The 72,089-nt window shown below is 35.4% G+C and overlaps 1 protein-coding gene and 1 long non-coding RNA gene across 2 annotated transcripts; both read left to right on the top strand.

The window, feature by feature from the left end:
• The first annotated feature begins 21,800 nt into the window (after positions 1-21,800).
• On the top strand, positions 21,801-26,426 carry LOC135154941 (uncharacterized). Its single transcript, XR_010294335.1, has 3 exons — positions 21,801-22,036; positions 25,655-25,711; positions 26,383-26,426. It is a non-coding gene; the product is annotated as an uncharacterized LOC135154941 (long non-coding RNA).
• Positions 26,427-34,549: 8,123 nt separating this feature from the next.
• Positions 34,550-70,445, top strand: LOC129266951 (uncharacterized). Its single transcript, XM_064104076.1, has 11 exons — positions 34,550-34,864; positions 38,200-38,256; positions 39,370-39,478; positions 40,435-41,547; positions 44,764-44,901; positions 47,001-47,348; positions 53,943-54,187; positions 54,656-54,784; positions 60,067-60,253; positions 60,661-60,718; positions 68,625-70,445. The coding sequence occupies exons 4-11, from the start codon at positions 40,611-40,613 to the stop codon at positions 68,887-68,889; spliced, it is 2,307 nt and encodes a 768-aa protein (XP_063960146.1). The 5' UTR covers positions 34,550-34,864; positions 38,200-38,256; positions 39,370-39,478; positions 40,435-40,610; the 3' UTR covers positions 68,890-70,445.
• Positions 70,446-72,089: the final 1,644 nt, after the last annotated feature.

The raw sequence follows: 72,089 nt of genomic DNA, 5'->3' as shown, positions 1-72,089 counted from the left end.
AAACTTATATCATCATGTGAATTTATACCTAAATGCTTACTTGTCATCTCAACTTAATGGATACTCCGGAATGGACTCTCTACCATGTTTGATTTGAAAGTGAACTGAACTTGTGTTTTTTCTGGATGCCAACTGTGCTCATGTTTACACTATATCTTGGATCAAGTAATCTGAACCTACTGTGAATCTTCATGAACATTCAATGAACCCTAACTGAAGCGATGATGTTGAACTTCGTTGAACTGAAACTATAATTGGAAGAAGATATTGGAAATCAGGAGTTTGAACTTACATCTGGAATGATTTTTCATATTATTGACTTTTGGACTCAGTGAAGCAATGCTTTTTATATTGCTTTTCTCATAACACTTGGAAGTAATATCATGTATTTCTATGTTGATTATTCATGTGAAATTTCTTATGACTATGTTTATTACGAACATACATGTATTTCAGAACATGCGTGTACCTTTTAATGAATACGTTTTACTACATGCATGCGCTATCAATACATGTCTGTTTTACTCATTTCATATATACTATGTTTTATAGTATGCTTATCTTTTGCCAAAGTATGCAAAATTGCTGCACAAAGAGCGTGAAATTAAAAAAAGGGATTTCGATACGTTTTAATGCATTAACTGTGTTTGGTTAAGCGCTATATTCATTGTGATAATGTTCGTTTATATTAACAAGCAAAATTCGAGTTGCGAACATACTTATTGCAATTTCTTTGAAAAATTGTAAGCATGTTTTTATGGAAGGGAGTGTGACGAGATAATAATACAAGTTTAAGTCTGGAGTAGAGACTAGTGAAAGTATATATCTCTATGTGAACAACGGACCTGTGAGTCGGAATCGTCATGTGTATATTTGTAAATAAACTGTTTTTAAACGATTTGACACGGCGTGGCTTGTTTTCTAGTTCATGAGTGTCTGAATGTAGAACAGGATTCAGGAGGTTTACGTGGGAGTTTGTCCAGGACAGGTAACGTAACAATAGCACAAAAGTGCAAATACTTTTTTCCAGACCCGGTTAATTCAAAGATTATAATATTAGTCCAAAGTCTTTTTCCACACCCGGTTATTTTACAAATTATAATAAATTATAAGTCCAAACTAAGATACGATAATGATATTCCAGTGGAATAAAAATGAGAATCGAGCTTAGTCTTTTCTCCAGACCCAGTTAATTAAAACTGGTGGAATAAATGTCTTTCTTGTTGTTTTATCTTATACGGCGCGTATTGTGAATATATGCGCTAAGGGAAAATTAAGAACCAAGCGTAGTCTTTTCTCTAGACCCAGTTATTTAAACTAAAAACTAAAACCCTATAGTAATGCTATCATATAGCACAAAAGTGCAAATGCTTTTTCCAGACCCGGTTAAAGGTCAAGTCCACCCCAGGAAAATTTTGACTTGAATAAAGAGAGAAAAATCAAACTAGCATAGTGCTGAAAATTTCATCAAAATCAGATGAAAAATAAGAAAGTTATGACATTTTAAAGTTTCGCTTATTTTTCACAAAACAGTGATATGCACAATTAGGTGAGTCAGTCGATGATGTCTATCACTCACTATTTCTTTTGTTTTTTATTGTTTGAATTATACAATATTTCATTTTTTATAGATTTTACAATAAGGACCAACTTGACTGAACCATATAGTATTAAACAATGTTAATTTCACATGTTCAGAGAGGAATCAATCGTTGTATCACTTGACAATGAGGAGAAAATTAGAATATTTCATATAATAAAATACAAAAAAAATAGTGAGTGAGTGATGTCATCAGTTCCCTCATTTGCATACCAGCCAGGATGTGCATATTACTGTTTTGTGAAATTAAGCGAAACTTTAAAATGTCATAACTTCCTTATTTCACATCCGATTTTGATGACATTTTCAGTGCTATGCTTGTTGGATTTTTCTCTTTTTATTCAAATCAACTTATTGTTAGGGTGGACTTGTCCTTTAATTCAAAGATTACAATATTAGTCCAAAGTCTTTTTCCAGACCCGGTTATTTTAAAAATTATAATATAAGTCCAAACTAAGATACGATAATGATATTCAAGTGGAATAAAAATGAGAATCGAGCTTAGTCTTTTCTCCAGACCCAGTTAATTAAAACTGGTGGAATAAATGTCTATGTTGTTGTTTTAACTTATACGGCGCGTATTGTGAATATATGCGCTAAGAGAAAATTAAGAACCAAGCGTAGTCTTTCCTCCAGACCCAGTTATTTAAACTAAAAACTAAAACCCTATAGTAATGCTATCATATAGCAAAAAAGTGCAAATGCTTTTTTTCCAGACCCGGTTAATTCAAAAATTATAATATTAGTCCAAAGTCTTTTTTCCAGACCCGGTTGTTTAAAAAATCATAATATAAGTCCAAGGTCTTTTTCCAGACCTGGTTACTTAAAACTGAAAGCTAAAACTCGATAGTAATGTGTTCATACAGAAAAAAGTGCAAAGTCTTTTTTCCAGACCCGGTTAATTCAAAAATTATAATATTAGTCCAAAGTCTTTTTTCCAGACCCGGTCGTTTAAAAAATCATGATATAAGTCCAAAGTCTTTTTCCAGACCTGGTTACTTAAAACTGAAAGCTAAAACCCGATAGTAATGTGTTCATACAGAACAAAAGTGCAAAGTCTTTTTTCCAGACCCGGTTAATTCAAAAATTATAATATAAGTCCAAAGTCTTTTTTCCAGACCCGGTTGTTTCAAAAATTATAATATAAGTCCAAAGTGTTTTTTCCAGACCCGGTTATTTCAAAAATTATAATATTAGTCCAAACTAAGATACCATAATGACATTACAGTGGAATGAAAATGAAAATCGAGCTTAGATTTTTCTCCAAACCCTGTTTTTCCAAAATTATAAATAACAATACAACAACAACAAAAACAGTATAAAGACCCCATAATCTTATTAATGCTGGATAACATGGACATATAGCGTAGTCTTTCAGCCAGACCCAGTTATTTCTTTTCTTCAAAATAACGCTGATAATAATAATAAAATAATGATAAAAAAGCTCCCAATCTAAGACCAAACAATATTTCAACCTAAGAACCTGTTTTAAAAAGAGGTTTAGAGCATTGTCTTTATTCCAGACCTAATCATTAAAAACAAATAATAAAAAAATCTTCTAACGTAAGACCCTATCATGTTCTTATTCTTGTGGAATAACACGAGTTTTAAAACGTACTCTTTCCTCCAGACCCGGTTATTCAAAAAATGAATAAAAAAACTTCAAATCCAAGACCAATCTTCAAAAGTTACACCCAGTAAAAAAAAATATGTCTTTACCCTACACCCATTTTTTAAAAATAATACTAAGACCCCTACAAACATTGTAATAATGCATGGGTAAAGCAAACATCCTTTCTCCAGACTTGGTATTTATTTGAAATAAATAAAATAGTTTTTACAAATATTCTAAAACGAATACCCAATAATCGAATTACTGTGGAATAACATAAAGATCGATTGCAGACTTTCCTCCAGACAAAGTTATTTCAAGAATAAAAAACAATAAAACCCAACAACGAACAAATATTGAGAAAAAAAAAATCAAAGCTAAGACCAATCTTCAAAATTAAACCCAGTTAAAATGCCTGGGTTTAGAGTGTTGTCTTTACCCCACACCCAGTTCTCTTAAAAATACAAATTAAGCGAAACATTAATCTTAAAACTTAGACCCCAGCATCTTCCAAACTATAAGAACCCTGTGATAACGCGTACCACAAAAATCATAGGCGTAAATATTCATATCTGAATGATACGCGCATTAAAACCCAAGATAACAACAACAACAACAACGTTATTCTACATCAATTATATTGTGGCGTCTTTGTTAATATTGCTTGTTTGTTTTTATTGTTTCTTATAATTTACTATTTAGAAATAACTGGGTCTGGAGGAAAGACTACGCTATATTTCCATGTTATTCAACATAAATAAGATTTTGGGTCTTTGCTTTTTTTTATTATTAATTTATTATTATTATTATTATTCATTTCTTATTTGAAAGATCTGGGTCTGTATTAAAGACTACGCTATATTTACATGTTATTTAACATTAATCAGATAGTGGGGGTCTTTGTTACTTGTTGACTCTTTTAAAAAAATATTTGTAATTTTGAAATAAGTGGGTCTGGAGGGAAGACTACGCTATATTTCCATGTAATTCAACATCAATAAGATTGTGGGGCCTTTGTTTTATTATTATTATATATCTTTTTTATGATTTGTTATTTTAAGATAACTGGGTCTTGAAGAAAGACTACGCTATATTGTCAAGTTATTCAACATCAATGAGATTGTGAGGTCTTTGTTAAAGGACAAGTCCACCCCAACAAAAAGCTGATTTGAATAGAAAGAGAAAAATAAAACAAGCATAACACTGAAAATTTCATCAAAATTGGATGTAAAATAAGAAAGTTATGATATTTTAAAGTTTCGCTTAATTTCACAAAACAGTTATATGCTCATCCTGTTCGGTATGCAAATGAGGGAACAGACGACATCACCCACTCACTATTTCTTTTGTATTTTATTATATGAAATATGAAATATTTTGATTTTCTCGTCACTGTCATGTGAAACAAAGTTTCATTCCTCCCTGAACACATGGAATTCCATTATTTTAACATTTTGTGGTTTACACAAGAGGGTCCTAATTGTCAAATTCGCAAAAATTGAAATATTGTATAATTCAAACAATAAAAAACAAAAGAAATAGTAAGTGAGTGACATCATCGACTCTCTCATTTGCATATCACTGAGTTGAGCATAGAACTGTTTTGTGAAAAATAAGTGGAACTTTAAAATGTCATAACTTTCTTATTTGACATCCGATTTTGATGAAGTTTTCAGCGTTATTCATGTTTGATTTTTCTCTATTTATTCAAATCAACTTTTTTCTGGGGTGGACTTGACCTTTAATATTGTTCTTTATGATTTGCTATTTTGAAATAACCGGGGCTGGAACAAAGACTACACCAAATTTCAATGCTATTCAATGTTGAAAAGATTGCGGGGTCTGTTTTTGGTTGTTGTTGTTCTTGTCGTTGTTTTGTTTTTGACTGATTTTTTTATAACTGGGTCTGGAGGAAAGACTATGTTATGTATACATTTTGTTCAACATTAATAAGATCGTGGGGTCTTTTTTTATTATTATTATTTATTATTTTTCATTTGCTTTTTTAAATATTTGGGTCTGTAGGAAACACTACGCTAAACGTCTGTTATTCAACATTAAGAAGAATTAATTTTGGGATCTTTATTTGGAAGATTGTTTAAATGTTTTATATAACCGGGTCTGGAGAAAAAAGACAGTGACTTTGCGCTATATGAACGCATTACTATAGGGTTTTAGTTTAGAACAGATCCGCCAAAAATTCCTTCGAATTTATAACATTTGTTGGTAAAGTCATTATTACATTTGTGGGTGAAATTATTACATTTGTGGTTAAAGGGTTTTAGTTTTTAGTTTTAAGTAACCGGGTCTGAAGAAAAGACTACGCTTGATTCTCAATTTACTCTGAGCGCACATATTCACAATACCCGCCGTATAAGTTAAAACAACAACAAAGATATCTATTCCACCAGTTTTAATTAACTGGGTCTGGAGAAAAGACTAAGCTCGATTCTTATTTTTATTCCACTGGAATATCATTATCACATCTTAGTTAAGACTGATATTATAATTTTTGAAATAACCAGGTCTGGGAAAAGACTTTGGACTAATATAATTTTTTAATTAACCGGGTCTGGAAAAAAAGGCTTTGCACTTTTGTGCTATATGAACGCATTACTATAGGGTTTTAGTTGGAGAAAAGACTATGCTTGATTCTCAATTTACTCTTAGCGCATATATTCACAATACGCGCCGTATAAGTTAAAACAACAACAAAGACATTAATTCCACCAGTTTTAATTAACTGGGTCTGGAGAAAAGACTAAGCTCGATTCTCATTTTTATTCCACTATATACAATAGACAAATGACCTACCATTGTAATGCTTAGAATCTCCACTTTTATCTGAAATTACTTAGATTATTTCTCATTCACGCATGAGTGAGCAAAAACAATTTGAAGAGGGGATACCAAAAATTTATTTGGCGGGCTGTATCTGGGTTTCAAAAAGAAAACCACATTTTTAAAAAGTTCAACATCTGCTCTTTAATTTGATACCTCAATTTTAGAAAATGGTCAAGACATATCAAAGTTCTAGTTATTTGAAATAAGGTTTGAATTTCATTAATTTCATAAAATAAAGAGGTTTTACAGGCTAGCGTTCAAACTCACTCGACACTCCGTTTTGTTGACGATCAGCCATGCATTAAGCCTTTTGTTAACCGTGCGATAGCTTCTGTGGGAAACCGGTGAAAACACGTTTATTTAATAAAATTATGGAAATACAAGCATTGTTTCGAGAGACCATAACTTTCTTACCTCTTGACCATTTTTTGTGATTAAGGTATCAAATAAAAGAGCAGATATTGAACTTTTAAGGCATGTGATTTTCTTTTTGAAATTCAGATACCCCCGCCAAATGAGTGTTTGGTAACCTTTCTTGAAATTGTTTTTGCTCACTCATGCGTGAATGAGGAATAATCTAAGTAATATCAGATGAAAGAGGAGATTCTAAGCTTTACATTGATAGGTTATTTGTCTATTGTATTTATGATTAAGTTATGATAAATAATGGCTAAATCTCGGTTTCGTTTTTTGTGGGACGCACTGTACATACTTTATTTTACCTCGCATGTGAATACGTGTATAAATAAATGCTGGTGATATTTCTACATGATTGCTTAGAAAGCATGAATGCTTGTACGGGGGAATTAGAGGGCCGACGGCCTAAGGTCCTCTCTGAGGGACGTGTTAATGTGGATTAATGCGTTACCAAAGGACACTATTGCACTGGTCTACAAACGAAGATCCACATCTGCAGCGTGTGTATCACGTCTGATTAAAGGAGTCTGCATAACAGACTAGGTCTACTGTGGCTGCAGATTGTGATAGTACGCTCTATATAAATTAAAAACACATGTTAAAATTTGAAGATGATAATATGGCTCGCTTTGCTCGCCCTTTTGGACTGAGCAGCACGAGCCATTTAGAGTCTGCATAGCAGACTACTAGTGCACCGAGTGGGAATCAAACCTGGGTCTCCAGAATCCGGGATCCCGGTTCTACCGACTGAGCTATCGCGAACTATTTTTGTATAAATTAATAGATATATGAGATTTGTATAGGATTAATAAAATTTAGGCTGCATGCTCTATACACACACTACACGCACTTAACGTATCACTTTGTCATTTTAACATTGCAGATGCAGTAGTCAAGGAGAGAATCCTTTAAAAAAATACAGGACTTCCAAACTGCATCACCGAGAGGGGTGTTCTTAAATTGCAGATAGATAATTCATCAAGAATTTGTTCTTCAGAGGGAAACAAATGTGTTGCTTGCCCTTTGCAGAAAAGCCACTACCAGAAGAGAGAATGTCTGTCATCGTGCGTGTACATCTCTTTGATGACCTTACGGGGGGAAAGGTATCAGTTCCAAAGAACGTCAACATTTCAAATAGCTCAAACTTGATTTTGCTGCATGTTTGTTAATCATATTGAAAAAGCAATTATGACTAATGGAATGCATCTCATGTTTTTCTTTTCCAGAAATTGAGTGCAATCACATTCCGGTTTCAGATATTATAAAGAATATACGTGTAATAATCGTACTTCCATACCATCTATAACAGTGTGGGGTATTTGATTGTGTTATGTGAAGAACACTGCAGAAGGTTAAGAGCCACCATGAGACGCTTATAATAGATCCTACAAATTCCTGATAAAATTGACCAACGCCTACTAAAATTTTGCCCAAATTTTCAATTGTTTGAAGAGAAAATGCAATGCATGTGTTAGAAGAAAAATCTGTTGAACTTTTAGTAGATTGCTTTCAGATAATAGCCAGTTCATGTTGATATTAGTGGTCAATTTATAGATATCAGTGAATAACTTCTTCAAATTGTTCAATATTTCGATCCAGTTGTTTATGAGATGGATTCAGAGATTTCAAAGATAATTATTGAGAACAAACATATTGAGAGTGTAGGGGGCTTCACGGTACGCCATGTATTATTTTGTGTGCATGTGTTGGTCCTCAAAAGGAGCACTGTAACTTTACGTTTTGACAATGTGTTCTTGTCGTCTTTAGAATGAGCAAAGGTTTAAGCAGGTTAATACTCTGCCACGCTATACTCTTCCAGGGGCGCACGCACAATGCCTTGCAAGTTAACGTGTCAGTATCAAGACTGCTTTTTTTTTTACTTTCGTTAATTCTCTTACCCGGGTTCTCGTGATGACGACAAGAACACACTTGTCAAAACGTCGAGTTTGGATGGCGACTTTTGATGACCTACACTTGCCCACAAAAACAATTCATATGTATCGCGAAACTCTTTTTTTCTTCGCCATGTGAACCTTCGGAAGTTACAAACATATTTACGTATTCTATTCATATCGATTAATTTCCTTTGAAAGATGGTAATGCAAGAGGAACAGGGCATAGGATTTGCCTGTATTCACCCTGCTACAGAAATCCCAATCAATGCGGCAGAAGAGGACGTCACAATGACCTGTTTCATTGAGAACGATCGTGTTGGAGAGGCAGTAAGTTTGAAAATTAGTCTTCAACGAAGTTTGCATCCAAATTAATTTTTCAATATATTTTTTTTTTCAGTTTTCAAGTTCACATGTTCAAGTTCACAACAATATTGTTACGATATTGAATACCGAACAGTAAAACAGAAACTTGTTATTAGATTATTTTTGCTTTTTAATTATTTACATAGAATAAACAAAACAAATAATACATCTTACGTATCAGTTCTTAGTTATTGTAAATGATTTTTATTTGTATTTATCAAAGTTGGCTGGCAAAGGTACCTTAAATTAAAGTCCACAATGCTGGCGATGATGAAATTGATGTTGAAACACGATGAATAATAAGAGTCACTGTAACTAATTCAAATGTCCGTAAAGACGAATTTGATGATAAGCAATCCATGGGTTGACAAATGTTCTGATTTGATATTCTGGTTGATGATCTGGATGAGAACTGAGAATTCATCTCTCAAAATATATGCAAACAGTTTATTGATGGTGTGCAAATAATTCCACAGAAGATCATAAACTATGCTCTGACATAAAGTCTAGTGCGAAAATCTGAGTTCTGATCTGATATGATGATGATGAAACTGCCAGCTTATACACGTATATCTAAATTCTAGAAGACTCTTGAATGACCTCAGTGAAATTAACAATATAAACAACATAGCTAATCCTAATGTCCTTTTCCACTACCGCTAGGAGGTCCTATCGTCTGCCAAGACTCATTGTTAATTGCACAAATACCAATCATTAATCTGCCCAATGCCTACATACCGAAGCTTAACTAAAACATTCTGGAATGTTCTTATTATGCAATGAACTTCCTTAGATAAAAAAATAAATAAATTGATAAATATACATCTAATTTCTTTAACAATTCTTTATATATATAACAATATAAGGAACATGTATTTAGACCCACATGCACAGTACAATTTTAATGCTCGAGTCACATCCTTATTCCTAACACTTTCAACTATCATGTCTATAGTTTTCCAATATTTATCCTTATTTTCCTTCAGATGACAAGTTGACCTATTAAATGTAGTACTCCTTTTCGCTGTTCTTGCTGTCATGGCTGTATGATCGGCACGTCCCAAACATAAAATATAATTATCTGTTGTGTCTGTCTTTTATAGATTGTCGAATACGACGACTTATGGAGAGGGAAAGATAGGATGGCGTCTTTCAAGTTAGACCTAACCAATCAACCCGATAGAGTTATTGTGGACCTGAAAGTCGGGCAGAATGGGCAACGGCAGAGAGACCTACTTTGCTTATTAAAGTTTGCATCACACCGCAGATCATCTAGCTGTTAACCCCACGACATAGGTATCAACTGCTTCGTTAGCCTTATGTCTAATTCTAATCTATAATCTTTGCTTGATAAAACGATTTCCATTGGAAGACTTATCACTGCAGTAGGCATTCTCATCGCATCGGTTAATTGCTCTAGAAGTAATCGCCTAACTCCAGCAAGTATAAAGACATCTGTTGTGAAAAGTGCCCATTTTAGAATAGATAATACGGAAAGAGAGGGAGAGAGTGGGTGTGGAAGGACTCCGAAGGAGGACTACTTTGGTATGTACAATATCATATCTTTCAATATAAAGGGGAAATAAACCCAAAATTTCATTGAAATGTTAAGTGATAATCCACTTTTCTCCCATTTTTTGTAGGACAACTGGAAGGTGCTACAGGTCAAACGCCACTTCAACAAACGGAAGCAACTCCAGAGTAAGTTGTGATCTTTTATTTCCATTATGATAGTACCATCATAACTATACTTTTTTCATTTTTAAAATAAACATCGATACGCTCACATGAAAAACCCAAACAAGAGGGAATGAAACCACTTAAAATGATAATTTACTGGCTCGGTCAGCATAACAACACATGCTCATTTGGCATTATATCCCATTCACAATCAATCGCCACCACACCCCCAACAAAAATAAGACAATAGCCCAGCTAACACGCACAATCATCATCGCACACCCCACACACTCCATCAGCACTACATTCACACGCAATGTCAATCATCATCACATCCCACACACACTCAATCATCATCACACCTACACATGCTAAATCACCATCACACCCTACACACGCTCAATCATCATCACATCCACACACGCTCAATCATCATCACACCCACACATGCTCAATCATCATCACACCCACACACATGCTCAATCATCATCACACCTACACATGCTAAATCACCATCACATCCACACATGCTCAATCATCACACCCACACACATGCTCAATCATCATCACACCTACACACGCTCAATCATCATCACATCCACACACGCTCAATCATCATCACATCCACACACGCTCAATCATCATCACACCCACACATGCTCAATCATCAACACACCCTCACATGCTCAATCATCATCACACCCTCACATGCTCAATCATCATCACACCCACACACTCTCAATCATCATCACACCCTCACATGCTCAATCATCATCACACCCTCACATGCTCAATCATCATCACACCCACACACTCTCAATCATCATCACACCCACACATGCTCAATCATCATCACACCGACACATGCTCAATCATCATCACACCGACACATGCTCAATCATCATCACACCCTCACACGCTCAATCATCATCACACCCACACACGCTCAATCATCATAACACCCTCACACGCTCAATCATCATCACACCCTCACACATCACACATCATCACACCCTCACACACTCAATTTCAATGGAAAATGTTAAATCATATGGTATAATACATACTGAGATCAGTGATCATTCCCTTTGCTTTTTGATCTGGAATTTACATGTCAAAAGATATATTCCACGAACAATAAGCTACAGAAGAACCAAAGACTTTAACTCTAGTTTGTTCATTGATCACTTAAAATCTCAACCCTGGCACAGAGTATACGATGCCAACGAAATAGATGACAAAGTTAAAATCTGGGAGGAATTGATTTTTAGATATTATGAATAATCACTTGCCTATCTGTCACAAACGTGTTAAGTCTAGACACTCTCCTTGGATGTGTTCTGAGATAAGTAATTTGATCAAAGATAGAGATAAATTGAAGAACAAGATGTACAAATTGAAATTCGATATACTTGAAGAAAAGAATGTATCTTTAATGAATTCAAAAGAAAAATAATATGATCAATTACGGACCCGTTACAAAAAACTTCGAAATATGATTACGTCTAAAGTGAGAAAGTGTAAACGTAAATATTACTCTGATAAACTATCTTCTGCGAACTCATCCTCTGATGTATGGGATGTTATTAAATCTGTTATGCCTAAAAACAAATCTATGCTGACAGAATGTTCTGAAACATCTCAAGACAAATTAAAGGCTGAAAATTTTAATAACCATTTTGCAAAGACAGGTGAAGAATTAGCAGCTAGTATACCTCATGTTCCTCCTTCTTGTGCTCATGGTAACATAAACTTTGAATCATTTTCTCTCAAGCCAGTCTCTGAAAATGAAGTTCTTAAAGTATTATTTAGTATGAAAAATAAGAAATCCATCGGCACGGATGGAATTCCTATGTATATCTTAAAATTGTCTGCTCCAGTAATATTACCGTCTCTGACTCATATTATAAATAACTCATTATCAAGTGGGATAATGCCCTCACGTTGGAAACAGGCCAAAGTTGTGCCGATTTATAAATCAGGTGAAAAAACAGATCCCTCTAACTATCGGCCAATTGCGATTCTTTCATCGGCTTCCAAAATAATTGAAAAACTTGTTCAAATTCAACTTGCTAATCACTTAAAAGTGAACAATTTACTTTCTTCACATCAATCTGGCTTCAGAGAAAAGCACTCAACCATCACTTCTCTTATAAGAGTCACTGATGAATGGCTTCACGCTCTTGACAATGGTTTATACACTGGAGTGGTTTTCATAGACCTCCGTAAGGCCTTTGACACCGTTAACCATTATATTCTGTTTGATAAACTTAAATCTCTTGGAGTGTCAGAGTCTAGTCTTACATGGTTTAAAAGTTATATGAACAACCGTAAAATATGTACTTGTATAAATTCTACTGTCTCTGACTTAATATATATACAATACGGTGTGCCTCAGGGCTCAATCTTAGGGCCACTGCTCTTTACTATATATATTAACGACATCATAGAAAATGTCGATCGATGTACTATCCATCTTTACGCAGATGATACTGTCCTTTATTTTTCCCATAAAAATGTAAGAAATATCGAAGATATACTGAACACACAGTTAAACCATATTTATAAATGGATTTGTTCTAATAAGTTGAGTTTAAACTTTGATAAAACAGAATGTTTGTTGATTGGATCCCGCACTATGTTAAATAAGTGTTCCCCACTTCAAATAAGTATACAGGGAAAGTTAATTCAATCGAAAGAAAGTGCTAAATATCTTGGAGTGGTTATTGATCAGCAGTTAAAATGGGACAAACATATTGAATACTTGACTGAAAAGGTAAGCAAACTCGTAAGTTTTTTGGGCCGTCTTCGACACAGTTTTAATAAGGATAGCTTGAAATGTATCTACCAATCAATTATTCTTCCTATTTTTGACTATGCTGATGTAGTGTACGATTCTAGTAACAAAAAATGTGTTACACAATTGCAAAAGTTGCAAAACAGAGCTGGAAGAATAATACTTGGGATAAGTCCATTCAAACATATATCGAACTGTAATATTCACCAAATATTAACTTGGGAATCTTTGGAATGTCGTCGACAAAAACATATAAACTCCATGGTTTTCAAAATAATTCATGATCTCAGTGCCCCTTACTTAAAAGATTATTTTAATACTATTTATTACAACTATTCCTTACGCTCAAGTGGAAACTTATCTTTACCAAAGCCACGTACTGAATCGTGTCGTCGAATGTTTTCATACCGTGGGGCCTCGCAATTTAATTCTTTACCTCCTTCTACAAAATTATCTCCCAATTATAATACATTCAATAGGACACTTAATGACCAAATCCTGAAAACTATTTCCCTTTAAACCAAAGTTCAAACATATAACTTTGGGCACTTTTGGGTGGGTGGTGGGAGGGGTTAGGTACTCGATTTTTACTGTAGGGTGGGATGGGGTGGGGTCGCTGTTCTTTCTCCCTTTAGCTGATATTGCCTTTATGTTACACAAATTTGTTAATGAATTTATTTTTGTAATATGAATTTCATGTTTATTTAATATATCTGGACCCCTCGGCAGAACAGTTGTGCTGTAATGGCTCAGCTGAGTAGGGCGATCCATCCAATGTTATTTTTATCATGTATTATATTTTGTTGTAATTTTATATGTATTGTTTTTATATTGGTAAATAAATTCAAATCAAATCAAATCAAATCATCATCACACCCTCACACGCTCAATCATCATCACACCCACACACCCTCAATCATCATCACACCCACACATGCTCATTTATCATCACACCCACACATGCTCAATCATCATCACATCCTCACACGCTCAATCATCATCACACCCACACACGCTCAATCATCATCACACCCACACATGCTCAATCATCATCACACCCTCACACTCTCAATCATCATCACACCCACACATGCTCAATCATCATCACACCCTCACACGCTCAATCATCACAACACCCACATATGCTCAATCATCATCACACCCTCAATCATCATCACACCCACACACCCTCAATCATCATCACACCCACACATGCTCATTTATCATCACACCCACACATGCTCAATCATCATTACACCCTCACACGCTCAATCATCATCACACCCTCACACGCTCAATCATCATCACACCCTCACACGCTCAATCATCATCACACCCTCACACGCTCAATCATCATCACACCCTCACACGCTCAATCATCATCACACCCTCACACTCTCAATCATCATCACACCCACACATGCTCAATCATCATCACACCCTCACACTCTCAATCATCATCACACCCACATATGCTCAATCATCATCACACCCTCACACGCTCAATCATCATCACACCTTCACATGCTCAATCATCATCACACCCTCACACGCTCAATCATCATCACACCCTCACACGCTCAATCATCATCACACCCTCACACGCTCAATCATCATCACACCCTCACACTCTCAATCATCATCACACCCTCACACACTCAATCATCATCACACCCTCACACTCTCAATCATCATCACACCCTCACACACTCAATCATCATCACACCCTCACACGCTCAATCATCATCACACCCACACATGCTCAATCATCATCACACCCTCACACTCTCAATCATCATCACACCCACACATGCTCAATCATCATCACACCCACACATGCCCAATCATCATCACACCCACACTTGCTCAATCATCAGCACACCCACACATGCTCAATCATCATCACACCCACACATGCTAAATCATCATCACACCCTCACATGCTCAATCATCATCACACCCTCACATGCTCAATCATTATCACACCCTCACATGCTCAATCATCATCACATCCACACACGCTCAATCATCATCACACCCTCAAACGCTCAATCATCATCACACCCTCAAACGCTCAATCATCATCACACCCTCACATGCTCAATCATCATCACACCCTCAATCATCATCACACCCTTACATGCTCAATCATCATCACACCCTGACACGCTCAATCATCATCACACCCACACTTGCTCAATCATCATCACACCCTCACATGCTCAATCATCATCACACCCTCACATGTTCAATCATCATCACACCCTGACACGCTCAATCATCATCACACCCTGACACCCTCAATCATCATCACACCCTGACACGCTCAATCATCATCACACCCTGATACCCTCAATCATCATAACACCCTGACACGCTCAAATATCATCACACCCACACATGCTCAATCATCACATCCACACATGCGCTCAATCATCATAACATCCACAATTATTACACACCCATACCCACTCTCCATCACCATTAACTCCCTCACACATGTTCCATCATCATCATCACACCCCAGACAGGCTACATCAACATCACACGTACACACAAACGAATAATCAGCATTGCATCCTACACACCGTCAATAATCATCACACCAATACACGCTCAATCATCATTACATCCACACATGCTCAATCATCACACCTACGCACACACGCTTAATCATCACAACAACATACCCTCAATCACACCCAACACTTGCTCAATTTTTACCACACACCTCATTCGCTCATCAGTCATCATTACACCCAAACACGCCCAATCATCATCATCACACCGCACATGCTGAATCATCATCACACGCACACACGGTTAATCATCGTCACACCAACATATGGTCGAGCATCACCACAGCCTGCACATGCTCAATCACAATCACACCCCACACAGTCTATATTAACATCACACCGTACACACTCAATCATCATCGCTCCCGCAAACGCGCTCATTCATCATTCCACCATCACGCCCACACATGCTTAATCAGCATCACACACCAGACTCACTCAATAAGCATCACCACCCACACACCATACATACATCATCACACTCACTCACTCTTAATCATGTTACCCCATACACCGTCTTATCCCACCCACGGTCATCATCATCACACCCCATATCTGCTCCTTTTGTCATTCCCTCTACACATGATAACATCCCACACACACTCAGTTTTTTTCTGCTCAAAACTAACTTACTGCAGCCGGAAAAAAAAAAAAACGAAGCCAAAAAAAAAAGGAACGTTTATTTCTTTATCGTTAAACCATTACTTGATGGCCCCTCTTTTTTTTGCCTTAAACCAAATTAACGTATCGCTACCCTTTCTCATTAGTCATGACATCACTTGCGGGCAAGACTGCTCTGTACAATGCAGAGCTCGTAGCTTATGTGTTATTGAAAGTCCAATATTGCTCGATGCGTTAAAACGCGGTAAATAAGATAGAAACATTATAATGATCTCTCCCTTTCATTTTGAGTCAATGCAGAATAATACAAATCATTAGTTTTCATATTCTTTTTACTCAAACCTAAAAGATATCATTTGGGATTATATCTTATACTTGCAGATTACCTGGAAGAGAAGTGATAGATCGTGACATCTCCATGCTAGCCAGACTCCTCCCTCGTGAAAAATACAGTGAGCTATGCCAGCAATTGGGATTCGCATACAACTACACACAGAACATATTGGTCAAACATCAACAGGACTCGAGGGCTGCTTTCGAAGAAGTATTACATGAATGGAAGGATAAAGGTGTATCTATTGTAGATCTTGATAGATCTCTAAGGAACTCAGACCTCGGAGGACTCATATGTAAATATAAGAAATGAAAATGCCAGTTAGCATGCCCATTAGCAGTCGGGGACATATGGGAATGGGACAGACATGTGTCAAATGGATAGAAATTCGGGTCCATCAGCAAGGAGCTCTAGCATGTCTAGGGCGGGAAGCCGACTTTCCATATCTGGCAAAGGGGTAATCCATCCTGATGACAATTTAGAAAGTAGAAAGAAAAATCAAACAAAATCAAATAGACTTATCAGGTTTCAAAAATCAAGGTAACAAGCACGCAACTCAGGTATACATGTATATGATGCAATATTCAGTTTTTGTTTTAATTCGTAACGAATGAAAAACGTACTTAACTGTCAGGATTGTAATAAATGCACAGTACTGGATGATTCAAATGGCACCCTATAGACTTGGCATTCGGTTTATAATATGTATTATGACACCTTGCCTGACTTTCAATTATAAAAAAAACATTGAACGATTCTTTGGTTGATTTTTATCAAACCGTCCTGATATATTTATTTTGTTTTTCGGATATCGTTAATTTGATACCACTGTGGTATTGGTCTTGAACCACCTCAATAATCGTTTCATATACATATGTCGATGTACGCATGACAAGCCGCTTTACCATCTAATTATGTCTCTTGATTCGATTCTTGATATCGAAGATACATGTCTAAAATAAACACCTCTTTTTTGTTAAATACGCATTCTTTATAATTATTAATTGAATTCTCGACATCAGTAAATATGATTACATGACAAGAATGTGTTTCATACGTACGTCAGCATTTCATTGACAAGACGTTCCGGGTGTGACAACCCCTTTATGACTAGATGCAATGAATAAAATCATTCATTCTGATTGGCTAACAGTAAATTTGTAAAAGAAATTGTGCATATGTTATTAATGTAAGTCTTTATGAAGCGGGAACCAGAATATAGTTATGTGACATAGTGTGCAATATTGCTTTCCTGTACATCTATTTCATAGTTTTTAAAGGGCCCCATTTTTTTAATTTCCATTCTTTACTGATGATACTGCCGTTTGACAGTGCACCATGTTTGTTAAGGCTATTAAAGGGATGCTCCGGTCTGAAAATAATATTAATTGAAACGATAAAGAAAAACAAAACACTGAAAATTTTAGCAAAATCCGACAATGAATAAGAAAGTTATGGCACGTTAAAAGATTTGCATTATTCCAGTGGAACAGACTAGGCATGACTTCATGAATGTTCAATGAACAAACTGATGATGTAATATCCCACTTATTCTTCATTTCATAATTAGGCTTATTCAAATTCTTACCTTCAAGAACTAACAAAATTGGAATGACAACTTATTTAGTGCATTAGATATTCATTGCTGCAACTTATTTCATTGCAAGGGACATATATTCACATATGTATGAAGAAATAAAACAATTATGATTATATGTAATAACATAAGAAAAGGGAAAGTGGGGATGGGACATCATCCCACCTAATGAATATCCATGACGACGTGTATATAACTTTCCATAATATATTGCTAAACTTCAATATTTGTTTTCAGATTTTGATAGAATTGTAAGCATTTTTGCTCAGTGAATTTTACTATGTGAATTTTGCTCAGTGAATTTATTTAGATATAAATATTTTCACCCCGGAGTAACCCCTTTAACTGCCTGTCAGCTCTGGCGAGCGTTTCATGAAAGGATTTGGCGGGTGTTTTATCAGACAAGTACCATTTAATCCAACCCGACAGTTGGCATAGGAACAGTGCTTCTCAGTCAATCAGAATAAAGGAAAGATGTCAGATCTGACAACATGTCGGACATCAAATGTTGATGAAACGCTCCCTATGCATATCCTTCTATCAAAAAGATCTTGAGCTGTTTTTTTTTTCATGGTTGGGACTCAGCGGCCCGTATTCTGGACTTGGGTTTAAATTAAACCCTGGTTTAAAGTTGTGGTTTAACTATGGAGAGCCAATTGGAGCACAAATCCCTTACAGTACACATTCAATTTATTAACTCATTTGACACCCAAATTGTTCATAATTGCCTGAGAATGGTACCTGAAGTATTTTTCTTTGTTATGAAAGCAAAATGAAACAAAATAGAAAACATAAGAAATATACAATACAAACAGACTTTTTGAATTTTTGGCTCCCCATAATTTTAGCACAGAGTTAGACCCTGACCTCAGAATACGGGCCAGCAAGTTAAAAAAATTAAAACTTACATAAAGATCTACGTCACTTATTGGAATGTGGATATGAGTTGTCCTTGGGATCTAGGGATTCAATTCATTATTTTTTCAATCAATTTGAAATTGAAAGTTTTGGGTGGAAGAGGCCCTTTAATGTTTGAAACAAGTACGTTATATTTAAAGAGATATATTCAAAATGAGAATTAGCTGTATCATAATAAGAATTCAAATCTGTTTTAGTTTCACAATATCGATTGAAATCGGTTTTGATATTAATGGATATAAATGTATTGATTATATCTTATATTTTCTTTTGCATAAATGGGATGTATATATCATAGTTGAAAATTTATGATAGTTATACTATACCATATTTTGCAAAAATGCAGCAAGTAACAACAGTTTAATTTTATGTATAATAAGAACATTAATTTGTCATTTACTTAGACACAAACTATCAAGATAGTTGACCAGCCATACAAGTTACGGTGTACATGTATATAATGAAATGTTTACTCAAAGAACATATAAATTTGTAAACTGGAAACTCAATGAAGCTTAACATTTTACGTGTTACCTTTGTCAAAGTATGACGTTATGAAGCAATATTCATTGATAATAATTTATTGGCTATGATGGTTATCACATTTGTAGTATAATGACTCATGACAAATTTTGCACAACTGGTACCCTGTAAAAGCATCTCTTAAATTCTGCCCCCCCCCCGCAAGCGTTGGTCACTTTTCAAGTACGTTACTACAATGCATGGATATGAACGTCCCCGTTATAATCACATGATCATACTGATATTCAAAATCATTTATTCATTTTGTTTGTAATTTAGTGATCTGTATTAATCAAGATTATAGCTGTTCGCGCAAATAATTTTTTAATACAATGTAAATGAATTAAGAAATAAGATTTAAATTGAATGAGTGCACACGTTACATGTTTCATCGCAGTTGAGGTGGAGGGTTACAATGTCATTTCATCAGGCTTTAAAGTCTTTCTTTTTTTATTCATTGAACAGAAATGGGGACAAATAAAGTAATGAAATAACCCCTTTATCAAAGTATGATTGATAGAGAGCGCACACGTGATTAGATTTATATTGCCTTACGTGCAGTATAACCTGTGACACTTCTGAAGGAAAATCACGAAGACATTACTACCGGTGGCTTTTAAAAAGCACATCAAGGAAATACACTTTATTATTATTATTATTTGTGTGTCAGGGTGTGTTCGTATGTGAAGAACAAGGATTAGGAATGGTTAATGATAGATATACGGTACTGTAGCTTTAACGTTATTTCTTTTCTTATGAGTGATATTGTACGTAGTTTATTTGTAGGTGTTTCATACATTTGTCTACATGATCACATATACATCTAATTTTATTACATCTTTGATGTGGTATTAATGCCAAAAGCTTGGTTGTGGGGTTGATTGGGTTATTCACACTCATATTAATATGAGTTTAAATTGTAATTTATCATGTTTATACTATCTGGATGTATAACGTATTTCTACAACTGTTATACTGAGGAATGTTCAAGTTTATTGGACTAATGTATTTTGAACCTTCTTTCAAATATGGAAATAAACAGGGTGAATGAATGCTGCATGAAATATGTTGTGCTTCAAGCTTTGTGAGTGTAAAAAAAGAATAAATAATGATAATTTATATGAATAAAGTCCGACTGAAGAGAACGGGAGAAGACGAGTGAAAGAGAGCTTCCAATGGTAGTAGGCCTATTGAAACAAAACAACTGGAGATATATGCAAGGTGGAGACAGGCAGGGAGGAAGAAAGAAGTGAGGGGTTTCAAAGAAAACAGTAAGAGATCTAAAAAGAGAATAGAGAGAGGGATGAAAAAAAAAATCTTCGACGTCACTTCCTCACAACATCATTTGTCTAAATAAATATTTTCTGTTTCGTTTTTTGACAAAAGAGAAATAAGTGTGGGACGGAGAGAGAGGGAAGAAGAAATATGACAGAGAGAGGGGGAAAGAGCTCATAGCGATGATAGGTATGGGAACAAAACAACAGAGATAAAGGTGAGACAGGCAGGGGAAAAGACAAAAAAGTGAGGGATTTAAACAAAGAAAAGAGTGAGAAATTTTGATAATAAGCATTTTTCTGCGAATTTGCTCCCTCACAAGCTTAATTCTTTTAAAAACAAATATATATTTTTTTTTCTTTTTTCTGGCAAGAGAACAAGGGGTTGGGGGGGGGGGAGAGAGAAGGAGGGTGAGAGAGAGGGTATGACCTCTATATAGTACATCAAACTGGTGTCAGTTTTAACACCCCATCAGTTTTAACAGTGTGTATATTTTGACTGGTGTCCAACACAACCCACTGCAGTACGGTCTCTGTTGTAAAATGTTTCACCCTCATTCACTGTAACAATATAGATTGAACTTGGAGCTCAGTTTCTTGGATAAATACCTAGCCAGGATCCCTTTGTCAGTGCGATGTTTATTTTCATTTTTCTTTTTCAATAAGTGCAGCAGTGCTTGTCATTTCTTTTCATATTTCCTTCTCACTGAGTGCAATACTAATTTATCATGAACCCGTAAATGGGGCGGTGGCTGCGGAGTGCACTAATTATGTTCTTGCTATTACCCAGTAATGCACCAAATGTTAGCGGCCGCTACTTTACCGAGCGCCATTTTGATTGCGAAGTGAAACATTAGATTGAATTGATGAGGTTTAAGTCTGGTAAGACGCTTTTATAGTGCCATTTCTTGGCATTGCCACTGTTCTGCTATGGTTACATTTCCGAGTGAAGACTGTAATAGTTTTGCTGCCAATCAACTTGGGTAAGAGGACAACATTTACTATATATTGCCGCTGACTTTTAACAGATTTATATAACACAGAAATCAATAAAATGCACATGTCCCAAAGTTGCCTATTCATATTAAACTGTCAGTTTTCATACATTTCAGTTTTGCAGAGTGGGGCAGGCCATTAAGCTGCAATTTAAACATTGCTTTCCTTTAGAAAGCAAAGAAGATCATGGTGATATAGGTGTCCATAATTGAGGGATGTTTGACATATAATAATTCAAAAGACTCAATGTTTTATGAAAACTTTGTATGATTTAATGATTCAATCTTGAAGATATGAATAGTGCAAGGGTTAGCTAATGCTACGGTCACATTTCCCCTACGGCTAATCGAAAACAGCCGTTTTATTCATTTTCATTCAAACTCTCTATGGCAGAGCAAAAACCTACAATGATGAGACCAAAACAACTTGTCTCTCTTGTCACGGATACTGTTCCAGGACTTCCTGTAAAATGACAAAATCTGATATGCGAGAGGTCAGAGAATAACATACATGAAAATGAACAATGACTGAGAACTATTGTATTTAATCTAGAAGCGGAGCTGCTGCGGCTGCTCTTAGAGAGAACTCAGAGGTCTTGCCTCTTCGATTCCTACGCTTCAAGTGACAACTATCAATTCTTACTAGGGTTCCTCCCATATAAGAATTCCAATTTAAACCAAATCTACTTAAATGTTGCATTCACCTGCTTATAACAAAACCCTTACAAGAAAACTTTTTTAACCATCCTAGCATTGAATAGGGGTAAGAATTAAGAATTTGCAAGAGAGCCTTAGCTGCCTAACACCAAGTAATGCAAGGTATGAAACATGCACACAAATAAAAACGTGCTAATATCCAACTGCACTGCATAACTCTGGACAAAAGGTCACTGGCATAGTTAGACATGACTTGTAACACAAATCACTTAAGGTACAAAACATGTTGGAATGGCTGTTTTCGCCTCGCCGTACGGCCGCCGTACAGCAAATTTGACCGAGGTATTAGCCTTAAATTGTTGTGTTCACTCTAAACTTACATGGAACACCCCAACACCACATAAATCGAAAAGAATTAGATCGAAGTACAGTTCATAGATCATAGATCACTTTGCTGTTGGTAATTCGTCATAATTATGTTAAAGGTAAATTCCAGTTCTGGTAACGATCTCAAAATGACTTTTTACAGAATCTAATATAATGACCACCCAAGTGTCTGTTTGTATGAATAAAAAATATGTGCCAAAGGATTCTGGAAGAAATTGTGTAATTGCTGAGAAATAAGCAAAATAAGCGCAGATTCGGTCACTTCCGTCGGGTCTTTATTCCAGCAATAATAATACACTGTCCCACGTGTGCCTATCTGTGTTGGCGATCTTCGGTGTGATCGTATTTCAGCTTAGATTTTATGATTTCACAAAGTTCAGTTTATTTAACTGTACCAGATCTAGATCTACGATGATATAGTCATACTTAATCTTGGTTTTACAGACTTTCTCACGAAATTAGTGTTTTACTGCAACTACTGTAATTTAGCTTCAACTCTGCCTAGGGACATCGTAAAAATTCCTTTCCTCTTTAAAGTTGAAGACATTTTCTTGTAGATAACCACATATATTTGGTATGATATTAGAACCTCGTATCTCAAATTTGAAGAAAAAAAAATAAAGCTCACAAACTTCTGTTTTAGAGTTCTAAAGATAGTTGCCTTAGTGGTATACTTCTTTTTATATACATTTATATACTTATATATCTTTGTAATCAATTGAAAATCTGTGAAAACTGAGTGGTAATAGTTTATTGATATATTGCTTCTACACAAAGTGAAAAACTGTCAAAAGGTTCTTGCTTCGTAGTCTGCTGACGGAAGGATTTTCGCCTTGCTCCCAGCCAGTGGCGGAAAAACAATAAAGCGTCTCATCACACATGAAGGAGACTTGGACAATGTTTGATCAGTTTGAAAATGAACTCAGTTGTACTTTGTTATGTATGAAACATTGTACTCTTTGAACTTTGATTAATCAAATTTGAAATGTACCCAACAATTGCAAAAATTACAAAATAGAGCTTGCAAAATAACACTAAAAATTAATCCGTATAAATATATATCAAACCATACTGTTCATCAACTCTTAAACTGGGAGTCATTAAAATCAAGGCGTATAAAGCATACTCTTTCAATGGTGTATAAGAGTCTGAATAGTCTTAGTGCGCCTTACTTGAATAATATATTACAGTTTTCTACTCATAAATATTCTCTACGTTCTAATAAATATCTTTCCCTAAACCACGGACTGAATACTGTATAAGAATGTTTTCATACAGGGGTACGACATATTTTAATGAATTGCCACGTGATGCTAAATGTTCTGTTTCTTATAGTTCATTTAAAAACGTAGTTAATAACCACATCTTAAATTGGGTCTGAGTGTACATTATTCTCTGTTACTCAATTCCTATGCATTGAAATGTAGGGTGTGTTAACGTAAGAAGGGGGGGGGTGGGGCTAGATGTTATGACCGATTAGTTTTATTTCTTACTGTTTTGGTATGTTATTTTTATATTGTGTATTATTTATTTTTGTGTAATTTTCTTTTATGCTATATGAGGACCCATCGGTAGACCAGCAGCACCATTATTGATGCTGCTGAGTAGGGCCATCCTCCCGTTTTCTATTTATCAATTCATATGTATCATTTTATATGTATTGTTATCTGTTTTTAATGGAAATAAATTCAATTCAATTCAATTATGATACATTGTTATAGACTTTAAAAACGCTGAGTAAAGCTTTACTCAATATTGGGTAGAAAGAGAAGAAGCATGTTTGATGGGTATTTCTTTTTATTTTACCCCATATTGTGCTATTTTAACGCAACATTAGGTAAAGTTTACTAAATATATTTTTACGCAACCAACATGCATTTTTCCATTTTACCCAATACTGGGTAAACCATTTTTTTTAGAGTGTAATTATTTGATGTTATCATTGTATATATTACGTATAAAAAATGTTAATGTCAAGTGAAAAAAATTGAATTACTGAATTCAAATCCACATTTGTACAGTCATGTACATGAAATATGAGACCGCCTCAAACTAAATAATGTTTCGACAACAATTTCTGAGCCCTTTCAACATACATCAAAAAGATGTCCAGGATGTAAAATTAAGGGAATTAAAACAAAAATCATACACTACACTTCTATTTCCATTTTTTATGCAGAACACTAATTGCATAGCAGAGATGGCCGACGATCGAACAGAGGATCTTACGTTGCTATATAAGGCATAAAGATATTAATATTACTGCAATATCGTGTATCAACCCCCTTGGTTCAAACAAAGAACATTTTGACTTTAGGATACAAAGCGTCAAAATAATATCAATAAAAAACGTATGAAGTAATCGAATTTGGGGGTTATGGATTTAGCTTGTGTTCAGACTGATATTTTTACTGTCCCCGCATGTGGAGGATAACAGTACAAATGTAAATAAAGATGTTTAGCGCTTCGATAAGTCATTACAGATTTTCGTTAGCCCTTCCTTGCTGCGTAAGATATATAACGCATATCGTAATTTCTTATATTATTTTAATTCATTTTCAGTTGGAAGGGGTAACGATATTCGACAAGCCATCGAGTCAAGTGATAGGTCCATCAAAGGTATGTGTGTAAATACAATTTCAACCATGTATTATTTGCCATCAAGAAAAAATAAAGATGTGGGTAGGACGAATCCCTAAGAGTAAAAATCCAGTTTATGCTAATGCAGGTGTATCTTAATAGGCAAATAGTGCATGATTATGAACCAAAAATTAGTTTTATTAACTCATTATGTTATACATAATATTCATTTGTATCTGTAGTTTATTATGACAACAATCATTTATCATGTATCGTGCTTGAATGAAAAGATTACATGATAATATGGTTTTTGTAAATACCAATTTGGTTTCATCATGGCCATAGCAACTAGAAATTTTGAAATATTTAATTATGTAACAAAATAAACAACACAGGATGTTCTGCATATACATTTGACAATTATAAGTGAGATATGAGACAATCATGCTTATGTTCAGACTGATTAATGGTAGTAATATACTGTATAGGCCACGCCTAGACACCAAGATAAATTGCATAGGAACTAGTGTAGGGTTCCAATCAACGGTAACTACCATGGCAACTAACAGTATACATTATCCAATCAAAATCCAGCATCACATTAAAGTTATGGGATGTAACATATCGTAGTAGTAACTTTTTATGCAGGGGCCCAAGGTATTGTTAGTACTTCATTAACATCAATGATATGTAAAATATTTTATTTTCAGGTTAAAGAGACGATGGGACAAAGGAAATCAGTTCATCAACAGGTTTGTGTTTGTTAATTTCTTTATATCATTTCAATCACAGAATGTGTGTATTCTTTCATATAGACCTGTGATGACATGACATGTCACAGGTTGGGTTAGAACTTGCATATGGTTGGATCACCAGCACCATTCATGCAGGAGCTGTAAACCAGACTATACATTTAAATAAGGAAAATATATGATTTATGATTTTATTCATTTTATTCATTTTCCGTTCACAAAGAACAACAAAATCAAACTAACAATACATAGTCATATTTAAAGTACAATATCAATCGGAATAAAGCATTAGAATTAGAAGGTATAAACAATGAGAACTAATGCGAACTAAAGTAACTTTGACTAATAACTATACAAATCAGAACGGAGGGGCTTGCCAAGAAAAGCAAAGCTTGTATGGGAGGCAAGCCCCTGAAAGTTAGTTTCAATACATAAAGGCAACATTACAAAACTATAGTATAAAATAGTGACGGAAGACAGTTTAAAAGGAGGCTATACAAAATATCGAAGGTAACAACGAAATAGTGACACAAATTAGAATAAATGATCACAGTAATAATAGAACAAAAAAAATAATATGGTTACAATAATTGTGATAATGAGTGAGAAACAGAGAGGCAAATGAAGGGAGAGAGGAGGGGTGCAGGTACAATTGGAGGTGCGGAGAGGAGCATGACAGGATGCGGTAATAGGTCGGTAGGCAAGTTGTATCCTGGGAGTTTTAGTTATATGGTAGATTGACTTGTTTGTGTAAAGTATTGGCAAATTAGCATCTTTTTTAAGGTTATGTTTAAAAATAGTGATGTTTTGGCCTTTGGGGATTCCTTTAAGTCGAAGCACACTATTTGATTAATTTATATTGAAGTACTAAATATAAAGAAACCATACACGTTCTACCAGATACAGAATGAAATCTTCATATGAGGTATTTCTTGATTTGATTCTTGATATCGAAGATACATTTCTAAAATAAAGACCTCTTTTTTGAATGCGCATTCTTCATAATTATTAAAAGAATTTTCGACATCAGTAAACATGATTACATGACAGGAATGTTTTTTATACCTACATCAGTATTTCATTGACTAAAACGTACCGGGTGTGACAACCCCTTTATGACTAGATGCAATGAATAAAATCATTCATTCTGATTGGTTAACAGTAAATTTCTTAAATAAATTGTGCATTTGTTATTAATGTAAGTCTTTATGAATTGGGTTCCAGAATATAGTTATGTGACAAAGTGTGCAATATTGCTTTCCTGTACATCTATTTCATAGTTCTTAAAGGGCCCCATTTTTCATTTCCATTCTTTACTGATGATGCTGCCGTTTGACAGTGCACCGTGTATGTTAAGGCTATCAAAGGGATGCTCTGGTCTGAAATTAATATGATTGGAAACGATAAAAAAATAAGACAAACAAAACACTGTAAATTTTAGCAAAATCCGATAATGTATAACAAAGTTATGGCATTTTAAAAGATTTGTATTTTTGTGAAACAGTCTTAGGCATGTCTTCATGAATGTTCAATGAACGAACTAATAACGTAATATCCCCACTTATTCTTTTTGTATAAATTTTCATTGTAATTAGGCTTATTCAAATTCTTACCTTCAAGAACTAACAAAATTGGAACGACAACTTATTTAGTGCATTAGATATTCATTGCTGCAACTTATTTTATTACAAGGGATATATATTCACATACGTATGAAAAAATGAAACAATTAGGATGTTATGTAATAACATAAGAAAAGGGAAAGTGGGGATGTGACATCAGCCCACCTAATGAATATTCATGACGACGTGTATGTAACTTTTCATTATACATTGCTGAATTTCGTTATTTATTTTATTTTGATGAATTTTGTCAGCATTTTTGCTCAGTGAATTGTACTGTGTGAATTTTGCTCAGTGAATTTATTTAGATATAAATATTTTCACCCCGGAGTAACCCCTTTAACTGCCTGTCAGCTCTGGTGAGCGTTTCATGAAAGGATTTGTCGGGTGTTTTATCACACAAGTACCATATTATCCAACCCGACAGTTGGCATAGGAACAGTACTTCTCAGCCAATCAGAATCAAGGTAAGATGTCAGATCTGACTACTTGTCGGACAAAAAATGTTGATGAAACGCTCCCTATGCATATCCTCTAGGAAGAAGATCTTGAGCTTATCAATGAGTATCTAATGCACTAAATAAGTTGTCATTCCAATTTTGTTCAAAGTTAGGACTCAGCAAGTTAAAAAAACCTTAAAACTTATTTTAAAATCTACGTCACATATTGGAATGTGGATATGAGTTGTCCTGGGCATCTAGGGATTCAATTCATTATTTTTTCAATCAATTTGAAATTGAGAGTTTTGGGTTGAAGAGGCCCTTTCATCCCCCATGATATGTAATGTTTGAAACAAGAACATTATATTTAAAGAGATATATTCAAAATGAGAATGAGCTGTATCATGATAAGAATTCGAATCAGTTTTAGTTTCACAATATCGATTGAAATCGATTATGATATTAGTGGATATAAATGTATTGATCATATCTTATATTTTCTTTTGCATGAATTGGATATGTATAATTATCACAGTTCAAAATTTATGATAGTTATACTATACCCTACTTTTGCAAAAAGGCAGCAAGTAACCACAGTGTAATTTTATGTATAATAAGAACATTTATTTGTCATTTACTTAGACACCAACTATCAAGACTGGTTGACCAGCCATACAAATAAGGTTACGGTTTATATAATGAATTGTTTACTCAAAGAAGACATAAATTTGGAAACTCAATGAAGATTAACATTTCACGTGTTACCTTTGTCAATGTATGACGTTATATGGCGATATTCATTGATAATAATTTTTATTTGCTATGATGATTATCACATTTGTTGTATAATGACTCTTGACAAATTTTGCACAACTGGTACCTTGTAAAAGCATCTATTAAATCCCACCCCCCGCAAGCGTTGGTCACTTTTCAAGTACGTTACTACAATACATGGATATGAATGTCCCCGTTATCACATGATCATACTGATATTCAAAATAATTTATTCATTTTGTTTGTAATTTATTGATCTGTATTAATCAAGATTATACATGTAGCTGTTCGCGCAAATACATTTTTAATACAATGTAAATGAATTAACAAATAAGATTCAAATTGAATGAGTGCACACGTTACATGTTTCATCGCAGTTGAGGTGGAGGGTTACAATGTCATTTCATCAGGCTTTAAAGTCTTTCTTTTTTTATTCATTGAACAGAAATGGGGACAAATAAAGTAATGAAATAAACCCTTTATCAAAGTATGATTGATAGAGAGCGCACACGTGATTAGATTTATATTGCCTTACGTGCAGTATAACATGTGAAACCTCTGAAGGAAAATCACGAAGACATTACTACCGGTGGCTTTTAAAAAGCACATCAAGGAAATACACTTTATTATTATTATTTTGTGCGTGAGGGTGTGTTTGTGAGTGCTGAACAAGGATTGGGAATGGGTAATGATAGATATACGGCAGCCTAAATGTTTTTCTTATAAGTGATATTGTACACAGTTTATTTGTAGGTGTTTTATGTATTGAAGTATCATACATTTGTCTACATGTTTTTTAGTTACATATACATCTATTTTGATTGCATCTTTGATGTGGTATTAATGCCAAATGCCTGGTTGTGGGGTTGATTGGGTTCTTCACAAGAAAATCATATTGATATGAGTATAAATTGCCATGTATACTATCAGGATGTATAACGTTATCTACAACTGTTATACGTACATGTATGAACGTTCAAATGTTTTTGTACTACTGTATTTTGATCTTTTTTCAAATATGTAAATGAATGAATGCTGCATGATATCTGTTGTGCTTCAAGCTTTGTGAATGTAAAAAAAAGAATAAATGATGATGAAGAATATGAAAAATGTCAAACTGAAGAGAACGGGACAAGACGAGTGAAAGAGAGCTCCCACGGGTAGTCGGTATAGGAACAAAACAACTGGAGAGATATGCAAGGTGGAGACAGGCAGGGAGGAAGAAAGAAGTGAGGTATTTCAAAGAAAACAGAGATCTAACAAAGAAAAGAGAAATAGGGATTAAAAACAAATTATTTTTCTTTGACGTCGCTTCCTCACAACATCATTTGTCTAAATAAATATTTTCTGTTTCGTTTTCCTTACAAGAGAGAAAAAAGTGGGGAGGGAGAGAGGGACGAAAAAAGATGACAGAGGGGGAGAGAAGGGGGGGGGGAGAGGGGGGGGAGCTCATAGTGATGATAGGTATGGGGACAAAACAACAGATAGAGATGTATTAAAGGGTGAGACAGGCATGGGAAAGGACAAAGAAGTGAGGGATTTAAAAAAAGAAACGCGTGAGAGATTTTTAAAATAAATATTTTTTTTTCTGCGAATTTGCTCCCTCACAAGCATTTTTTTAAAATAAATAAATATATATATTTTCTTTTTCCTGACAAGAGAACAAGGGGTTGGGAGAGAGAGCGAAGGATGGGAGAAAGAGAGAGATGGTGAGAGAGGGGGAGAGATAGGTCAATGGGGTAGAATATGACGAGGGGATAATGATCTGAAAATAGATCCACTCATTTCCTTTTTCCATATTGTGAACATTATAATAAATATATTCAGGAATATTGTCTGCAGATTTCTCCGCAAAGTTTGTAGTTTGATACTCGGTAGTAAACAATAAAATTAGTATTTTAAATATTATAGAGCATTTGTTTAGATTTTTAATCATGTTGCATGGACTTTGAATGTGATTTGATAGAATGTTCAAAATCATTCCTTTCAGCAATATTTTCATTCTCATGGGGGGGGGGAGGTCGTGGTCTAGTGGTTAAGATTCTCGTCTTTCAATCTGAAGGACGTGGGTTCGATTCCAAGACATTTCGTACATGTTTTCCTTCAGCAATACATTTATCCACATTGTGCTGCAAGAAACCCAGGTGAGGTAAATATGTACCGGCAGGAAGTAATTCCTCAAAAAGCTGTACGCACTGGAATCGGTAGACTAGCTTACCCTGGGTAATGTAGGAGTGCATTGAACACCTAACAAGGTGGATACGTGCGCTATACAAATCCTTTATCATTTTATCTATTTATTAATGTGCTAATTTCCAAGTTAACACAAAGTTTTTGTTGTGGTATGCAATGGCACATAATTCATTTTTAAGACACCCTTATTCCTGATTTTCCGATTATGATGACACCTTTTTCCATTTTTCATTTCATTTTCATTTCATTTATTTTTCCATTTCCAACAATCATTTACAATAAGTTTTGTTACATACATCTTGATATAATTATAATCAATAAAACAAACTCATTATGTATAATAATTAAGATAACAGGTTGGAAACAGAGGAAGCTGCTAAAAAGTGAAGCTTGTAGAATGCAGCCTCCTATTACATATTCGTATGAACAATGGAAACAAAACACAAATACAACATGTTAGAAATTTGAGCTTAAATCTATTTGAATGAATAGTTAAAAAAAAGAAGAAGAAAGAAATAGAAAATGAGAGAGAAAAAAAGCGAGATGAATGGTCTCTAGATTCTTGCCCCGGCACTCCCAGCGAATATTACGGATCAACAGGAAAACGAAAAAATATCACATTTCAGAGTTCGTATTACTGAGTATATATGAAAAATATAATGTATGAGTGATGAAGAGTTAAATAAACTAACGAGTATCTTGGAGAAACTTTTTCAAGTTAAATTTAAAAGAATTTAGGCTTGGGGAATCTTTGATAGTATTATTAAGAGTGCCCCAATGTCGAGGGCCTTCGAAAGTAAAGATAGATTTGGAAAGAATTGTCCGGGGTAGAGGAAAATGAAATTCGTCGGATTGACGTGTAGGGTATTTATGGATAATTTTGTTTTTGTTAAATGAAGAATCAAAGATTGATGGTAGCCTATTATTATTTAATTGATACATAAATTGACCCAAGTTATATTGATAAACTGTTTTTACTTTTAAGATTTTATTGTCAATAAACAATTGGTCTGTATGGGATCTCCGGAACATATTAAAAATAACACACAATGCCTTTTTCTGTAAAAGTAATTTTCATCTCACCAGTAAGAAATGTTTTCATTGAATTAATTTCAACTATCTAAAATATATATTTTTTAATTTTGGTTTGAAAAGGTAGAACGATTTTGCAAATCATTTACTCCCCAACTTCTGAACAATTTGGTAATCCAATTTGATATTTTTTTTGGTCAAAATAACCCATTAAAATAGCCAAAAAAAAACCCTAATATGATTTCACTGTCACCCCCATAAATGATGGTCTTTGTACTAACCTGTATGCATAGCCCTTGATGAGGTTGTGCCCCCCCAAAAAAAATTTTATTTTTATTTTCCAGTTGTATGTATTGGTATCACCCCTGCCCAACTGCTCGGCCTACATTTATGCCACTGTAGCATTCCGATGTTGAATAATAAGAATTTATGACAATTAAAATTTTGTAAACAGTTATTACTATATATAAATCTGCAGTGGTCATATGGCCGTTAGATAATCTATTACGTTAACATTTTGTATTCTATTTTATTAGGCATATTTGCACGATTTGTGAAATATAGATCTCCTCGTCCTGCATGAGGAATCAGAAATAATGCATTTCTTCATTGAATCATCGAAGTATTCATTTAATTTTATATCTTGTAAATTAAATTTTGAATATTTTGAAAACACATTTAAAAATTTAGCACATGAAAAACCAAATAACTACGATCCATTTGTTTGCTCAATTCAGTTAAACAGGAGCTCTTGTTCCTTATACATGAACCCGTCATAGTGTCATCTCTATCAGGAAATTCAATCGAAAAGTGCCTACCCATTTCCGCATTAGATAAAGACAGATATAATTTCGTTTTTCTCTTAATATATTCATGTTATCGAAATTCAAATTAATCCAACGGGGGGGGGGGGGGGACTCCCTCAATTACCCACCTCTGAAATATCGAACATATATTGATTTTCAATCTATTCGGACGAGTACTACGCAAAAACTGTAATGTTGACCGGTGTACATAGAGGGTTCAATGACATTTGCTACAGCGACAATTACTCCACTGTAAATTCCATACTAATGGAATGACCAATTTCAACCCTGGATTTAACGCTATGTACCATATTCTAAACCTAAACCTAAATCTAACATAACACCCTATTGCAACCACATAACCCTAACCCTATATCTTCGAAGAAATAATCGCTGGAGCAATTGTCGTGTCACCACACAAAGTAAAACACCAGTCATTTTACTCCAGTGTTAAACGGTGTTAGTCAAACACGTATTCATGGACGCTTAGTTGAACACATAGAGTGTGTCATTACAGCACCTTTGGTTGTTACTTTGACACTCGTTGGTATTATTGTTACGTTCTAAGTATAAGGTATAACTTTCCGCCCTTTCACACGGTACCAACATCGTAATTCGAATGATGATTCCAGAGATAAATAATTCCAATGACAATTTTTAACAAGTGTGAAACCAAACTAGAATCACGACCACTAATCACAATCACGAATTCAAATTATACTCCGGACGTAAATTCCAGTAGAGTTTCACTGAAATTACGGTACAAATTTTACGTGTTAACGGATTGACCTTCAAAACGTCTTTTAAGGGGCGGAGCTTACATGACCTTTCAAGAACTTGGTTTCGTTTTTGCTAAAGATGAATAGCAATCATTATTACAATGACGGTTCAACATTCTCGTGTGAAAAGGCCCTTAGACACCTAGCTTAGGGTATAGGGCCCTCTTTATGGACACCAACCTGGTGTCAGTCTTAACATATCAGTTTTTACAGTGTGTATAATTTATCTGGTGTCCAACACAACGCACTGCAGTACGGTCTCTGTTGTAAAATGTTTCGCACTCATTCACTGTAACAAATATATATTTACCTTGGAGCTGAGCTGATTGGATAAATACATGGCCAGGGTCCCTATATGTCAGTGCAATGTTGTATGATATTTTCATTTTCCCCTTTTTCAATAAGTGCAGCAGTGCTTGTCATTTCTTTTCATATTTCCTTCTCACTGAGTGCAATACTAATTTATCATAAACCTGTACATGGGGCGGTGGCTGCGGAGTGCACTAATTATGTTCTTGCTATTACCCAGTAATGCACCAAAACTTAGCGGTCGCTACTTTACTGAGCGCCATTTTGATCGCGAAGTGAAACATTAAATGAAATTTACGAGGTTTCTGTCTGGTAAGACGCTTTTATAGTGCCATTTCCTGGCCTTGCCACTGTTCTGCTATGGTTACATTTCCGAGTGAAGACTGTAATAGTTTTGCTGCCAATCAACTTGGGTAAGAGGACAACATTTACTATATATTGCGCTGACTTTTAACAGATTTATATAACACGGAAATCAATAAAATGCATATGTCCCAAAGTTGCCTATTCAAATTAAACTGTCAGTTTTCATACATTTCAGTTTTGCAGAGTGGGGCAGGCCATTAAGCTGGAATTTAAACATTGCTTTCCTTTAGAAAGCAAAGAAGATCACGGTGATATATGTGTCCATAATTGAGGGATGTTTGACATAATTTAAAAGACTCAATGTTTTATGAAAACTGTGTATGATTAATGATTCAATCTTGAAGATATGTATAGCAGAGGCGTCGATCCTGGGGGGCAGGGGGGCGATCGCCCCACCAATGAAAATATTGGGGGGGGGGGGCAAACATATCGGTTTGCCCCCCCCCCCCCAATAATTCCACATGTGCAAAAATAAAATAAGATTGTAATGTTAAACAGAAATCAGCAAGCGAGATTGAAATACACAACTCGTTCTTTATTCAAAATCATGCTCAAAATGTCCGCTTTTCAGATTAAAAAATAAAAAATTTCAGCTCGCGCTTCGCGCTCGCATCATTTCTGTAGCGAAAACCCATACTTTTCATGATTAAATAGGTTAATAGAATGTCCCGTCTTCAGTTCTAAACCTCGAAAAAACTCCCGCCTTGGGTTGCAATAATCTTTTGTTGGATATATATCTTATTCTTTATTAAAAACGTCCATTAAACTGTCAGTTTTTTTTCAGATCGAAATATCAAAATTTTCAGCTCGCGCTTCGCGCTCGCATCTATTTTTTTAAATCATTGGTACCAAAAATAGTTAGAATGACAAGCTTTCAGGTCAGAATATAAAGAAATTTCAGCTCGCTCTCGGCACTCGCATTATCTGTGTAGTGAGATATGTATCCACCTCATGAGTTACTACAAACAATCCTAAACAGGTACCTAAACATAAGAGCAAAGGTTCTCTTTCGTCAGCCGAGGATGATCTCTGTGAAGCCAGCAAATAATACTTATTGACACGAAAAAGAGATTATATGGCAATAGGAACATTGATCATGATCAATTATCTGTGACCTCACACAATAATATAAAGATTGAACTTGCTTTTGATGGTAAGCATTTATTGTTTAGATGATCCATTCTCTGAAGATGAAGTTGTGTCTGTGATAAAGAAATTTAAAAAATGGCAAAGCTTGTTGCTGGTCAAGATAACTAAAGGGGTATTACTTTATTAAGTTGTTTGGGAACATTATTTACTTCAATATTAAATCCAAGTTTAACTGAATTTTTAATTCAAATTGTTAGATTGGGAAGGAGTAAGCAGGTGTTCGTGCAAGCAACTCCACAACTGACAATGTACTCGTAATGAAGTGCATAATATATATTTATTTGTAGCAGAACACACATATTTATCTTGTTTATTGTGGATTTATTGATTATAAAAAAAGCCGTTTGATTTTATATATACAGGTACATATTATGGCAAAAACTGTTGAAGAACAGAGAAAGTGGTAACATTTTAAATGTGATTGAGAACATATACCAGCACGCAAAGTCAAGTGTAAATGTTATGGGATATGAGTATTTTACTTGCAACACTGGCGTAAGACAAGGAGAAATCTATCTCCGTCATTGTTTGTTGCCATTTATTAGCTGAAAGTCCCGACCAGCTCCAACCTGCTTTGAATGCAGTTAATGATCATTGCCATAAGTGGCAATTAACGGTACATACTAGCAAGTTTAAGATCGTTAGAGACCAATTTTCAACTTGAGTGGTAGTGTTTGGAGATTTTGGATGATTTTATCTGTTTATGAGTTAGATTAGAGTATAATGATACTTTCAAATTTAGAGAGAAAAAAAAGGTATCCCAGACAATGAAAACTTTGAACAATTTTAGCAAAAGCAGAAAGATTCCAACTGTCCATTGATACACAGTGTGAATTATTTGATAGAATGATTTTACCAATAATGACATAATTATGGGTGTGAAGTATGGGGCTATGAAGATATTGCTAAGACTGAAAATTTTAACAGAAAATTTGTGAGAACAATTTTACGGGTAAATATTAAAATTCACATGGCATAATGGAGAAAATGGGCGCTCCACTTCATTAAGTCATATTAATTGTAGAATGGTTGGATTTTGGTTCAGAATTATGACGGGTGTGGAGGACAAGTACTATTTCTTGTTTTTAGCTTGGTTTTTAATATGCACCAAGATCCAACTATGTAGTTCACGTCAAAATGGATGAGTTGCATTAATATTGAAGATGTACTACAGAAAGCAGGTTTTGGTAATATAAGGGAAGGGATTGGGACTGATCGGTTTCTAAGAGCCTTGAAGTTGCGTTTGAAGGATATGTCCGAACAAGTTTGGCATGCAGCAATATGGTCAAATTGTAGTTGTTCAAATTATAAGATGAAAAGAGAATAGGGTTTTGAGACATATTTCCTAATTTTAAGTGACTCTGATGCAACTACATTGTGTAAATTTCGATGTAGTTTTCTTAGGTTGCCCGTCAGTAACAATCGTTTTTTCTCGAGAATCAGTGAATGATGATTTATGTACATTATGCTCTCTGAAGGAAGTTGGAGGCAAGTTTCATTACTTATTTGAGTGCTCTTTCTTTAGTAAAGAAAGACAGGTGTACTGTACATACCCAAATAATATTTTATAAGACCCTGTGCTTACTAATTAAGTAGGTTGTTTAGTTTGAATAAAAGGTGTCATATGACAAAAAACAAATGTTGATAAATGGCTTTTTAATAAGTGTGTTTTACAATGTAATTGTGTTAAACAGAACAATATATTACTTTATAATAGGTTTTGCTGTTGTTGTTTTATCATTTTGCATTATGTTCTTTTATTTTAGAAAATGTATATTCATCATTGTAAATATGTACATTTTTATACGCATATTCATTATTGTAAATGTGTTCATGTTGAGGCTTTCATACTCACCATCGGGGTTTGAAAGAGCGTGATAAAATCTTATCTTACCATCGACAGGAAGCCCAAATACACACACTAGATAAATAGTCATAACATATAAATAAAAATACAGGAACAATAAAGAACGTAAATGTATCCTGACAGAATCGTGGCCATGCATAAGTAATTACCGAGGCATGCCAGCCATGCATCGGTAAATACTTCTGCATGGTTTAAAAAAAAAAATGGTTCCAGTCTCACCTTGAACGATTTTTCAAAAGTCCAAGATTTTTAGCCTAATTCGAGCCTCTAAAGCCGAGTTAGCCCTTATTGTAAATGGAAGGGAAAAAAACACTGCCCGGTATCTTCATGATTTAAACTGATACGAAAACTGAATTATGGCCAGAATATTATCTGTAGTCTATATTGTCACAGTTTTTGTATATGTATTTATTCATGTATTTTTAATTTAATTTTCAGGTAAAAGAGCTGACAGAAGTAAAGCTGCGAGGCGAGTCATCGATAAAATGCAAGTTTGTACGTTTGATATTAGTGATACTTGATTACATTTCCTTTTATTCAAACCATGAAAACGCATTAACACATTCGGAGTACAAAATATCTGCTTTTTAAAAAATAAAACCTTAATTCATTTTCTCAAAAGAAGTTTAAGTATTAGTTCCTAAAGAAATTATACATGTAGTTTCATTCACATGAACCAATCATTACAATATAGATGTTTCTCCTAGACCTGTACCAAAGTTGTCATAATGGTTAGAAAAATATTTATACAAAATCAACGATGCATATCTGAACATTTGTTTTATACGTGCATAAAAAATGTCACTACTGGATCAGTTCGGACCAGTAATTTGTCCCTGGTAGATTTTATGCGAATTTTATTAGTGGCCAAAGAAACCAAATGAACACTGTGACTGCAACCAGCGTTGCATGTAGTCCGGGTTTCAGCCCACGAAGCGCGAAAATATGCATAAACACACCATGTAATATTCTTAGCATTTGAAGGATATTAGGTGAGCAGGGTAGGTGAGCTACAAAATGATAAAGGTTAGATGGTGTCATAATAAACGGTTATTTTTGGTGATTTTTCACATTTCATTTTTAACTAACGAGTCAATGGGGAAATATAAAGTAGTGCTTCGCTTGACCCGGTCACTATGGGCATGAGGGCACAATGCTAGAGTGCTCACCTTACCGACGACGCAAGAACACGAGTGGATTAATCAAGTGGGTTAATCTTCAACTGAATGAAACCGAAAAGAATGATACCTTCACCATTTGTGCTTGGCGCTCAGAATTTAAAGTGCAGCATAATGATCATAGCAGTATGTCAGGCAAAGTCCAATGGTAGAAAAGTTTAGAAAATTAGGTGGTTACCGATGTAAAATCTAAAGCTATTATCAGGTTAAACAAATCTAAGTCAAATAACGCGGTAGATGGGCTTGTTGTCTGTTGCTGCTAGCTTTGTATATCTACTTGATATCGCTGGTATTAGAAACATAGAGAGTGTATTTTTTTTTCTTTTTTGGGGATTCCTTTTGGGCCATATGTTTGTGCCAGTAATAGTTTCGATAGTAAGAATTTCTTTTTCTAGTGATTTGAATTAATTTCTATATACACTATATACAGCCAAGAGCGTTAAACAGCACCTTTCTCGGCACACGGACACTGTATTTAATTGGTAGGCATAGGTGGCATCGGTATCGATTTTCCAGACCAAAGCTTGAAGAAAATACTGGTAAGTGGATTAATATTAGATTGGATTCAAAGTAAGAGAAAATCATGCAACATGTTATACAGCCCAACCATGTACCACTGATGTACGTCTAACTTCATTGTGTAAATCGAGAGTTGTCCTCTGTACTCTTCGTGTCCTGACGGATACTCCTTAACTTAGTGACACCATGTCAGTCTGATTTGGTGTACAGTGCTTAGCTCCTGGTGACTTAGTCTTTAGGTTACCGGTGACTTACACAATACATTATTGCGCTGTTGCAACATGCACGGTTGTACTCTGTATCTCTTGATTATTGATTGCCAATAAAATCCATGTGGAGGGGAACAAGATTATAAAAAAAGAGTTGTCCTATTAATGCATTTTCTTTTCTTAAATGTATGTATGATCATCATAGAAGGTCATGTGGTTAAAATATACATAAGCCTAAAAAATGAAAATTATCCCATGAATTATTATTTTAGCCGTGTATTGAACTGAAACCCGGAGGAAAATGCAAATGAATATACCATTCCACTATTTTAGTTGAACATTCTAGAGTGACTGTGTATTTTGACCATGCGGGTCTTAAATATAGCAAAGATAGAATAAGAGATTCTTTCAAGAGAAATGAATTAGGGGTCGTTTGATAAATGATGTATCCCTTTGTAGATGATTTAGCCCCACAAGAACATGGTCCAGTCCTGCGTAAAGAGTTACATGATTTAAGCGAACGGCTTAATAAAACACACGGCTGGAATGGAAATTAAATCTAATTGTGTCGCAGGGTTGTTACATATTATCTTAGTAACATGTTTCAGTGTATTCTAAATAGTACCCTGTCTACCCGTCTGTGGGTTGATATCAATACCATAAACTAACGCATTATATTAGTGTAATTATTAATTTATTACTTCTTCATTAAATCCTAGCTCAAATGAATGTTCCTGATAAATACTATGTTGTGAATTTCTTTTCAGCCGAGATCTCTTTTATAAGATATGGAAAGGAAGTACCTGTGTCTGTGTCTTGGACTATCGGTGGCGGTGAAACTTGTTTAAAATTTGAAGACGTATTACTACTTAATTTCCAAGAAGTTATCTCTACACTGGTTCCATTGTGCCAAGCAGTGCAACATATCATCATTGACTTTCATATGCTTAAGTTTGATCGGTATATTCCTGCACATGAGATCATTCCAATGAGATCAGTCCTTACCGTTTGCATTAGCGACATCACGTCCACATATTCGAATGCACCAATCATATCGACTCTCAGTGATTGCTTTCCAAATGCAAAGAGTCTTGAGCTATCTTGTGACAGTAATGATTTTATACACGCTCGAAAATACCATTCCGACCCCCCACTGTCTTCCTGGAGACAGGTAAAATTAGACTTGTGGAACGGACACTCAAGTGACTTCGTCACTCTCGAGACCATCTTCCTCTCCCTTTCTTCTGCCTGTCAAAACATAGAATCACTCTTCATCAAAAGCACTAAAGCTTTCCAATGGGGCAAGTCAAGCACAACCATCAAAGCATGTAAATTACCTTATCTGACTGATATCCATCTTGAATTTCGTCGGTCTGAAGAGCACTATGCACTTCAATTGATAAAAGACTTGCTATATGACGTGAATCCTGGTTTGAAGTTTGTCAAAGTAAAAAGTGTACAGCTAGGAAACGTAGTATTGAAGAGTGTTGAATGGTCCCGAACATCTTCAGATTGTGGGTTGCGAATTGAAGGTGCAACGGCGGCTGTACCCATAACTGACTTAATTGATCTTACAACTAGTGACCTTAAAGATGTTACTGTTCTTACACTTGTCAGTTGCAAGACTGATTTCGGTCCGTCTGAAAGTAAGTCCCTGCAACGCCCGAAGGAACTTGGTACACTGCGGGAAATCAGGTTCGTTTGTTCAGAAAACCCACTTTCCGAATCTGACAGGAACCACCTTTCGGAGTTGTATCCTAATGTCAAAGTGACTGAAAAACAGGAGAGTCGGGAATCATCTGAAGAATCTCAGGAGGGTGCAGGGATACCTTCCAAGTTGGACAAAGCCTCCTCTCAATCACTCAAGAAATCTGCCATAGGTGGGTTGATATTGATTGTTCTTCATCATGATCACCAGATAAATAGTGATTTATTCAAATTTACCTTAATGGAAATCATTTATAATTACAAGGTTTTATAATATGTATAGAAAAGAGTTAAATCTTACAACAGGCATAATGGGGTTATTTGGAATTTACTTCTGCAGACATGGAATTTTTTGCAAAAACTTCCTCATGCAAATTACGAATATTTATTGAGGTAGGCTAAATTATCTCCCGTGCACAATCTGATATTTCCTCATAAATACCATGATTCCGATGTTTCGTTAATATCTTCCCTTGTCTAAATAGATGATTCATTGTTGAAAGCATGGGCGGAAATCCCAGGGGGGACAGGGGGGACGTGTCCCCCCTACTCAAAATAGTAGGGGGGACACAATATCAAATGTCCCCCCTACTATTTTTTGTCTTTTATGATGGTAAGAAATACATCATTCTAAATCGAAATAAAACATGTATTTTGAGACGAGTTGGGACGAGATGACCGAACTTTTGGGATGATGACCTTTTTTTTCCTTGTCAAATTTTCCCGCCCGTTGTCCCCATAGGCGGATCCAGGGGGGCCAAGCCCCCCCCCCCCCCCCCTATTGGCGGAGCAAAAAAAAAGAAAAAAAGGGAAAGAAAGAAGGGAAAAGGGAGGGAAAAGAGAGGAGAAAAGAATAAAAGGACGACGCGTGCATAAAATAAATGAGGGGAAGACTTGGAAAATAAAAAGAATCTTTCGTGCCACTATATAAAATTTTCGCTCGCGCTTCGCGCTCGCATTGCCTGTTAGGTGATTTACATATCTTGTTCAATATGGAGCTCAAATATCAAGTTTGGAAGTCAATATACAAAACATATTTCACCTCGGAAATCGAACTTTCATTATTTTGTGTGATTTACAAATTGATTTTAAAAAGTGCTCTGTAAAAATGTCACTTTTATGGTCTGAATAATTTTATCAACATTTGCTGCTTGCTCGCAAATTTTGATTTATCAGGTACCTATTATTTTCGGGTATTCCATAAAGTTTTCAAAAATATCCCTTTTCAGGTCTGATTGTCAAGACGTATCAGCTAGCGCTGCACGCTGGCATTTTGATTGGCGAGTTATGTATGTTTCAATATTGATTATACAACAAACTACTTAAAATCCCCTTTTCACGACAGTTTATCAAAAATTTTAGCTCGCGATTTGCGCTCGCATTAATGGTTAAAAATATATTAACTGATGCATCCTATTAATAATTACAAAGGTGAAATGTCTTGTTTTTATGCCATAATATCATCAGATTTCGCGCCCTCATTAGGCATTAATAAATATGATATTAATTTAATAATTAAATTGTCCCTTTTGTTTTATCTCGCGCTTAGCAAGAGGAATTTTCATGACATGTTTCTGTTTCTGTTTCTGTTTATGGTAACTCCCGTAGGAACTCGGCAGGACAGCATTTTTTGCTGGTAAACGCCAAGCTGGTATATAACCAATTACCTTGGAAACATTTTACGTCTAGGTTAATCAGTCATAGTGGCTGACGTAATAGACGACAGATATCACTCTTGGGCCTTTGTATCAAAGTGGAGACAATGGCAGAGTTGGGATTCAAACTCACAACCTTGCGATTATGAGTCCAATGCTCTGCCTCTAACCACTGGACCACACGACCCTTACATGTCGTAAGGATGTCCCGGTCCTATGTCAAAACTCAAAGTAATAATAATGAAAATTTTAGCTCTTTTTTTTAAGTGCGATCCATATCTACCTTACAATTTTCCTCCAAAATGCTTGAAATATAAAGTTGTAATTGACTCTTTTTTTCAGATCGGAATATCAAAGTTTCATGATTAAAGATGTATTTAGAATGCCTAGATTCTAGGTCTAAATATGAAACACGCGCGCGCATGTTTATTCAAATACTCAACTTGTTCTCTATTTAAATCATTATCCAATTTCAGATCACAATATCAAAAATTTTCTGCTCGCGCTTTGTGCTCGCATTATTAATGTAGGAAGCCCGGGGTAGGAAGACCCCCTAATACTCATCCTTTTCATGATTTACAAAACATTGATTTTGATTGATTTATTTTATTTAAACACGGTAAAATGCCCTCGATCAGCCTATGGCTGTTTACAAAACATGAACAGAGTGGCCCATTTTTAGGTCTAAATCTCGATTTTTTTTCTGCTCGCGCTTCGCGCTCGCATCAATTGTTGAATTATATAGCTATCCTGTTCACGATTACAAAAATTGATAAAAATTTTCCATTCTTTCTTTAGAAATTTTCACAAATTTTCAGCTCGCGCTTCGCACTCGCATTTGTTGATTGTTGAAATATGTAACACCTTCATGGCTAAGTGCAAGCAGTCCTTAACAGGTACCTTTTCAACAGGTACCAGTTCAAAACGTATATAAAAATTTTCTGCTCGCGCTTTGCGCTCGCATTATTAATACTCATCCTTTTCATGATTTACAAAACATGAATAGAGTGTCTCGTTCAGTAAATATTATAGGACTAAATCTCGAAATTTCCGCTCGCGCTTCGCGCTCACATCAATTGTCTACTTATATACCTATTCTGCTTGAGTTACAAAAAGTGCTTAGAATTTCCATTCTTTAGGTGAAAATGTCACCAAAAAAATAAGCTCGCGCTTCGCGCTCGCATTATTTGATTGTTAAATGCTAACTGCACGGAGTCTTTAATAGGTATCTTTTCCATCAGTTCATTTCTGCTCGCGCTTTGCGTTTGTAGTAATTATTAAGTTGCATACACATCTTTTCAGGATAACAAACATTGCCCAGAATGTTCAAATTTTACGAAAAAATACATAACATTTCCAAAAAATTAGCTCGCGTTTCGCACTCGCATCATATTAATGAGGATTATGATATTATATATGGATTTATAAAAATAAAGCTAAGAAGTGACTAATGAGGACTACCCCTTCAAAGAAACAAACACAAATCATCTTCGAGCTGCCGATCGGGGAAAATATGGCTGAAACAAATTTCCGCCCCCCCCCCCTATTGGCGAAGGCTGGATCCGCCCCTGTGTCCCCCCTACCTTTTGGGAGAGATTTCCGCCCCTGGTTGAAAGACAGGTAGATATAATGATCTATTACGGGCACCTAACGCATATCGGAAATAAATGAAATTCATAATCCAAATTTTAAAGAAAGTAATATTCCTTTAAACTACCATTTTGTTATATACAGACAAACTTGCCGAGATAAAGGTTGAATGTCATAAAGACACAGGCTCACAGAACCCTGAAGGTGGAGAAGAAGAAATATCATGGCAAGAAAAGGAAGAGGAATTTGACGTCAACAAAGGAAGCCTGTCAAATGAATCAGGTTCTGTAGGAGTAGTAATTAGGTGATCTGTCAATCGACAGATCAACTATTAATTTCGTACGAATTTTCTTTCTTTATTTCTTTATTTCTTAATTTTTATTTTTCCACCCTTTTCTTGTTACCGTAAAATCTCCAAATCTACATCATCAATTATCTTCAAAATATCATCAGATATGGGGACTTATCATGTCATGTGAACGAAACAAGTTCAAGGTCAAAAGGTCATCCTGACGTCATCTAGACGCCATTTTGTAAATTCACTTAATCAATCATATTTTCATTATCAATTATCAAACATTAACCATATTTACATCACATTAACTTCAGGTCAAAGGTCAACTGTCCATGTCATCAAAGGTCATGTAAAGGTCACGACGTGCGCGTACGCGCGCGTCAAAATTTTAAAATGCTCAAAATCTTTTTTTGACCAAAATAGAGTATGATTCAGGTCATTTTAAGCATTTCAAAAATTTGCGCGCGCGCAAGGTTACGCGCGCGTTTTCGCGCGTAACGGCATTACGCAACATAGAATCGCCGTTTTTTTTATATCAATGCACCGATAATATAATTCTGAACAATTTGATACCTTGATCAACCTTCTACGACAAGTAATAACAGAATTAGCCTCCATCAAACTTTACAGCACGTGCGCGCACTAACCATAGACAATATATGTGCAAAAACATGCCTATACAAAATTCATTATAGCTCTTCAGGTAGTCCGTTGACTCCCAATTTTTTTTTCATAGTATAGATGGGGGATATGATTTCATGTCACATTTGACCCGAAATTTTATCATGACGTCATCAAAATGGCGTCGGAACTCAAAATTCCCATTTTCCTACTTATGACGTCATCATAATTATGCATATTTGACTCTAACTCCGTAAATACTGGCCAATTTTCGCTCCGTTTTCAATATGTTGTAGCTGAGGACATACTCTTTCTAATTTGATGGCTATATTTACATTTAAAGGAACGGATCCTCCTGAAAATTGGCAAATTATAGAGGCATGTCATTTTCGCTCATTTTGTGTGCAATCTCTAATTCTCTATGGAAAATTACTTTTTCTCAAAACTGGATTTTACATTCCTCTATTTCGCGAGCCATATCTCCATTTCTGTTTGTCAGTTTTCTCTGAGCTTGGAGTATATTGTAGCTGAGATTGTAAGCTATCGGAAATGTGGTCTTTATTTTCCGATCAGATGCCGGAATCATGCCCGTATTTCACTTCCAAAATTGGATTTGAGATCCTCTCAATTTGCTTATGTGTAAAGTCTATGGGAAATAGTGTAGCTCAGTTGATAAGGCATGTGACTTGCGTCCTTAGGGTCCAGGGTTCGAGCCCAGGGGTGAACATGAATTTTTTTTCATTTGTTTTTGTTTCTTTTCAACATTTCACAAATGGTCCTTTATGACCATTACAAAGTATATATTGCACAATAAAATAGTTTAAAAACCCTTTTGATATAACATGTACATGTACATGTATCTTGTGTATCACCTAAAACCTATTTCACAAAACTTCTCATTTCCCTCTTTTCAAGAGTATTCAACATGTTCTTTTCGTAATAAAAGTTCAGTTTTCAATATGATCATCGTATTGATCTCAATAAACATGCTGATTGTCTTCGTGATCATGAAATCAGAGACAGATCACCTAATTCGTCCTCATGACGAATTAAAATTCTAGTTAGGAAATAATTTTCTTGTGGTACACAACAAGGATTTGTTTGGTATTGAAACATGTTTTCTAGTTTGCATGTCATTGAGGATTTCTGGACGTACCTAATGTTTACAGCGCGAAAGATAAAGAGGGAAGATAATATATAATTGTGGATTATCCCTTGTTATCTTAGCATGTTACTCCAATAGAGCGTTTTTTTTATTTGATTGTAATAAATACATTGCACCAATGGAGAAATAGATGTTTCAAAAATTTCCAAAGTTGGAAAAAAATCTTGTTCAAAGACAATATTCTTCTTATCATTTACAATGGATATTTCAGAATGTCCCCCAGTCGTGGCAGTGTTGAGCGACAATGATTTATTACAATTTTGAAAGAAGTGCAATATAAATATTTTAAATAATTTTCAGTACCCGATGAAGGAGATGTCGAAACAACCAAGAAAGAGTGCTGCAAGAGAGTTGGAGCCGATGGTGGTAGACTGCGGCTAGAATCCTTTGGGATTGAACTTGAGATACCTCCTGGTGCAATCGACAGCAAAGAGCCACAAGAAATCTCTCTTCATGTCCTGACCGATACTCCTAATCTTGGTTACACCAAAGACGAGATGTCAGTCTGCTTTGGTGTACAGTGTTTAGCTCCTGATGACTTAGTGCTGAGGTCACCGGTGACTTACACAATACCTCATTGCGCTGTTGCAACTCGGTACTCCAGTTTAGAGGCAGTCCTATACACAGGAGAGGGGGAATATACATCGGGTAGGTGGCCTAAATATTTCACAACCGCCCTGAATATTTCCATATACAGTGCGTATAAAAAAAGCTTACACTTAGATAAAATCCTGTAAAATTATACATCTGTAATATCCTGAAGATTTTTCCACATTTTAAAATGGTACAGATCCATTTAAGCAAATGACGATATATCTGTCGAAAAATATTTCTGCTTGAGTGAGCACCATGTACTTACTTTTGAAAAGGTAGTGAATAATGATTTGCGCAGAACTTTGAAATAGTTATGCGAATAAAAGTAGACCTTACTCATGAAGAACACGTGTAATCTATCTAGTAAAATTGGTTTGAAGACATCTTTTACATGTTTAAAACCTTTATTTCCTTGCCAAAAACATTTCGAAGAGAGCATTGCGCCCCACCCCACTCCGCCACACACCGAGGCCATCGTGACGATATTTGCTTTACAATGAGCTGTGATTGACATGAAATGGCTTAGGCTTGAAAAATGAAATGTAAACCCATTTTAAATTATTAAAACTTAGTGAAAAATGCTGGAGATGTCTGATATAAACTTTTGTTCAGATTCAGTTATGTCCTAAGATCCAGCTGGCACAAAAAAGGTAAAGGTTGTGCTTACTAAGGGTTAACATTTCAATTTGGGTGGCAAAATTGTTACAATATGCTTGAACATGTATCCGTTTTATTTCAATTGACTAAAAGTGCAAGGAAAATGTATGAGAAATGTTTTGCAGGTTAAGATTGACTTCGCCCTTTCCCCTACACACAGCGTGAAAATGAGCATTTCTGCGCAAACAGATTTCTGCGAGCTTTACAAAAATACACAGTGCTCACTCAAGTGAACATTCTGTCAAAACTTTTACTTTCATTGGATAGATGAGACCCAAACCCAAGATTATATGTGAAAATTTTACCGCATGATGTATATCTTTTATTTCCCAGGGCTTTTTCAAAGTGTAAACTTTTTTTATACGCACTGTGTGAGGGTGTGTGTGTGTGTGTGTATATATATATATATATATATATATAACTTTGTTGTGCTCAATGAATTCGCCTATTGCGATGTTTTTGTATTCGCTCAAATAACTAATTTAAAGTGTTTTTATTTTTGCAGAATATTTTCCCGAATGAACATTTTTAGCCGAGGTAGAGATAACCTTTAGGTTGTTTTTTAGCAGTTGAACTGAGGACATTAAAGGCAGCAAATCAATGTAAACAAAATTTTATTCCAGACATCTCCTCTCCAGTCTTTTTTTTTCACTGTTATTAAGTTTGTCATTTCAAGGCGGGGATTAACAATTCACATTCACTCATTCCATACGATTTCTCAAAAAAAAAAAAAAAACCCAGCTATTACAAAGGAAATCGACGAAAACATAAGCCTATTATTTCATGTGAATCATTGCTACACTAAAAGATATATCATCAATATTATCCAAGTGTATAGGGGAGGGGGCAATTGTGCTCGAGGGAGAGTTTTGACCAAGGAAACAGGTTGGATAGGATGTGGATATCTTCAAATCAATCTTCTCAGCTAAATTCCACAGTCTCTTCATGGTTAACTTTTCCTTTTTATATATAAATATTTCCAAGATCTGTTCAAATCATGTTTCGCAAAATTTTCAAAAGTAAGAGTTGCTCACTCAAGCGGAGAGACAGCCATATCGTCAATCGTTTAACCCTAAACAGGCCGGGGGGGGTCGAATCAACCCCCCTCAACATTTTCTGCGATCATTCCGCCGCGCGAAATTTTTTGACCGCGCCACTCGCAGAGTTTATTGAGTCTCGCGCATCCTTTGAGATCAAATTTACGACGCCCGAAATTACGCAACATTTCGTAAGTGCATGTCAGACCAAAAATTGTTCCAAAACGTGATTTTGTGTACAAAATCAATGCAAATTGAGTTTTCTCATCTTATTCATAAATTCAAATCAATTGATTTCAGCACAATTATGCTTCAAAAAGTTTGTGCAATAAATCTGGCGAAAAAAACAAAGAAAAACAAAAGGTTTCAAAACATAGAAATACATAAGAAATTCATAAAACAATAAAATACATAAGAAAATGTTTTCCAAACCAAAGATTTTTAAATTGTGATTGTTAAGAATGCTACAAAGAATATTTTTACCAAAAATTAGCATTCTAGGAGCTTTATTTAGTGAATTAGAGCAAAAAGTATGACTTATGCATAAATTAGCATAATTAATTCATATAAAATAAAATCTCATTTTTGGGGGGAAATTTTACCATATAGCGTTGTAGATTACATCGCACACTACCATCGTGCAAATTTTTGCGGCGCTCGCGCGATCAGCGGCTGAGATCTCAGGGGGGGGGTTGAATCACCCCCCCCCCCCCCCGGCCACAGAAGAGCCCAAAAAGCCCGGCCTAGTTAGTGTTAAAGAGACCAATGCCGTGGCATTAGCACCTGACTGTACATGGAAAGTCCTGGGTTGATCCTCGGCCACGGCACATATGCCGTAAGCAAATAGACGGGTCAATATATAGTTTGACCCGGAACAAATTGCAACAAATGATTTGCAACTGTTTCGGGTAGTATTTGACCTTGGGAATAACATACTAAAAATCTACCAAAATCCGCACATGGGAAAGTAGTTATTTCTAAGATAGCGTCCAAGATGGCCGCCATTCACTGAAAATGGATATAACTCACTCATTATCCACCCTAGAATCCTATTTACATTCATATTCCATGGTCCAGTGGGTAAACGAATTTATTGATGGAAGGTAGAATGAATGTTAGCACTCCAGTGTACCAGGAAAATCTAAGATGGCGCCCAAAATGGCTGCCGTAGGCAAAAAAATACAAAATTCAACTATTACTTACTTTAGTGGCTTTAATTTGGTTTTTGTTCAATGGTTTTAATGGTGAAGTAGTACATCGGGACAAGTAACAAGGACGGCCAGTGGTCTGGTGTGTCCAAAAATCCAAGATGGCTTCCAAAAATGGAGTTTAAAATCACTGTTAATATTTAAAATGGAAATAGCTCATAATCCACCTGAGATTTTGGTTTCTAGACCATGGTTCCAATGGTTGAATAATACATTGGGACAAGTTACTAGGACAGTCAGTGGTCCAGTATGCTTAAAAATCAAGATGGCTTCCAAAAATGAAATTTAAAAATGCTATTGTTATTTATAGAAAAAACAACAACATAGTTTGTTCAATATCCGGGAATGCAATTTTTGTGCCTATACCATGGTTAAATGGGTCAAAATAATACATTGGGATAAGTTCCAAGGACGATGGGTAGTCAAGTATGTTCAAAAGTCCACAGCGGCTAAAAAGATAGTATAAATTAGCCGCTGGTATTTACAAATGGACATAGTTCATGTAACATCCGTCAAGAACATAGGATTTTGATGTCTACACCATAGGTTTAAAAGTCAGAAAATTAGTTACAATAAGTCAGTGGTTCATTGTGTCGAAAATCCAAGGTGGCTTCCAAAAAATCGGAGACTAAGATGACTGCTGCTCCTTTAACCCTAAGAAGACTGGGGGGGGGGGTTGATTCAGCCCCCCTCCCCCGACGATTGTCGTGATAAATCCGCCGCTCGAAATTTTTTGACCGCCTCGCTCGCTGAATTTTTACTTTCAAGTCTCGCACAACTTTTGAGACCAAAATTGCGACCCCTGGTTACGCGGTTTTGAAATTACGCAACATTTGGTAAGAGCATGTAAACCCAAAATTACTCAAAAACGTGAATTTGTGTACAAATCCAATGCAAATAGTGTTTATAGCCAAAATTCATAAAATGTATCATTATTTTTCCTTTTACTGCTTAAAATCAATTAATTTTATCTTGTTTGTGATCAAAATATAGTCCCCGACAATTTCCATTGTAAAGACAAGGGGAAAAAAGTCGAAAAACAAGGAAATACATAAGAAATTTAGAAAACAATAGAATACGTAAGAAAATAAATATGATGTTGACATTTTTGAAAAATAAACAAAAATTATCATTCTAGGGGCATTATTTTATTAATTAGAGCAAACTTATGATTTTACGCATAAATTAGCATAATTAATGAGCAATGAGATTTTGCGCAGAATTTGATAAATTATAGTTTTGTAGATAATGCCATGGGTAATGCGCGTGCCAATTTTCGTCGTGATCGCGCGATCGACGGCTGAGATCATAAGGGGGGGGGGGTATTTAGGGTTAAAAAATGGACATAGTTCATTTAAAATCCACCAAGATATGATTTCGGTGTCCACACTATGGTTTCATAGTAAAAAAATAATACGTTTGGACTGGTTACATATATGCAGTTGTCCAGTTTGCCATAAAAATCCAAGAGGGTTTTCAAAAGGCATCTAAAACGACTCATATCACGCAATAATGGTCAGAGTTCTACAATATCTATCTGTAAGAATAATGTTTGTGTCTAAATTTTGGTATGAAGGGTCAAATAATACATTCGGACAAGTAGCAAGAATGGTTAGTATTCCATTTTGTCAAAAAAAAAATCCATGGCAGATTCTAACATTTCATCAAAATGGGTGTTGTTACCAACTCATGAAACGATAACTTATCCATTTGCATTTAAATGTAGGCACCAAGAAAATTTCTCACAGAAGGATATTGTATGAACTATGTCCATTTTAAGTAACAGCATTGTTTTCAGAACCCATTTTTTAAAGCCACCTTCGATTTTAAGGCAAAATGCATATTCTTCAGATCATGGTAACCAGTCCCAAAGTATTTTTTGACTCTTTAAACCCTGGTGTAGACACCAAAATATTATCCCCAAGGTGTATTTGTAATATTCTATATCCACTTATATGTAAGAACAGTAATTTAATACCCCCATTTTTAAATTCATTTTCGACTTTTGGAAATACCTGACACCTGACTGTCCTTTTAACTTAACCGAATGTATTACTTGACCCTTTAAACTCTAGTGTAGACAGCAAAATCATACCTCCAGGACGCATTTCTAATAAACTACGTATATTTTATGTAACAACAGTCAATTTGCACCCCATTTTTTTAAAAGCAATCTTGGATTTTTAAACATACTGGCTGATCTTGTAACTTACCCTAGTGTGTTACTTGACCCTTTAAACCATGATTTAGACACCAAACTCATATTCCCCAGACAGATATTGAACAAACTATGTCCGTTTATAAGTAACATCAGACATTTTTTTACTCCATTTTTGGAAGCCATCGTGGAATTTTGGACATACTAAATCACTGACTGTTATTGTAACTTGTCATAATTATAATTTGACCCTTGAAACCATAGTTTAGTCACCGAAATCGTTTCTCACAGGCGGATATAAAATGACCTGTGCCACTTTTAAGTATCAGCGGCCATTTTAGAATCATTTTTTCGAAGCCATAATGGATTAGGGTCATGACTGGCCTTAAAACTTGTCCCAATATATCATTTTGAGCCATGGAACTACTGGTTTAGACATCAAAATCGCACCTCCCAGGCCGATATGAAATAAGCTATGTCCGCTTTAAGTAACAGCAGTCAATTTAGAATCAATTTTTGGAAGCCAACTTAGATTTTTTTAACAAATCAGGCGACTGACCGTCCTTGTAACTTGCCCTTAAGTATTAATTGACGCTTGAAACCAGTGGATTATACACCAAAATCACACTTCCCAGGCCGATATGAAATGAGCTTTGTCCGCTTTAAGTACCAGCAGCCTATTTTTAAGATCAATTTTTGGAAGCCATCTTCGATTTTTTGACATATCAGATCACTGACTGTCCTTGTAACTTGCCCCAATGTATTATTCGACCCATTTAACCATGGTATAGACACAAAACCATTATGTCCCAGGCGGATATGAAATGAACTATGTCATTTTAATTGTCAAGAGCCATTTAAAACCCCATTTTTGTAATCCATCTTGGATTTTTTGACACCTAAGACCACTGGCTGTCCTTGTAACTTGTTCCAATGTACAATACTTCACCCTTAAAACCGTTGTATGAAAAACAACTTAAAGCCACTTAGATGAACTGTGGATTTCCAGCCAACGGCAGCCATTTTGGGCGCCATCTTGGATTTGCCAGATACACTACAGGGCTTATAATTCACTCTGGCCTGTATCAACGATTGTTTTACCGTATAGACCATGGAGTATGAACCGAAATAGGATTCTAGGGTGGATAATGAGTCAGTTGTATCCATTTTCAGTGAATGGCGGCCATCTTGAAAATAAACACTTTCCCGGATGCGGATTTTGGTAGATTTTTAGTATGTTATTCCTCTGGTCAAATAGTACCAAAAAAAAAACCCGTTGAAAAATCATTTGTTGCAATTTGTTCCGGGTAAGGGTATTTTGGTCGTATATTGACCCGTCTAAAAACATTTAATCAACGTGATCGACAGTGCTCTTTTATCCCGCGTTCAAATGAATGAAAATGCTATACGCATACTTGGTAACGAAGTGTGCAATTGTTTTCAAAAAAGGAAAACAAATGTCAATGTGTAAATCCGGGAAAGAGCTTCAGGATATGATAAATGATGTATATCATATGAATATTTCAAAGTCAAACCTTCGTTTTTGATACGCACTGCGTGATTTTAAACCATTTTGGCATTGTTTTAGATGCTGAAGTCAAGGAACGAATCCTACTTACAAGGTCGGGAATACCAAACTGTATCATCGAGAAAGATGTTCTAAGACTGCAGATGGATCATTTCTCTTGGTTTAGCTTGGGATTCATCAACAGTTTGTTCTTCAGAGGGAAACAAATGTGTTGTTTGCCATTTGCCGAGAAGGCACTACCAGTGGAAAGGGTGCCCGTCATTTTACGTGTACATCTCTTTGATGATATCCGAGGGAACGAAGAGGTATCAATCCTTTTAAAAACCGTCATTTCTAAACATTTGACGGTTGGAATGTTTGCAGAACAAACTTAAAAATAAATTATGACATCGGACAATAGATTTCGTATTTATTTTTCTTAGATCAATTTAGGGGTAATTATGACATTTTCATTCTATCTCAGACGGTCTGTCGTATTTGAGTTTAAGTTCTGTCTAAAAGATTAATCCGATTAAATATTTGGAGAAGCGCAGATTCAACCATCTCGACCAACATTTTCCATGACCTTTTTTTCAAATCTCGCGGACCTCTTGACACGAAATTTGGGAGACCAAGACCAAGAAGGCGATTTATTATTATTATTATTATTATTAATAATAATAATAATTATTATTATTATTATTATTACCATCATTATTTCAACCTGAATTGTTATCAACGGACAAATATACCCAATCTATCCCATTATTTGATTGTTTTGATTGTTATGGCAGATGATAATGAGAAAAGAAAATCGTGTAGGATTTGATGTTATTCATCCTGCAACAGAACTTCCAATCAACGTGACAGAAGAGGACGTCACAATGACCTGTTTCATTAAAGATGATCGTGTTGGAGACGCGGTAAGTTTGAAAAGCAAAGGAAATGTTCACTTTATTTCACATATGTATATATATATATATATATATATATATATATATATATATATATATATATATATATATACAATTGTGATGAGCAAGGACCTAAACATTGCGTGGGTGCTTCAGTGAGTAATATATTGGCGAAGAAGCTCAAAAAGCATTGAAGCTAGAGACGTAGCCTGGATTTCTTCAACTTTTATATATATATATATATATATATATATATATATATATATACAGTGCGTCCCAGAAAAAACGAAACCGAGATTAAGCGATGATTTATCATAACTTACTCACAAATATAATAGGCAAATGACTTACCAATGTAAAGCTTAGAATCTCCTCTTTCATCTAATATTAATTAGATTATTCCTCATTCCTGCATGAGTGAGCAAAAACAATTTGAAGAAAGGATACCAAAAATTCATTTGGCGGGGGGTATCTGAATTTCAACAAGGAAATCACATACCTAAAAATTCAATATCTGCTCTTTTATTTGATACCTTAATCACAAAAAATGGTCGAGAAGTAAAAACGTTATGATCCCTCGAAACAATGCTTGCATTTCCATAATTTCTTTAAATAAACGTGTTTTCACCGGTTTCCCACAGAAGCTATCGCATGGTTAACAAAAGACTTATAAATGCATGGCTGATCGTCAACAAAACGTAGTGTCGTGCGAGTTTGAACGCTAGCCTGTAAAACCTCTTCATTTTATGAAATTATTGTAATTCAAGCCTTATTTCAAATAACCAGAACTTTGTTATTTCTTGACCGTTTTCTGTAATTAAGGTATCAAATTAAAGAGCAGATATTGAACTTTCTAAAAGTGTGGTTTTCTTTTTGAAACCCAGATACGGCCCGCCAAATAACTTGTTGGTATCCCCTCTTCAAATTGTTTTTGCTCACTCATGCGTGAGAGAGAAATAATAAAGTAATTTCAGATGAAAGAGGAGATTCTAAGCTTTACAATGGTAGGTCATTTGTCTATTGTATTTGTGATTAAGTTATGATAAATCATCGATAAATCTCGGTTTCGTTTTTTGTGGGACGCACTGTAATAACGTAATATCGTTATATATATATATATATATATATATATATATATATATATATATATATATATATATATATACACATGTATATATACACATGTATATATATATATATATATATATATATATACATATATATTGGCGAAGAAGCTCAAAAAGCATTGAGCTAGAGACGTAGCCTGGATTTCTTCAACTTTTATTTGTACAAGCTTTCGGCCATATATATATATATATATATATATATATATATATATATATATATATATGCTGTATACACCTATGTATATTTAAGGATGATACAATTAACATAATACATGTATATTCACATCATAAGCAACATATATTTAGATCAATCATGCAGAGTACAATGAATATTTCCCCAACTAATTTTGATGTTCGTATCACGTCCTTAATCTTGACGTTTTCAAGCTGATATTTATCAGAATCCCCCCCCCCCCGACAACAAGTAGAACTATTAGATAGTAGTCCTTCTTGCTGTGACATGGCCATGATAGATTTAGCATCGGCACATCCCAAGAGAGAGAGAGAGAAAAATATATATATATAACAAAATAATGCTGAATAAAATGGTTTCATTGCCAATAAAGTTTTTTATTGTTTACTCGAATTTTCGACGGTCCTCCGTCTTCTTCAGGAGTTTAATATATATATATATATATATATATATATATATATATATATATATATATATATATACACTGTTGGTCATAAAGGTGGAATAAAATATTTTTGAATAAAAATCGACAGTTTTGTTGGTATTTGAAAGGCTAAGCGTAGACAAAATGGTAATTGAGATATTACATAATGTTTCCCCATTACACAGGTGACATTATAACATGAGAAATTTTGATTACGTAATAAATTCTTTTGTTGTAGACTACAAAAGCCTATGCATATGATATTCTGTCCCTTTCCCTGATTTAGCACTGTGTATAAGAAGGTTGCATTTTTTCGAGTTCCTTGTACCATTTGAAATAAAAATCGGTAGAGACGTTCCCTGGACTATGCCTGGTCCAACGGCAACAGCAATACGCGAGAGAGTGGTAGCACTGCGACAGGAGGGCTACAAGCAGACTGATATCGCAGGAGTCCTAGGGATATCACAGAGTGCAGTCTCTAAGATCCTGAAACGTCAACGTGAGGCGGGGAATGTGCGGCCACGGAAATCTCCAGGACGTCCCAGATTGACCACAAGAAGAGATGATCGCCAACTGTTGAATTTCAGCCGCAGAAACCGGAAATTGCCCACGAGCCGTCTTCGTCGCTTGTGGAGGAGATATCATGGGATCAACGTTTCCCGGTCAACCGTTAATCGCAGATTGCTCCAACATGGTTACCGAGCAAGACGGTTGACCAAATGTCCACGCCTGTCTGTTCGCCACAGAGTAGCTCGTCTTCTTTGGGCTAGGGAGCACAGAAGGCTTCATCCAGGACATTGGCAACATGCGGTCTTCACGGACGAGAGCCGGTTCATCCTTGACCGAAAGGATGGGAGACAACGAGTTCGTCGATTAGCCGGGGAAAACCTTCGCGATGAATGTATCCACGAGACGACTCAAGGCGGAGGCGGCTCAGTGATGATATGGGCCGGCATCCATTATGGAGGGAAAACGCCACTGGTGGTTCCGGACGGAAACGTCAACGCCGCCGCCTACAGGGATATCTTGGAGTTCCACTGTCTTCCATATGCAAGACGAGTGTATGGGCACAATTTCCGACTGCAGGATGACAACACTAGACCGCACAGGGCCGCTGCAGTAAGGGAATTCCTGGAGGCAGAGGGCGTCGTACAGTTGCCATGGCCAGCTTGTTCGCCGGATATGAACCCCATAGAGCATGCATGGGATGCCCTAGGCCGAGCAATCAACGACAGAGAGGTCATTCCTCAGAATCTGCAGGAGTTGGCAGATGCTCTGAGGGAAGAATGGGACGATATGCCTGTTGACGTCATCAACAAGCTAGTGGACAGCATGCCACGACGTCTGCATGCGCTGGTTCGTGCCAGGGGTGGACATACCCGATACTAGTGACTGAGTATAAGAACAATGACTCAAGTTTGATGCAAATTTGTCCATGAAATCACAAAAAAGAAGTCATCAGGAAAACTGAGAGATGGAAAATAAATATCTCATGATCCTTTAATTTACTGTATATTGTCGTCATTGTTGTTCTATGCTCATGACATCCATCGCTTAGGACATAAACTTGTAAAATATCACTGTCAAACGTGTGTAAAAGGCAGAATAATAAAGTAAAGTGGTTACGATGCACCATAAATGCCATATTCAAATCATGTTGTAATAATTACGCTGTGAAAATTTGGTGAAAAAAAATATTCCACCTATATGACCAACAGTGTATATACATATATATATATATATATATATATATATATATATATATATATATATATATATATATATATTAACACCTCACACACGTTCAATCATCATCACACCTCACACTCGCTCTATCGCATCACACCCTCACACCATTAACACCTCACATACGTTCAATCATCATTACACCTCACACTCGCTCTATCACAGTCACACCCACACACCATTAACGCCTCACACACGTTCAATCATCATTACACCCTCACACCATTAACACCTCACATACGTTCAATCATCATTACACCTCACACTCGCTCTAATACCACCACACCCACACACCATTAACACCTGACACACGTTCAATCATCATTACACATCACACCCTCACACCATTAACACCTCACACACGTTCAATCATCATTACACCTCACACTCGCACTATCCCATCACACCCACACACCATTAACACCTCACACACGTTCAATCATCATTACACCTCACACTCGCTCTGTCCCATCACACCCACACACCATTAACACCTCACACACGTTCAATCATCATCACACCTCACACTCGCTCTATCGCATCACACCCACACACCATTAACACCTCACACACGTTCAATCATCATTACACCCTCACACCATTAACACCTCACATACGTTCAATCATCATTACACCTCACACTCGCTCTATCACGGTCACACCCACACACCATTAACACCTCACACACGTTCAATCATGATTACACATCACACCCACACACCATTAACACCTCATACACGTTCAATCATCATTACACCTCACACTCGCTCTGTCCCATCACACCCACACACCATTAACACCTCACACACGTTCAACCATCATCACACCTCACACTCGCTCTATCGCATCACACCCACATACCATTAACACCTTACACACGTTCAATCATCATTACACCCTCACACCATTAACACCTCACATACGTTCAATCATCATTACACCTCACACTCGCTCTATCCCATCACACCCACACACCATTAACACCTCACACACGTTCAATCATCATTACACATCACACCAACACACCATTAACACCTCACACACGTTCAATCACCATTACACCTCACACTCGCTCTGTCCCATCACACCCACACACCATTAACACCTCACACACGTTCAATCATCATTACACCCTCACACCATTAACACCTCACATACGTTCAATCATCATTACACCTCACACTCGCTGTATCCCATCACACCCACACACCATTAACACCTCACACACGTTCAATCATCATTACACATCACACCAACACACCATTAGCACCTCACACACGTTCAATCATCATTACACCTCACACTCGCTCTGTCCCAACACACCCACACACCATTAACACCTCACACACGTTCAATCATCATCACACCTCACACTCGCTCTATCGCATCACATCCACACACCATTAACACCTCACACACGTTCAATCATCATTACACCTCACACTCGCTCTATCGCATCACACCCACACACCATTAACACCTCACACACGTTCAATCATCATTACACCCTCACACCATTAACACCTCACATACGTTCAATCATCATTACACCTCACACTCGCTCTATCACAGTCACACCCACACACCATTAACACCTCACACACGTTCAATTATGATTACACATCACACCCACACACCATTAACACCTCACACACGTTCAATCATCATTACACCTCACACTCGCTCTGTCCCATCACACCCACACACCATTAACACCTCACACACGTTCAATCATCATTACACCCTCACATCATTAACACCTCACATATATATATATATGTTGTGTGTCTGTCTTTTATAGATTGTCGAATACAACGACTTATGGAGAGGAGCAGACAGGATGAGGTCCTTTAGGTTGGACCTGACCAATCAACCCGATAGAGCACTTGTGGACTTGAAAGTCGGTCAGAAAGGACAACGACAGGAGGAACTTATTTGTATATTAAGGTTTACATCTCTCAGCAGATCGCCTCGCCCTCATGACCTAGGTATTTTCTTCGTTGGAAATATTGTAATTATGTTCCTTTTAATCCATGCTCTAAAGTTTATAACAATGGCATCCATTGGCAGGACATTTAACATATTACAGTGCAAAGCCAATCATTATGGTGGGTATTCTCAAAGCAATAATTTTAAATTAAGAGATGAATTAACATTTCATGTTTATCATAGATACCATTCATTCTGTTATTTAAAATGCCATTTTCCAATAATGTACAGAGATATAGATGTGGATAGATGGGGGGGGGATGACTTGAGTATAAAATGATCTTTACTGGCACGGCTTTGGGATGTACAATTTCATGTCTTTCATCATTGACATATATTGGGAAGAAAGCATACTTAAGCAATAATTACATTCCTGGCTGCTTCTCTCTTGACATCTTTTATGAAGGACAACTAGAAGGTGCTACAGGTCAAACACCACATCAACAAATAGAAAAAAGTCTTGAGTAAGTTGCAATCATTTACTTTCCCTTTAATTATATAATAAGCCCTAGTTGATTGAGACTGAAGGTGGACAATGATTGGAGAGTTGCATTTCACTGAAAAGAAGGTATATCTACATACACTCCTTTTTTAGTGAATCAGTTGTTTTTATGCTACCAGATTCCTTTATCGAATATTTATGTTGATATAGATGATAGGGCTATATTTTCTTAGATTAAGTAATTCCTCCTCCTAATTTTCAGATTGATTTGTAAGAATATTGCAATATTTTCAATTTCTATGGACTATTCTATTGTAGCACCTCCTTTAATCGCATCACACCCTCACACCATTAACACCTCACACACGTTCAATCATCATTACACTTCGCACTCGCTCTATCACCATCACACCCACACACCATTAACACCTCACACACGTTCAATCATCATTACACCTCACACTCGCTCTATCACCATCACACCCACACACCATTAACACCGCACACACGTTCAATCATCATTACACCCTCACACCATAAACACCTCACACACGTTCAATCATCATTCCAACTCACACTCGCTCTAATACCACCACACCCACACACCATTAACACCTCACACAATTTCAATCATCATCACACCTCACACTCGCTCTATCACCATCACACCCACACACCATTAACACCGCACACACGTTCAATCATCATTACACCCTCACACCATTATCACCTCACACACGTTCAATAATGATAATAAGAATAATAATAATAATAATAATAATAATAATAATAATAATAATAATAGGCATTTATATAGCGCCATCTATCTAGAAATATTCTATTCCGAGGCGCGTTGTTATTATTATTACCCCGGCTGTAGCTCGAGCTGCCTTTCAGCGCTCATGCATTCAAGGAATACCCTGCCGGGTACCCATTCACCTCACCTAGGTCGAATCCAGGACAATGTGGATAAATTTCTTGCTAAAGGAAATTACGTCATCATTACATCTGACACTGGCTCTATCGCATCACACCCACACACCATTAACACCTCACACACGTTCAATCATCATTACACCTCACACTCGCTCTATCGCTTCACACCCCAACACCATTAACACCTCACACACGTTCAATCATCATTACACCCTCACACCATTAACACCTCACACTCGCTCTATCGCATCACACCCCAACACCATTAACACCTCACACACGTTCAATCATCATTTCACCTCACACTCGCTCTATCGCATCACACCCACACGCCACTAACACCTTACACACGTTCAATCATCACTACACCCTCACACATTAACACCTCACACACGTTCAATCATCATTACACCCTCACACCATTTACACCTCACACAAATTTTGTCACGCGTCCGGTAAATTCAAATTACCGGACGCATGAAATTATCATGCATGCGATAAATTATTAATTTTTGTAGTTTATTCAATAAAATTTCTCCTTTCTATAAAACAGATGATGCATGGGTTTCTTCCGTGGGTCAGTGGAACTGTGTGCACGCGGTAACTTTGGCATTACGGTCTAAACCATGCCAAACATCCCTTGTGCACAACCCATGCATCATTTGTATACCGTTGCAAGGGTTAAGAAAATGTGACGTCACTATACAAAATTGAGATTCAACGCTTTGCATGCGCTTAGTTAATGCAGACGCGCAGGGTTTATAAAGCAAACTCTTTCGGATAGATTGGGCATGACAAATTTATATGATATTTCTAATTCCTCGAGCAGAAAGTAGATAAAACAAGCTGGAGATCTAGGAATAATTTACGTTCATAAACGAAAACTCTCAGACTTTTCAAAGAAAATCTTCGTCTAGAAAGTTACCCAATCAATATAAATAAAAAAAGATAGAATCACTTTTTGTAGATTCCGCTGTGGAAATCATCGGCTTCCTATTGTCTGAGGAAGATATGAAAATCGTCAAAGAAACATGAGGCTTTGTATATTATGCAGCATTCAATCAATTGGTGATGAATTCCTCTATCCAGTACTTTTTTTGCTGAAGAAAAAAGTTTTATTTTAAAAGATATAATTAATTGTGAAAAAACAGACATCCGTTCCAACTTTGTTAAATTTTGTAAGAAAATCATGCTTCGTTCTAATTATGTCATGCTCGAAATTTAATATTTTGAGCTGTTAATGAATAGTAGTATAATAGCCAATGATATGCTGATGCCATTACTTGCCTTCTGTTCAACATAATGTGTAGGCTATGTTAATTATAAGTTTAAAAGCTGGGTTTTTTTTAAGCTTCATGATATTAATCCATTATTTCAACTGTAGGCTTAATTTTCAATTTTTCTAAAAGTTTGCTACGCTCGAAATGTAATGTTTTGAGTTTTTCAACTGTGGTATAATAGCCAAAGATATGATGATAGTTACTTGTATTTTTCTTCTTTTTTTTAATCATGTCAATTTTGATTATTTTCTTGAAGCCTCAGGGTATACTATTTCAACCGTAATTACCAAATCATTTTTAATGCTAAAATTTGTATTTTTTTCAGTTTGATAAAATGTACTCTATTTGTGTATTACTTGATGAAATACTATTGGTGATTTTGTACATTTGTAAGATTGTTTGATCCAATACTCAATCTATAGGTGACATGGGAATAAATATCATTATCATTTCGCATTGGGTGAAATCTCGCAACATTGCACTCATGCCTATTCGCTATTTGTATATTGTTGAACGCACAGTAGGGGATTTCACAACCGTTGCGCAGAACACTTTCTGGAACGTAGAGAATGTATTCCCGAATGCCCTTCATGACAATGAAGTATTTGTCGAAGGTCGGTGAATTTTCTTCTGTGATTGGTTTGGTTTGGTTTTATTTACCGTATAAAATCACAACAAAATATCAAAATTAAATATGTAAACATTTAAAAAGATACGGATAGATCACTCTATTCAGAGGCATTGCTAAAGGTCAAGTCCACCCTCAAAAAATGTTGACTTGAATAAATAAAGAAAAATCAAACAAGCATAATGCTTAAAATTTCATCAAAATCGGATGTAGAATAAAAAAAGTTATGACATTTTAAAGTTTCGCTTATTTTTCACAAAACATTGACAGTGACATGCAAATGAGATAGACGATGATGTCCCTCACTCACTATTTCTTTTGTTTTTTTTATTGTTTGAATTATACAATATTTCATTTTTTACAGATTTGAAAATAATGACCAACTTGATTGAACCGAATAGTATATTAAACAATGATAATCGCACATGTTCAGGGAGGAATTAATCGTTGTTTCACATGACAACAGGGAGAAAATGGGAATTTTTCACATTTCACATAATAAAATACAAAGGAAATAGTGAGTGAGTGATGTCATCAGTCTCCTCATATGTATACCGACAACGATGTGAATATTAGTAGACTTGTTAACTGCAAAAAAAGGGGTGAACGCTGCATTTTTTAGTACAAATGTCCCACTTGGCACAAATGTTCCTTGAGTCAAAAGAAAAGGATTCATCCAAAGAGACACGCTGTATCTATGCAAATAAGCAAGTAATTTGCATAAATTTGCATATTATGTCGATATAGTAAAAACAAGTATTTCAGAATATATTTTTAACCAGAACTGCCCTAAAATTGGACATAAAGACTTAGGGTAGGAAAGGGAAGAAAATTGTCATAAAATAATTGGGATATCCTTGTTTATTATTACCTAATTTACATAAATTATGCAAATTATAATTTAAAACAAAGTATTTTTTCATGAATCCTGAACTGTTTTATAAATAACAGCAATTAATACACAATGTCAACATTCTACATGAAAGAGAATATATTAGCGAAAACATCGATATGCTTCATGACAGTATTAGTGTCTTAATTTGCTTAGAAAGAGGGCAAATATGTCAAAATGTATGACGTGATATTGCGCGAAAACGAGACCAAAACAACCTCTATGTCACAGTCACACTCACGAATCGGACAATAAAGCGATCAATGGTATGTCATTCGAGATAACACAATCTCAACACAATAGCTTCCATCGGCTTCTCGTATCGCTTTTGTTGGTGTGTCTGCCACACCGTAATCTATGGTATATACGGGCAAAATGCATTTCGGTATCGGTAAAACACTATTAATTTTGTTTTATTTGTTTCTAATTTGTTTCTCTTGGAAAATTTACAGGAGACATCGCTTTGCAGGTTACTGCTTTAATGAAGCTCTGGCACATGAATCATGACAAATGTACCCCACCTCAATCCATATTTTAACTTTGTTAAAATATATATCTTTTGGAGACCCCGAAGTGGCAAAACTGCATACCCCGCGACATTTCCGCTACTTTACAAAACCAGTTTGACTTGTATTATCGACTTGGAAAAGACAGATGTATGAGACATCAGTTAACATGTTTCCAGAAGATAGTTTTTTTTTATTTATTTAAGCCTACGTCAATGGGAGCCCTCCGAATTTACCCCATCCCCTATTTGTATTTCGACACTGAAAAAAAAAACATCGTGTTTTAAAGCCACCGGCAAGGCAAATTGCGTTTTTGGTATAATAAAGCAACTTTTATATTTATATTTCATATTTATCTATATTAATATTATTATTATCATTAATATTATTATTATTATTATTATTATTATTGTTATTATTATTATTATTGTTGTTGTTTTGCAGTTTGTAATAATGCTCTAGCACAGTAAAGGATATAACCCAACAGGAGCATGCCTAGGATACCCTCTCCCTTTTTGGTTTTATGTATTCAAAAATAGTTTATTGTCTTTAGAACTCATATCTTGGAATAGATTGAGGTGAAAATACTCTACAATTGACATGTAAAAGAGCTGTGGTACATTGAAGAAAAGCCACACGTAAGCTCTAAAATACCCCTTTATTGATTCCACTCTATATTAAATTTAAATATTTTTAGAGTCCATTCGGAAGAAAGATACATTTCTACTACACACAGTAAAGCCTCTTTACTTTCTCCTCTTGAAAAAAAAAACATAGAAGGCATTGTTTTATATCGCATAAAATAAGTTCGTGTACATGACGGTGGCCTGTCGAAGTTGCCCAACCCTTTATTTTGTTTTGACAATATATATTTAGAATATCGTCTAAATGAAGCCCTCATCTGGAAAAGGGCACTTATTAAAGGCAGCATCTACATTATATAGAGGAGGCCCTGGTACTTGGAAGCGGAGGCTGAAGCACCCACAAGATTTTTCTAAAGGGGGGGGGGCTGTGCTGCGTGTGTTATTCTCCATAGACAGCTCCCCCTGGAATTCCGGCAGATGTGAAAAAACGGGGAAAAAAAAAGAAACGTTACCAAAAAAAACCCCTTCATTTTGTAGTGCAATCAATTTTGTTTATTTGCTTGTTAAATTTCTTGATGTAAATTTGAAAAGCAAAAAAGTTTCAATGTAAAATCTTGGTCCGAAGAAATTTAACAAGCTTCAGCCCCCTCTTCCCAGTGCCAGGGCCTCCTCTATATAATGTAGATGCTGCCTTTAATAAGTGCCCTTTTCCAGATGAGGGTTTCATTTAGACGATATTCTAAATATATATTGTCAAAACAAAATAAACGGTTGGGCAACTTCGACAGGCCACCGTCACGTACACGAACTTATTTTATGAGATATAAAACAATGCCTTCTATGTTTTTTTGTTTTTTTTTAAGAGGTGAATGCAAAGAGGCTTTACTTTGTGTAGTAGAAATGCATCTTTCTTCCGATTGGGCTATAAAAATATTTAAATTTAACATAGAGTGGAATCAATAAAGGGCTGTGTGGCTGTTCTTCAATGTACCACAGCTCCTCTACATGTCAGTTGTAGAGTATTTTCTCCTCAATCTATTCCAAGATATCAATACAAACAAAAGTAATCTTTTAAGAGTTCTAAAGACAATAAACTATTTTTTAATACATAAAACCAAAAAGGGAGAGGGTATCCTAGGCATGCTCCTGTTGGGTTATAGCCTTTACTGTGCTAGAGCACTATTACAAATGGCAGAACAATAATAATAATAATAATAATAACAGTAATAATAATAATAATAATAATATTAATAATAATTATAATGATATCAATAATGATGAATGTAAATATAAAAATATAGATATAAAAGTTGCTTTATTATACCAAAAAACGCAATTTGCCTTGCCGATGGTTTTTTTATTTAAAGTCGAAATACGGAGAGGGGATGGGGTAAATTCGGAGGGCTCCCGTGGGCGTAGGCTTAAAAAAAAAAAAAAAAACTTTCTTCAGGAAACATGTCGACTGATGTCTCATACATCTGTCTTTTCCAAGTCGATTATACAAGTCAAACTGGTTTTGTAAAGTGGCGGGAATGCAGGGGGATGCAGTTTTGCCACCTCGGGGTCTCCAAAAAGATATATATTTTAATAAAGTTAAAATATGGATTGAGGTAGGATACATTCGTCATGATTCATGTGCCAGACTTTCATTAAAGCAGTAACCTGCAAAGCAATGTCTCCTGTAAATTTTCCAAGAGAAACAAATTAGAAACAAATAAAACAAAATTAATAGTGTTTTACCGATACCGAAATGCATTTTGTCCGTATGTATCATAGATTATGGTGTGGCAGACACACCAACAAAAGCGATACGAGAAGCCGATGGAAGCTATTGTGTTGAGATTGTGTTATCTCGAATGACATACCATTGATCGCTTTATTGTCCGATTCGTGAGTGTGACTGGACATAGAGGTTGTTTTGGTCTCGTTTTAGCACAATATCACGTCATACATTTTGACATATTTGCCCTCTTTCTAAGCAAATTAAGACACTAATACTGTCATGAAGCATATCGATGTTTTCGCTAATATATTCTCTTTCATGTAGAATGTTGACATTGTGTATTAGTTGCTGTTTTTTATAAAACAGTTCAGGATTCATGAAAAAATACTCTGTTTTAAATTATAATTTGCATAATTTATGTAAATTAGGTAATAATAAACAAGGATATCCCAATTATTTTATGACAATTTTCTTCCCTTTCTTACCCTAAGTCTTTATGTCCAATTTTAGGGCAGTTCTCGTTAAATATATATTCTGAAATACTTGTTTTTACTATATCGACATAATATGCAAATTTATGCAAATTACTTGCTTATTTGCATAGATACAGCGTGTCTCTTTGGATGAAAATTTTTCTTTTGACTCAAGGAACATTTGTGCCAAGTGGGACATTTGTACTAAAAAATGCAGCGTTCAACCTCTTAACAAGTCTACTATATGACTGTTTTGTGAAATTAAGCGAAACCTTAAAATGTCATAACTTTCTTATTTTACATCCGATTTTGATGAAATTTTCAGTGTTATGCTAGTTGAATTTTTCTCTTTTTATTCGAATGAAATTTTTGTTGAGGTGGACTTGTCCATTAATTATAATGGCTCTGTTCTATCTAGAGGTCCAATGATTTCTGGACAAACGACATATATTTGACATTTTTTCGTCAGGTCCGAAAGGTCAGACGAAACTGATTTTCGACAAAGACCTCTTAGATTTCATTATGACTTGTCTTCAGTAGCGTACCGTGAACCGCAGGAGACAAAGCACTGGGGGGGGGAGGCACTGCATTGTCTGTGAACAATGCTTTGCCCCCCCAATGCTTTGTCTCCTCCGAGTCACGGTACGCTACTGCTTGTCTTGCATATTCAATACATTTGCTGTGTGCTAGGATTGACTTTGCGTGGCGTTGCGAAAGCTCTCTAAAATTGCTAGATGCAAATAAGGTGAGGTAAACAAGTTGAAACCATTATAATGATTAATGAAATATTTTGATCTCTCTCCCTTTCGTCTTAACCTATGAAACGGAATCATCAAAATCGTTAGTTTGTATCTGTTTTTATTAAAATTGAAACATATTACTTGATATTATATCTTACACTCATAGATCAAGAGTAGTAACAGATGAGGAGATCACCAACTTAGCCGGCCTTCTACCAGATGCAAAATACAGCAAGATTTGCGAAGAATTGGGTTTTGGTTACAACTACACACAAAAGGTCAAGACCAAACATTTACTGGACTCGACTGCTGCTTTCAAAGAGGTATTGCAGGAATGGAAAGACAAAGAGGGAGTCATGGTGGATCTTGATAAAGCTCTTATGGAGTCAAACCTTGGAGGGCTCATACCTAACTATAAGATACAAAAATGACATTAACATACCCTATCAAGGGCATGGGAATGTCCTAGACATGTGTCAGCAAATGACACAGAGATGGGGGAGAGGCTTCACGACCAAGCAAGAAAGAAGGAAAAGGATGAAATATAATATTTCCTGAATGTCATGTCAAAAATTATCACAAATTCTTAAAAATATCAATGTTTTTGTCGTTCACTTGCAACCTTTATTGTTTTTTACCCGATATGCTATGTTTGGCCTTCATTTTTTTCCTGCTCAGTATGCTACTGGTTTCAACTGAATAAAAATTGAGGGCGTGCATCGGACCGTACAATGACGTCAAATTGGTAAGGAGGATATTGTCTTCACAAGAATCTAATTGACATAATAATGAAAATTCATGCCCGCTCACCCGCTCACTTCTCCCTCTCTCTATCCCTTCCCCATGGGGACAGGGGGACGCCCCCTCCCCTACTTAAAATATTAGGGGGCACAATATCAAATATCCCCCTACTACTTGTGGTCTTTTTTATGAAAAGAAATACATCATTCAAAATCGAAATAAAACATTTATTTTGGACGTGATAACTTCCCTTTTTCGTATTGCGTATTTGTATTCACAAAGACTTGCTTTCAGGGAACAACGCCTTCTTATGTTAACAGATATACTATATATCTATACTTTTATGACAAAATACTTTTGTATAATTCTTACTGAAAAAAATGATATTTTGTTTAAAAAAGGAAGAAAGTGAATATTTATTTTAAGTGAATTGATTTGAGTTTCAGTTTCAAAATTCAAGTTCGCATAAAGGTACCTTCTTCATAATTATGTCACGTAATATCTATTCAATTAACTGCTTTTTATAATTAAATATCGATGAATGAATGATTTGGTTAATTATATGTTGCATTAAAGGCGCAGTCCATGTGAAATGATTATAAACTTTGTATCAAATGTTACCTAATAAATATGGCATTTTATGAATTGTGACATCTCGAGTATTAGTTTTAAAAAAAATGAAAACCTAAAAAATTGATAAATTTTGTTTTCTGTTGTTAATTATAAAATCTTCAGTGATATAATTCTCCTGTTTTCTAATTAAAAAAAATCGGCTTTATAAAGTTCTTGATAATAATCCATACGGAAGTCTTTCTCCATTGATCATTTATGTATTTACTTCTAATTACTTGTTACACTTTGTTGCTGATGTTGTGCATGTTGTAATGACCATATTTATATCTTTTTTTTGAAAATGTGAAATTCAGCCAGTGGTTCGAGATGCAATTTGAAATAAACCACGAATAATAATAATAATGATAACAATAGTGATAATAATTACTATCGCAGAAATGTGTTTCGTTTTACCTATATATCTTCTGCTTTTGTTATTACCATGTTTGATTTAATGTTGTACTTTTTATTTTGTGTGATTGGACAGCGACGACAAACATCATTTGCTGGTGTTGAAGAAAGATCCATGACTAAAATAAAAAAAGAAAAGGTCAATTTTTTATTGGTACAAATGGCGATTCTTCTTATCGAGAAGTTAATTCTTGATTTAAATAAATATGATGGGATGATGAAACTGTTTTTATCCGTGCGTACGTTTATTCAGGTGTGACAGCTACTTTAGGATTAAAGGCATAAGCAGTAAAAAGCTACTGAAATCCTTCATTCTGATTGGCTTATAGTAAATTTGTTATAGAAATTGTTCATTTGCTATTTTATGTCTTCATGAAACGGGACCTAGAATAGAGTTATGTGACACAGTGTACAATAATATTCCTTTCCTGTATGTCATCATTTTTAAAGGGTCCCATTTTTCATTTCCATTTTTTGCTGGTGATACTGCAGTATGACTGATATTTACAAATTTATGATGATTATATTACTCTGCTATGGCAAAAGGCATCAACTAAACTCAGTGTGATTTCATGTAAAATAGAAAGTCGTGGTTGACGTTCAAATAGACACCAAGTAATGATAGTCAACCAGCCATATGTAGGTTACGGTTTGTATGATGAAACTCTGACTCAAAAGAGATATATGGAAGTCACCACGGTGGTGATATGAAAATAAAACTTACATGCTTATTTCGGGATATTCAATTTCCTTTGAAGGAAAATCCACTATGATGATTTTTTTCATGATGTTTTCTTAGTTTGTTGTTTTATGATTAGGAAATCACTGATTTTGTAAGATAAGTATTTAGAGAAGTATTTGGAATGAAAAATTCATGACTGAGTGGATGCCATAGATGTACTACAAATGGTATATTCATTTTTCTTCAAGAATGAATGGATGAAAACGATTTAACGTTAATGTTCACTACACCTTTGCAAGATTCGAATATATGTTTATACTCCGATATTAGTTATGTCATTTAATCTTTATATCAAAGCTTTAGAGAGGCTTTATTATACTTCGTGTAAAGATTTATACCTTACATGTACGTGTACGTAATGTTTACACAATGATTTGCTATGTTTATTGTTTTACATTGAATTATCTTTTTTAATTTATTTACCAGTATTAGTCATGATTATAGCTGTTCGCGCCAACCAATGTCTAATACCAGTACAACGTAAGTGAATTATAAATGGATTGAAATTGAATGAGTGTATACATGTTTGTTCGCAGTTAAAGTGGAATGCCACAGGGTCATTTTAACAGGCTTTTAAAGTATACATCCGAAGAATCAAAAGTATTTTATAATGACTTTATGTGGTCATCATTGTAAAGGGGAAGTATTACTAATCAGATATATAACTTCACTTTTCAAAATAGTGATCAGAGTTTGCAGAAATCAGCTCTCAAAAATGATTTATTTTCATGCCATATTTCTGCCTTCCACCGGTCCTCTTGCGAGCTCCAGCTGAGTGACGTCACACAATGAGCAGTGAGCAGCTGAGCTGACAGCAGCCCATTGGAGACGATCTTTCCAATCAGCGTGTTTTGCTCTTAGAATTGTTTATTGCTCTTAATATTGGTCTTGTTATATAGATAAAAGTTTGAATTTACTGAACAGTGAAAAAAAGTGCACATTTAACGTATTTTGGTAACCGATATTTAGCTTAGAAAAATTTTTTTTTTCAAGAAATATATGTGAATAAACAAAGCATGTTTTCACGTAGAAATCACACTTGCGTCACATTAATATTATAATCAATATAAAGCATAGACATTCTTCTTTATGACTGAACAAAAATTATGAAATTTCATTAAGTAG

The sequence above is a fragment of the Lytechinus pictus genome, chromosome 8 (genome assembly GCF_037042905.1).
Source record: "Lytechinus pictus isolate F3 Inbred chromosome 8, Lp3.0, whole genome shotgun sequence".
Taxonomy (NCBI): domain Eukaryota; kingdom Metazoa; phylum Echinodermata; class Echinoidea; order Temnopleuroida; family Toxopneustidae; genus Lytechinus; species Lytechinus pictus.
Note: the sequence above shows the minus strand (reverse complement) of the source record. Positions and strands in the feature narration are given on the sequence as shown.

Bases quoted from the DNA above. Each gene is read 5' to 3' on its own strand.
- LOC129266951 (XM_064104076.1), top strand. From the start codon at position 40,611: ATGCTTAAGTTTGATCGGTATATTCCTGCACATGAGATCATTCCAATG. The intron at 47,349-53,942 runs GTAGGTGGCCTA...GCATTGTTTTAG, and splicing joins AGAGGGGGAATATACATCGG to ATGCTGAAGTCAAGGAACGA. The intron at 60,719-68,624 runs GTAAGTTGCAAT...TTACACTCATAG, and splicing joins CAAATAGAAAAAAGTCTTGA to ATCAAGAGTAGTAACAGATG.